This window comes from Tauraco erythrolophus, chromosome 3 (assembly GCF_009769465.1).
Source record: "Tauraco erythrolophus isolate bTauEry1 chromosome 3, bTauEry1.pri, whole genome shotgun sequence".
Lineage (NCBI taxonomy): Eukaryota > Metazoa > Chordata > Aves > Musophagiformes > Musophagidae > Tauraco > Tauraco erythrolophus.
Window position 1 is genome coordinate 8,905,538 of NC_141467.1, and position 60,113 is coordinate 8,965,650.

The 60,113-nt window shown below is 42.4% G+C and overlaps 3 protein-coding genes across 8 annotated transcripts; 1 reads left to right on the forward strand and 2 right to left on the reverse strand.

The window, feature by feature from the left end:
• Positions 1 to 26,953: 26,953 nt before the first annotated feature.
• LOC104384673 (transmembrane protein 14C) lies at positions 26,954 to 35,026 on the reverse strand. The gene is made up of 5 exons (XM_086608453.1): positions 34,974 to 35,026; positions 34,655 to 34,738; positions 31,368 to 31,469; positions 27,746 to 27,833; positions 26,954 to 27,545 (listed from the first exon to the last, which is right to left on the reverse strand). The coding sequence occupies exons 2-5, from the start codon at positions 34,728 to 34,730 to the stop codon at positions 27,488 to 27,490; spliced, it is 324 nt and encodes a 107-aa protein (XP_086464579.1). The 5' UTR covers positions 34,731 to 34,738; positions 34,974 to 35,026; the 3' UTR covers positions 26,954 to 27,487.
• Positions 35,027 to 38,016: 2,990 nt separating this feature from the next.
• Positions 38,017 to 46,058, reverse strand: PAK1IP1 (PAK1 interacting protein 1). Of its 2 annotated transcripts, none has more exons than XM_086608446.1 (10): positions 45,987 to 46,058; positions 45,085 to 45,247; positions 44,049 to 44,169; positions 43,879 to 43,953; positions 43,170 to 43,222; positions 42,543 to 42,688; positions 42,355 to 42,452; positions 40,872 to 40,971; positions 39,186 to 39,312; positions 38,017 to 38,540 (listed from the first exon to the last, which is right to left on the reverse strand). In XM_086608446.1, the coding sequence occupies exons 1-10, from the start codon at positions 46,047 to 46,049 to the stop codon at positions 38,380 to 38,382; spliced, it is 1,107 nt and encodes a 368-aa protein (XP_086464572.1). In that variant the 5' UTR covers positions 46,050 to 46,058; the 3' UTR covers positions 38,017 to 38,379. The 2 variants fall into 2 exon arrangements, with proteins under 2 accessions (XP_086464572.1, XP_086464571.1); XM_086608445.1 differs by lacking the exon at positions 45,987 to 46,058 and adding an exon at positions 45,531 to 45,694.
• LOC104371326 (tRNA selenocysteine 1-associated protein 1) lies at positions 45,839 to 59,848 on the forward strand. Of its 5 annotated transcripts, none has more exons than XM_086608450.1 (10): positions 45,839 to 45,859; positions 47,197 to 47,382; positions 49,141 to 49,221; positions 50,204 to 50,280; positions 50,376 to 50,506; positions 51,104 to 51,235; positions 52,124 to 52,243; positions 54,381 to 54,576; positions 55,131 to 55,176; positions 55,990 to 59,848. In XM_086608450.1, exons 4-10 carry the CDS (start codon positions 50,251 to 50,253, stop codon positions 56,124 to 56,126), a joined length of 792 nt encoding a protein of 263 aa, XP_086464576.1. In that variant the 5' UTR covers positions 45,839 to 45,859; positions 47,197 to 47,382; positions 49,141 to 49,221; positions 50,204 to 50,250; the 3' UTR covers positions 56,127 to 59,848. The 5 variants fall into 5 exon arrangements, with proteins under 5 accessions (XP_086464576.1, XP_086464573.1, XP_086464578.1 ...); XM_086608447.1 differs by lacking the exon at positions 45,839 to 45,859 and adding an exon at positions 46,294 to 46,340; XM_086608448.1 differs by lacking the exon at positions 45,839 to 45,859 and adding an exon at positions 46,836 to 46,952.
• The last annotated feature ends 265 nt before the right edge of the window (positions 59,849 to 60,113 follow it).

Genomic DNA, 60,113 nt, shown 5'->3' on the forward strand with positions numbered 1-60,113 from the left:
TTACTTGGATGACTGGTCTGGCATTTGCTCACTTTTTGTTTGCAGGGAGCAAAACTCAGAACATTTTTTGTCAGGAACAAAGTGTTTGGGGCATCTCATCTCTCTCCAGGAGTTCATTATTGCAAAGAGTTTCACAAGTAGCGCTTCCAGTTTCCCAAATAGTCATGGAAAAATACTAAAAGAGTCCACCCCACTCCTGCTTTTTAATTGCTCACTGGAAACTTTTCACACTGTTCATCACACAAGTCCTGTCAAACCTCCTTTCCAGACAAAGCCGGACTCCCCGCAATTCCCCTACAAAAGAACTGAGTTCAATGTTTGCTCCCAGTGAGCTGGACCACAGAGCATTTTGGCAACCTCCCCTCCGTGAAGCATTCCTCTCCCTCTGACCTGCCACGAGCTCCCCTCAACACCTGTGTCAGGGGAAGAGCAAAGGAGCTGGAGCCAACCTCGCACCTGGTGACCACTCTCCTCCCTGCCCACTGGAATTGGAACCCGCTCTGCAACAGCAGGGGCTCCTGAGAAGCAAAGGAGAAGGATTTGGGCGACTCGTGGGTTTGTGAGCTTCTCCAGATCCCCCCCAGCAGAGGTTTAGTCATGTGGCAAAACCCCACCGGTCCTTCCCTTAGCTGTGAAGCCCAAAAATGTGTTTCCACATGGGCAGAGGTACCCAGAAGGTACCAACAACCAGATAAGTGTAGAAGGAGAAGAGCCATGGCATAGATACAGTGCCTGGATGTCTCCTGCTGCCTTTGCATGGACACCATGCCAAATCAGCATCCGAGGGAGATTTTTATTTTTATCCAAGACCGTCTTGCCAGGTCATCTGGCAGAGCAGTCAGTGTTTCTGCATGGGAGCTCTATCTGGAAATTTTGGGCTTCCCTGGAGTGCAGGAGCCAACCAGATGTGCACTGGGTGCTCAATAAGCACAGCCCTTCCCATGCATGGGCACAGCACTGCTCCTCAGCCGTGCCATAGGTCTGCTACTTGCTGCTGGCACTGTGCGTACTCAGCACACCAACACAATCTGGCTCATGGCTTTCCAGAAACCTGGGGGCTGCCAAGGAGGCACTGCGTCGCATACCTGGGCATCTTTGTACCCAAAATCTCCTAGGGAGAAACATGATAACCCTCAGCATGGATATTTCTCCATCTGCAGAAGGGCTTGGCCATCCCTGTTGAATGGCCCCTCTACACGTCCCTGTATCTGTAATCCACCCAGTGCTCAGTCTGTGCTCCAACAGGCTGCCTGTGATGCCTCTTTTCAGCTAAGCTGGTGGGAGCCGTGTTCTTCTCTACTTATCTCTGACTGGTTCTTCACCTATTTATTAGGTATATATTAGTGCCTCTTCACTGCCCATAAATAATTTTTAATGTGCCCATAGGGCTGATCGACTGTGTAAGATGCCACTCACGACTAAGAAGGCATTTCACGTCCACATAATGCCGACTGCTTTTCATCAGCAGGTCCCAAAGCACTTTCTAAAGGAGTCTGGCATCTTTATCTCCAGTTCACGTACGGGGACACTGAGGTGCAGGTAGGTGGACAATCTAGGGACAGTCCCAGCTCAGCAGCGAGTCCAGGGATAGAAATAATGTCTACTCGATTCAAGTCCAATATTGTATAAACAGGGGCCCCTGGGTTTGATTATGGGGGTTTTAAGCCCCTATTCATCACTTATTTTCATGTGCCTTGTGTATGTTATACCTTTTCCCTCCCCAGTTGCAGAAGCTCCATGCTGTGCACCTCACCCCTTCCCTCCGTGGCAAAACAGACGGGAGCCAGCTGACAGCAATCCGCTGCTTGTTTCTAGCACACATGTGATTTCTGATCAAAAGCCAGCAGCTTGGTTGGCAGGAAAAGACTGAAAAATATCATTGCAATTAATGTGGAGAAACTTGAAGCTACACCACCACCAGCAATTCTGCAGAATGAAGCATGAAAGCGCAAAAAGACCAAGCGATGCTTTGCAAGCCATATGGGTGGGTTTTTTTCAGGGAATGCTGGACAATTTTTAATAGACCAGTTGGATGGGCAAACTCCTGTGATTTTAAGGCAGGGTATGGGACAACAGAAAATCTGCTAGATGGGTATTTCTGGTGCAAAAAGGAAAAGAAAAGCAAGGTGGGTATTAGGGCCACAGAGGGATTAATATTGCTGGGTTAATACGGAAAAAACTCTTCAGTGGCAATCTGCCTGGGTTGGGGTTGCAGAATCTTAGTGAAATTCAGAAGCAGAAGAGTGAGATCAATACAGAACAGAGTGCCAATTAACATCCCTGGTTTTCAAGAGCATCCTTCATTTGTCCTCTAAAATTTCCTTTGTCTCTGTCACAGTTCAATAGACAGCACTGAAATTTCCTTTACATGTTATGCCGCTAGCAGGAGAAGCAACACCATATACATTAGAAATCTGCTAATCATACACAGAAAAACAACTTCCAAGTTTAAATATGTATGGTTCCATGCCTTACATCAAAGATTTACTTGAGAAACAGACAGGATTTGTTAAGTAAGTGCTCTTTAATTCTGCTCAGAGATATGTTTCTTTACAATATAGTGTATATCCTGTGTATATAGTATGGTCATGTAAGGGAAAACACAAACAAACTGCGTTGAAGACAGAAAATGCTTAGATTGGGGTCTTCCTGAGAGCCAGGCAGCTGCAGCTCCAGCATCTCTCTTTGCTCCCCTTCCCCCCATCAAATAATTAAAAAGCAAAGTTTCAGCCTGAAAATAGAATTTCATGACTTTTGTTGGTTGGGCTTAGCTGGTTGCGTTACCTCGTTCCTTTTCCAGGGCAGGTCTCCACTGCAGGGCTGAACTGGTCAGCCAAGATAAGTTTTATCCCTTGCTCCTTTACCTCCTTCTCATCCTTTTTTTTGAAATCTTTTGCATTTTTGCTCCCTATGGGGAATTCTGGAGAAACACTTCAAAGCCAACAGGTGGGGACAGCAGCGACTGGCCCGCAAGCAGGGCAGGAAGCCTAGCTGCACCGTCAACAGGAGGTTGTGGTCGCTGAGGTCCACTTGCCGTTTCATCACGGGGTGCACCTCGCACGGCAGCTGTACCCACCAGCCTGGGCGATGTGACACAGCCTGCCAAAGCCTTGAGCAAGCCATCAGCCCCCTTCTACCTGTGCAAAACACTTCTCTGTCTCACCAGGCTGCTGGGGAGCTGCAGTTTGTATAGTGGTGGTTTTTGTCTCCCGTCTTACAATCATAGAATCATAGAATGGTTTGGGTTGGAAGGGACCTTAAAGATCACCTAGTTCCAACTCCCCTGCCGTGGGCAGGGAAACCCTCCACTACACCAGGATGCTCAACACCTCATCCAACCTGGCCTTCAACACTGCCGGGGATGGGGCAGCCACAACATTTCTGTGCAACCTATTCCAGTGCCTTACCACCTTCAATGTAAAAAATTTCTTTATGTCCAATCTAAACCTACTTTCTTTCAGTTTAAAGCCTTTGCCCCTTGTCCTGTCACTACAGGCCCTGGTAAAGCCTTTCTCTGTTTTTCTTATAAGCCCCTTTTAATATATTGAAAGGCCACAATAAGGTATTCCCGGAGCCTCCTCTTCTCCAGGCTGAACAGCCCCAACTCTCTCAGCCTGTCTTCACAGCAGAGGTGCTCCAGCCCTCGGATCATCTTCGTGGCCCTTCTCTGGACCCGCTCCAGCAGCTCCATGTCCACCTTCCTCCATGTCCCAGAGCTGAACGCAGTACTGCAGGTGGAGTCTCACGAGAGCAGAGCAGAGGGGCAGAATCCCCTCCCTCGACCTGCTGGCCATGCTGCTTTGGATGCAGCCCAGGATATGGTTGGCTTTCTGGGCTGCCAGCACACATTGCCAGCTCATGTCCAATTTTTCATCCACCAATATCCCCGAGTCCTTCTCCATAGGGCTGCTCTCAGTCCATCTTCAGTAACAGAGCACTTTGGAGGAGCAAAGTGTGACTGCCTTGGAATGCACATGTATTCACAAGGAAGGCAAAAATAACGAGGAATAAAGGCTGGGAGTATGTAGCAACCTGTTGACTGCCAGACGCTCTGCTGAAAATTCACATTGCTTGAGGACTGGATGCTCTAGGGTCTTTACATATCCTACCAGAGCAATTTCACCTAAGCAGCGGCCTGCTTTAGATAGCCATCCTTCCCTACATCTCCCCTAATGAGCACATCAGTTCAGGTCACTCTGGCAGGGGCAATGCGCTCCCAGGCACTATTTTCCCAAGGGAAGTGGGGAACATTCCAGCCGCGAACAGGTCATGCAACAGCAGGCCTCAGGAAGGTGGCAATGCTAATTGCTCTGTATTAATGCAATTAATTTTAGTTAATTGCTCTAGTGAGAGCAGCCTGCTGTCATTGGTACCTCCTCCAAGTGAGGGGCTGAATCACCAGATTTGTTCTGAATAGGAACCAAAAAATTGGTTGTGCTGAGCAGATGTGGCCAAAGTGACCAGGGTGATGCCAGGGACACCCTAGGAAGCAGCATGGCACAGCCAGCCAGGGGTACCCAGCCATCCAGCCCCCATGTATCGCTGCCCTGGGAAGGTTTTAGGGCTGACACTTGTCTATGGGAGCAATTGCCCATATTTGAGGGTTTTGAGCCACAGCATGTAGAAGACAATGCGTGGCCCACGAGACTTGCGTTCAGGGAGCAAGCTCTGTCTCTGCGACTCCTCCTCCCCCCCTGTCGCTCGGTGCCCTGCACAACATGGAGGGGTTTGACCACAAGCTCGCCCGGCCCTCTCCCACGTTTCAGTGAGAAGGGGTCCTTTGCCTGGCTATTTACTTGGCAGGGCTCCAGCTGTGCACAACCTTACACACACGTTAGTCCTACTTAACACATCTGGCCAGTCAAAGTCACCAAACTACAGATGTAAGAGACTCCATGAGAAAAGTGTAAGTGTTCGAAGAGCACGAAAGCGATTTTTCTGCAAGCTATCACTTTGCTGCTTCTTTGGGAAAGAGGCCTGTCTACATAAATAAGGGCAACAATCAATTAAAGGAGAGGGCAGGAATGGGGAGAGGTGAGTTACAATCTCCATTCCAAATTGAGCCCGTTCTGTCCCATGGCCAGATACCACATTACCTACATTGGGTTAATGTTTGGGGTCAGCCTTGGTAGCAAGGTGTACATATAGCAATTCAGCTATAAATCTAAACTGTGATCAGACCTGGTGAAAGCAAGCTTACTGGTATTTATTTTTCATTAAGTGCATGACCTGAACAAAGCCACCTTTACTTTTTTCCCCACATCACTTTTTGTTTAAGTTTATAGTGCATTACAGTGCCTCCACCATGCTGCATCCATCATATCATCTTACGATTCTGAAGAAAGAAATTGTATTTGATTTTGTCACCTGAATTTCATTTATTGCAGAGACAGATTGCTGGCACTTCTGCCCTTCGTTGTAGGTTTATATGAGAAAGGCTTTTGAGATGAGGAACAATGACAGGTCAGGGTTTCCATCCAGATCCATCTTTCTAGAGCACTTTATCATTTATAAAAAATCACTCCAGCCAAAAAGGAGATTATTTTTACTTATTGATTGGTAATTCTCGTATTTCTTAAGTGTAAAGGGAAACACTCATTGTAGATATATAATCTGCTCACATGCATTGCAAGGACGTGGATCAGTGAGTAGTAAAACAGGCAAACTCCTCAGGTCCCATAGCACAGCTGAGAATATGTTACCAGTAGGCACACACACAAACACAGGTATATATCATGTATGTACATACTATGTATGTACATATATATATATATGGCCAGCCACACAGATCAATGCAGAAACAGTACTCACACAAACACATGCAGCACCTATTCGCACATGCCTCATCCTATTCCCCTTTCAGCCTGATCAGGATGAAGGTCTAGTGGGAAATATATATATATTTTACATATGTATATGTATATATATATAAAAAATGTACAAATACAATGTGGATCCCTCTGGTAGCTGCCCATAGACACTCAGCCTGCCCAGCAACTGGCACTGGACCCTCTCACCTCCAGTTGCCTCCTGTGCAGATACACACACACACACACACACAGACCCCTGAGCCCAGTTGGCTGGGACCCCTTGGGTCACCAGTGCCTCCAGCTCCCTAATGCAGAGGATGTATGTAGACCCAGCCGAGACTTATGTCCACTTCCATACCTGAGTCCTCGGGCACTTACTCTTCCAGCCAGCCGGTCCAGCTCAGTATTTGCTCCCCATCATACACCAACACACTCCCAGACTGGCTCCAGTTGCTGCCACCATGGATGCCCAGGTGCCTGTGACCCTCAGCCCCACTCCAGTGACTGGCACTTGCACCCTGTATACACAGGTACACATTTATAGGGCGTCCCTCACCCAGGAAAAAAAGAATTTAACAAGGAGACAAGATGGACTGTGCTGATCAGGAGCAGACACACGTCCTGGCCTGCCCCTGCTTACCCATGACCTTTCCCTTTTCTCCTCTTATCCTTGTTTTCCCACAATCATTCCTCCCCAGACCACCTCAATCCCCCCCTGTGCCCACCTTTGGTTCCTCCTCAAAACCTCCCATAAAAAGTCTTGTGCAATCCCAAGATGCTCATCCTCTGCATCCCACCATGAGTCCCCTACCCCCGGGCCAAGACCCCATCAGCCTGTGAGACATTCTGGACACAGCCCAGGGAAGAGCCAGGGCAGGGAATTTTTTGGGTTCCCCCACCTGTGTGTGTGGATATAAGCCTTTTATCACCTAACCTAACAGGGCAGAGAGACCAAAGCGTCAAAAATATGAGAATCATAGAATCATAGAATCACAGAATCATAGAATCATAGAATCACAGAATGGTTTGGGTTGGAAGGGACCTCAAAGATCATCTAGTTCCAACCCCCCTGCCGTGGGCAGGGACACCCTCCACTACACCAGGTTGCCCAAAGCCTCATCCAACCTGGCCTTCAACACTGCCAGGGATGGGGCAGCCACAACTTCTCTGGGCAACCTGTTCCACTGCCTCACCACCCTCAGAGTGAAGAAGTTGTTCCTTATATCTAATCTAAATCTCCCCTCTTTCAGTTTAAAGCCATTGCCCCTTGTGCTATCACTACACGCCCTTGTAAAAAGTCCCTCTCCAGCTTTCCTGTAGGCCTCCTTTAGGTACTGGAAGGCTGCTATAAGATCACCCTGGAGCCTTCTCTTCTCCAGGCTGAACAGCTCCAACTCAGCCTGTCTTCATAGGAGAGGTGCTCCAGAGGGAAAGGGATAAGATACTCTGGAGGCGACACCAATAAAACAGGGAAGAGTCCTCTAAGCTGCAGTGATGAAGTTCTCGGCCTCACAGCCTCCTCCAGCAGCCAAGAGGAGCCAACGCAGCCTGTAACAATAGAGTCTAACGCTCACGACTGCAGAATGCGCAGTGAGCCAGGGAACGTACTTTACTGTGCTGCACCGTTTTCCCTTCGGTCCCCAGCCAAGACTCTCTCCATTCACCAGACTACAAATGTTCCCTCTCTCCAGGGTTCACTACCTCAACATTTTGCTACCTTCTCACCCAAAAGCATCCCTGGTAAACACCTGCAGAAAGGAACAGCAGAGCTTTGTAAATCAATGCCGTATAGCCCTATTCCCTCCTCTCGGGCTGCCTTAGAGGAAAGTCGAGGCTGGCACAGAAAAAGAATCTTTTCCCAACACATCATGATCATAGCAATTCCCTTTCCGAAGGCCAATTCTTTCAGCTCAGGTCTTCTCAAGTATCCCCTTGGATACTCTCAGGCTCAAAATTGTGCTTCATTCTTCCCTGATCTGGAAACAAATGCATTAACAACAATTTCAAAATCAATGAACAAAGCTTTGAACTGTAGGCTGGGATTTCCATCCCCTGGGTCTCTGCAGAGTGAAAGACCTCTGGGCGAGGATCCATACAGCACCAAGTACATCGGCACTTTTATCTCTACTAGGAGCTCTAGGCAGAGCTCTAGCAGCTCTAGCTGCTGTGGTTTGACAACAGTAACGCTAGAGCCACAGAAGATTATATCCTAGCACTATAAAGTCACTCTTCTGCATTCAGCTCTGGGGCTCCCAACACAAGAAGGACATGGAGCTGCTGAAGAGAGTCCAGAAGAGGGCCACAAAGATGATCCGAGGGCTGGAGCACCTCTCCTATGCAGACAGGCTGAGAGAGTTGGGGCTGTTCAGCCTGAAGAAGAGAAGGCTCCGGGGACACCTTCTAGCAGCCTTCCAGTACCTAAGGGGTTCCTACAAGAAAGCTGAAGAGGGACTTTTTAAAGGGACATGTAGTGACAGGACAAGGGGCAATGGCTTTAAACTGAAAGAGGGGAGATTTAGATTAGATATAAGGAAGAACTTCTTCACTCAGGGGGTGGTGAGGCACTGGAACAGGTTGCCCAGAGAAGTTGTGGCTGCCCCATCCCTGGAAGTGTTGAAGGCCAGGTTGGATGAGGCTTTGAGCAACCTGGTGTAGTGGAGGGTGTCTCTGCCCATCGCAGGGGAGTTGGAACCAGATGATCTCTAAGGTTCATTCAAACCCAAACCATTCCGTGATTCTTTGATATAAATGTGCTAATAATCTGCAAAGCCTATCTACAGTCTTTTTTCTAGTTCTTCCATCAGCAGCAGGACTAACAAAGCCTGGTTCCTCATGATCCCCATGCCCTCTTGTGCAATACCTTCCCATGCCCTCATGCCTCCCTCCTGATCCCACCAAAATGTTCTGTCCCTTCTCTGTCTCTGCCTTCCCACCAGGAGACTACACATGGCGTTACTGGTCAGGGGCCATGCGAATGGTGCTTGGGGGTCGCAGCAGATGTCAATGACTCTGAATTTTTCCTCTAGTCCTCCATTCACATAATGATTTTCAAAAATCTTAAAGAACTTAAGCTACTGAATTTTCCCTCCCTGGAAAATTCAGCTGAAGGTGACAGAAAGTTCAAAACTTTTGACAGAAAGGGGAATGGCTGGACAGACATAGCATGGCTATATGAACTTCAATTCTTTGAGAAACCAAGTAATAAAAAATACCGTCTTTCCAGAAGAGGCTATGAGAATATTCCTCCAAGAAGATGAATTTTAAAAAATTTGGTCCAATCCCTCTGTAGGAGACAGGCTGTACAATAGGAGAGGAGAGCTCCTCTGACACAGTAATTACCACAGCTGGTGCCTAACAGGTATAAGGGGCTGGGGAAGGTGTAAGGTACGCGTGATGGCACCTGTGTTGTTCTCAGCTGCCCCCCAATCTCAGCAAGCTGTGAGTAGCCAACTTGCCTTAAAGCGGCTCTGAAAAACATCTTTAACTTTGTGGGGGTGAGCAGCCGTGCTGCCCCATCGCCTGCCTGTGTGTCGCACAGCGGGCTCTGCCGTGGGCGCAGGTGAGAAATTCAGCCTGAAATTACCCATGACTTATCCGTTCAGTCTTGCCCATAAGCCGAAGCTGTGCAGAGCCTCATTTCCCACGCAGAGGGAACTCCTGATGAATGGGAAACTTTCCTGATGGAGAGGTAAAGGGACATTGACCCTGAGATCTTGAGATCCCAGCCTGCTCCAGTTTGCACTCCTTCACTCTGAGAGGTCAGGTGGAGGGTGCCTCATTGCCCCTTGCCTTCAGGGAGAGGATCCCGTAAGTGCGTTTCCTTTAAAAACCCATTTTGAGTGGATTAGTGAATATTAGTTTACCCAGGCACGGCGATTAAACTAAGCCTGAATTGGTATTGCCTCCAGAGGCACCTAAAGAAAAGCTTATTGCTTCAGTTTTCTCCTCTTCCATAAATTTCAGAGCAACCTCAGGAGAAATTAATACAAAAATACCTTCTCCTTACATTCTTCTCTGTAGGGAAATACTTGGATTTCTCAGAGGTTTTTTGGCAAGATCTGCAAATAGATTTACTGCTGACCACAGTCAGATCCCTCTGTTGAAAAGCAAAGAACTAAAGACGGAAGGACAGATGATCCTTTGAGGTCCCTTCCAATCCCTAACATTCTGTGACAGAAACTCAGGTGGGTCAGCTGGCACTGCGACGTGTCAGGATGATCTTCTCCAGGGGAACGTGTTCATAGCATTTCAGATGTTTCACTCTTCCTTTTTTTTTAAGTCAACCACCCATCTTTTGATTTTTTCCCTTACTCCCAAGGATGCCATACAAGCCTCTTTCCTCTTAGATTCAATGGAAACAGGGTCACACGCCATCTTCACATTTTCTGGATGAGGTGGAAGTGCAGCGCTAGGCACCAGGCAGGGCACGGCAATACGAGAGTCACTCGACCTCTGGGCAATACCACGGCTGAATTTGAATGTTCAGCTTCCTATGAAATACATGTTTGATAAAGAATGAGAGACTAACGAAGACAGCAGAACGGCGAGCAAGAACAAATCTTGCATGGTGTTGCCATCTCGGATTTTAAACCAAGATGTCAATTAAAGATTTGAATGAGGTCAACTGCAGCGACCCAGCTAAACAAGATGCAATTAATAGTAGGCTGACCTCTCCTACCCTTCTTCCCCCAAACCTCCTCTTCTTCTGTGTACACTTACTGCTTCTGAGGAAAAAAGAAAAACAGAGATTAGCACTGATTAGGTCTTACTTAACACGGTTGTTTAAATAGTTAACTCTTCTCTTTCCTGCTGGGTTTTTAACATACTCACCACACCCTGTTTATGGTTGATAGGGAACAATCTGAATACATTTAACATCCTCTTTTAGCAGGTCTTTTGCTCCATCCTTACAGAGAATGCTATCTAAAGCAAGCTGAGCATTTATAGGTGACACCATATGGTTAACGCTCACATGCAAGAAACACTCTTGAGGAAAGTCCTGATCCTGAAGGGCATCCTGCGGGATATATTCTATAAATCGAATATGTCTAATAAAATCTATGGCTATTTTCTGCCTCCGTGCAACACACCACTCCCTGGAGAAGCTGGTACTCTGATGGTTGAGAGCTAAGAGGAACAGGACTAATTTCAGGCTGCTGCCACCTCTGTCTCAGAAAGTCTATAGCCTTTTACCATTGACTATCAGGAATATTTGCTTCCTTTACAACATGGAAATGGGATATACAGAAATAAAAGTTATATCCACTGCTAAACACCAAAAACATACGTAAGCAAACAAAACACTTGAAAAAAAGTGTAAATAAAACTCCTGTGCATTCATGGTGATGTGCGGAAATAGACTCCACAACTCGGAAAGCTGTAAAGTAGGGATGTTTACTACGCGTAGGTGCACGGGGGATCGCTCCACCACAACCGTGCACACCGTATGGCAAAACAAGAACCCATTTATAATGCGAAGGCATACATGACTCATCACCGGATCATAGAATGGTCGTTAACAGTTCCCATTATCTTATCTGCTCCTTCTAAGGTCGTTACCTACAGACAATAGGGTTCCGGTAACAGTTCCTGTTACCTTTATGGCTTTAGATGGCTTTAGATGGCTACTTATCTATAGGATTCTTGCTCGTGATCTTATCTATTGGATTCTTGCTTCAGTATTTTGCTAAACTATTTGCTGTGTTGCAACGCTCGACTAAGTGTTATTCTCAATGGTACTGTCTGTTGCTGTGCACACGCGTGAATGCGTGTGTTAATGCACACCTGGCTGTGGGAAGGACGTAGCCGAAGTTGGGTCTGGGTTAATCAGGGACCCCTGTGCTGCCTGGTGAACTGGCTGCTAAACTACTTATCTGTCCTTCACACAAATAAATGAATTTATATAAAAATAAATGTATATAGATGATATTTATAAGAGTAAGTTGAATAGAGTGTCCTTACTGTTTGGCAGGGATATAAGGAAGAAATTTTTCGCTCTGAGGGTGGTGAGGCACTGCAACAGGTTGCACAGAAACGTTGTGGATGCCCCATCCCTGGAAGTGTTCAAGGCCAGGTTGGTTGAGGCTTTGAGCAACCTGGTGTAGTGGAAAGTGTCCCTGCCCATGGCAGGCGGGTTGGAACTAGATGGTCTTTAAGGTTCCTTCCAACCCAAACCATTCTATGATTCTACGATAAGACAGTTGTGGCACATGGAGGAGAAAACCTGGCGACAGCCAGGTAAATGCTGGGGTAAATGCTGCTGGGCTGCCAGGTGAGGTAGCATCTGGGGACTGAAGGTATTGCTGGATATAGGATAAACGCAATGCAGAGTGGAGCATCTAGCACACTGCTGAACAACTGGGATATGTAACTACCCAGAGAACCAGAAAGATCATTTTCACAACAGCTTTATGGGTTAGGATACTTTCAGAGGATTTTAGGGTTGTCACTCTGCTCATTGTCGTTATTCGTGGATTCTTACCCCCATCACAAATAACTTCTCCTACCTCCCAGTTTAGGAATCGGCTTTGTTTTGAAACCAGAACTTGGGTAAGTGGACAAATCTCACTCTCATCTCAGAATATTTTAGATCTTGTGATGACCTCACAGACCAGCAGGAATCTCAGCAGAGATAAATTTCAGTCCAGAGTTTAAAAGCATTTACTTTGCTCCTGCTGCTTTTCATCTATTTTCTCTCCTCCTGTTACCGAAAATCCGGAATAAAAAACTTATCAACACCAATGGGATGTAGATAAGCAGACACTTCTTTATCAAAAATCAAACTTCTTATATAGAGCTGACATATGCAAATCCGTTAGGTAATTATACATAAACATATAATTTCCCGAAAATCATTAGCATATTCTCCTCCCATTTCTGATTCTGCGCAATAAAAGTTAGAATCATCGAGAAATGAGTCTGGGGTGTAATATGGGTAGGTGGTCTGTGAGTCGGTGGTCGCGATCTCCCCCTGCCGGAATTGCCTTTTGCTGAAGTTCACGGTTCCTGGCAGGTACCAATAGACCATTACGAAACCGTTACGGTTGGTTTTCTTCATCTCCATTAACCTAAACCTTGATAGCTACATGCATTCTTCTAATTCTATGTAGGTATCATAAATCAGTTTACAAATCAGCTCGTGCTTTGTACTACGCATTCCTACTAAATGATTCTGACCTACCCCTTTGGTCCTGGTACAGTGCTATACAGGAATTCCATAGCAGCATCTGGTTATTGTACGAACCTACTTTTCATTAAAATATTTCTTATAGCTTTATATTATTAAAATTAATTGCAAACTATTGATTAAATTTTAATCACCAAAATACTAAGTATCAGTAACATTTCGCCCCTTTGAAAGTGTTGAAAGCTATTTCAATACTTTTACCACTTTCACTTTTATTGTTTAATACTTACTTATCACCATGTTCAAAGCTAAGATTTGTTTCAGCATATTTTGGTGGTGAACCATAGTCTGGTGGAATAGTAGGTAACTCTCTCATGATTCTGCGATTGATTGCAATTCTATTAGCAAACTGTTTATTTAAGCAATTGTATATTAGCATGATGATGAGGAAGACAATTAGCAACAGTAACAGAGTTTTAATCAAAGATTGGATCCAAGAGCTTAGATTCCAGCCTAGTCCTTTGAAAATTTTCCCTATCCGATCTTCTGACATGTCCTCTCGGATTGATTCTGTTTCTTTCTCAACTTTTTCTAGCAAATCCAAATCATGCTCCACATTCTATGTAACGTTTGGGATGTGTATACAACAGTGGTCTAATTCATCTTTGAGATATCCACATACTCCATGTCCTTTGAGTAAAAGCGTGTCTAAAGCCATTCTATTTTGAAGTGCCATTCTAGATGTTGCCTGCAATTGAATGTTCAATTCTTTGAATCCTTTCTTTGTAACATTTGCTAACTTTTCTACTCGACTTGTTAAACGATACAGCCATTCTCTGTTTCTATATGAGGCTATAGGATTTAAAAGAGACTCAAGAGCCCAGTTGATTTTCAATCCTGTTGATGATTCGTTCCAAATATCATCTGTCGCGGACCTTTTAGTTTGTTTTAAATTTAGACTTTCTAGGGGTCCTTTAAATGGTGATTTTTTCCAAATTGGACACAATGTTGGCATGCCTAAGGTAATTTGTTTAACTTTGTCATCTAATGGTAAGTGTGTTGTCCAGGTTCCATCATTTAGTGCCCAAACCAGGTGTCCAGGACTCTGGATTGTACTTTTCTTACAGCTTGTAAATGTTCCCCTTTTAATTTGATAATCTGCAGTCAATTGAAGATCGTTTTTGAGTCCTCGACAGAAACACCCATATCTCACTGCAGCTGCTAAAGGGGGAATTTCTTGTATTATTTTACTTACTGTACTACAATTGTAAACTTTGTCACATTTCCACCAGGATACTGGACTTTCCTTTTCTAGTGACGTAGTTCCTCTATCTGTTACTGTTGGCCAAACTCCATAAACTGACCCTACTCACGTAAAACACCAAGGGATTTTTGCCATGTATTGAAATTGGGAGAATATAGCCATGGACCAAATTGATTCCCAAGTAAGTTGTTCCTTTTGTGAAGTTTGAATATCTTTTTTACATTTCGATTTCATTATCATACAGCTTATATTTTTTTTCTATTGGTTCATCATAAGAACACAATCTATATTCATATTCTGAATCTAGTCCTGTCAAACCTCCACTGATGTTTACAAAGTCTGAATTCAATAATTTTGTACACTCAGCCCTACTTCCTGGGGACTTCCATTGTTTTCTAATATATCTCACTTGTTCATACCATTGAGTCACTGGCTGTTGTTCACAGTGAGTGGCCTCATTTTTATGTTCCTGATTAGTCAAATTCATGGTTAAGATTCCCCATGGAATAGATTCACCTACTGCCCTTGGTATTGGTAAACAAGTAGTAATCTGTGTAACATTCTGTAAATTGGCAAATCTTTTAATTAATCCTAATACCAAATTTTCCTCAGGTGTTTGTTTGGGAATTTCAATCATTTGTTCTGTTTCTAATTGTCTTTTGTTCCTACTCACTAAGTCAGCCCACGGTTTCACCAGTACTACTTTCCAGCATAAGATCCAAAGAACAATTAAAAACAGATATGAGAAATTAGACATGTTTCAGAGTCAGTTTCAAAGTCTCTGGGTCACGATTCACAATTTTCCAGGGTGTTGGTCCTTTCTTCACTCAAGTGTAATGTATCCAAGCTGTAGATTCTGCAATCTTGACTGCTGTGAAGGTTGTCAGCAATATTTGAAAAGGTCCTTTCCAGTGCTCCTGCAGAGGTTCAGAAGTCCATGTCTTTACATAGACATAATCTCCTGGTTGGAAATCATGCACTGGAGTGTCTAAAGATAAAGGTTGATTCTAAATTACAGCACTCCGAATTGCAGCTAAGGTTTTCCCTAGAGAAAGCAAATAGTTATATACATCTTGTTTTCCTTTTACATGCATATCTGGATTTGGTTCCGGGGACTCATAAGGTTTTCCGTACAACAATTCATAAGGACTGATAGAGGTTCCACTCTTTGGCTGTGCTCTGATTCGAAGTAATGCCAAAGGTAATGCTTGAGGCCATTTTAAATTTGTTTCTTGACAAATTTTACTTATTTGTCTCTTTAGAGTCTGATTCATTCTTTCTACTTTTCCACTGGATTGTGGCCTCCAGGATGCATGTAAGTCCCAGTCAATGTCCAATACTTTGTTAACACTTTGGACTACTTCAGCAACAAAGTGTGGACCTCTGTCAGAAGAAATCCCAATTGGAACTCCAAATCTTGGAATTATTACAGGGAAGGGCTTCAGGCTATCCTGTAAAAGTATCAACCCCCACCAGGATGTACCAGTACCCATTCTGTCTAGGTAATTCTGAGAAATGTACTTGCCAATAATCTCCAGGTTTTGTACCAGATTTTAACTTACCTATTTGGGCTCTTTTCTTGATTACTGGATTATTTTTCAAACATATTTCACGTTTTGCAGTTATCATTTTAGCTAATCCCAGCATTTTAACTCAAACTACCTGTTTCTGTAAAGCAGTTACTAAAGCTTTTACTCTCCAGTGACATTCCTGATGCTTTGTTTGAATTATTTCTCTCATCAAAATGGGTGGAATCACTACTTGTCCACTAGGGGTTACCCACCATCCAGCTAAGTTTTTTTCAGCATTTAATAACTGGCCTAACTTATCATCTTTCTCTGAATATTTTGGCTTTTCCCTAGGAAGGGCTACTGTTTTGGAGGGAATTAATGCCATTTGGAATGCTTGTTTTTTTGCTACTTTCTTCGCTGTTCTATCAGCTAAATTACTTCTAATAATTTCTTTTGTGTTTCCAATTTGGTGTGCTTTACAGTGCATGATTGCTACTGGTTCTGGTTTCTGAACTGCTTGCAGTAATTGTAAAATTTCATTCTGATGCTTAATGTTTGGTCCTTGAGAGGACAATAATCCTCTTTCTTTCCACAGAACTCCATGGACATGCACTACTCCAAAGGCATACTTGGAGTCAGTCCAAATGTTCACTTTCTTCTTTTCACTTAATTCTAGGGCTCGAATCAAAGCAGTAAGTTCTGCTTTTTGGGCGGATGTGGTGCTTGCCAATGCTCTGGCTTCTGTAACTGTGGTGTCTGTTGTTACCGCATATCCAGCGTATCGAACTCCTTGCTCCATAAAGCTGCTGCCATCTGTAGACAATTCCCAGTCTGGTCACTCCGGTGGTACATCTTTCAAATTTTCACGACTGGAATAAACATACTCGATAGTAGCCAAACAATCATGTTCCAGTTGTCCTTCTTCCTGTGTAGAACTTAAAAACACTGCAGGATTTACCAGGTTAGTTGTTTTTAGAATCACATCATCCTGTTCGGTTAGTACCACTTGGTATTTTATCATCCGGCTTGGGGATAACCAGTGACCCCCCTTTTGTTCTAAAACAGTTATCATCATGTGTGGGACATAGACCGTTATTGTCCTTCCCAAAGTCAATTTGGGAGCTTCCTGTATCAGCAGCACTGTTGCTGCCACCGCTCGCAGGCAACTTGGCCATCCCTTACTCACTGTGTCCAGTTGTTTGGAGAAGTATCCGACAGGTTGCTTCCAATTGCCCATCTTCTGGGTCAACACTCCCAATGCAAGGCGTTGCCTTTCATGGACAAACAACTGAAAGTCCTTAGTCAAGTCTCGAAGTCCTAAAGCAGGTGCTGACATCAAAGCACGTTTTAATTCGATAAAAGCTTTTTGTTGATCTGGTCTCTACACAAAAGGAGAAATCTTTCGGGCTTCATATAAAGGTTTAGCAATCAGCCTGTAATTCATGATCCAAAGGCGACACCACCCAGCCATTCCCAAAAATGCTCTGAGTTCATTAATATTTTCTGGTTCAGGTATATTGCAAATAGTTTCTTTTCGACTTTTTCCCAATTGTCGCTGCCCTTTAGAAATTTCAAAGACCAGATATATCACAGTCTGGCAAGTTATTTGGGCCTTTTTCCTGGATACCTTGTACCCATTTAGTCCCAGAAAGTTCAAAAGATCTATTGTTACCTGGATAGAAGTTGACTTCTCCTCTGTAGCAGTCAGTATATCATCCACATATTGTAGCAGTAGATGTCCAGGCCTTGGTTTCTCTTGTTTCCATATCTCAGGTTCTCTCACCAACTGATTCCCAAAGATCGTTGGACTGTTTTTAAATCCTTGGGGTAGCCTTGTCCATGTTAATTGCATCTTTCATCCAGTCTGTGGATTTTCCCACTCAAAAGCAAACAGTTTTCTACTTTCCTTTTCCAAGGGTATACAAAAGAAAGCATCTTTTAAATCAAGCACTGTAAACCACTGATAGGTCTCTTTTAATGAGGTTAGTAGTGTATACGGGTTTGCTACTACTGGGTAAATATCTTTGACTATTTGATTTACTGCTCTTAAATCCTGTACCAGCCGGTATTCTCCGGATGGTTTTCTGACTGGTGAGATAGGAGTATTGTATTCGGATTCACATTCCTCTAAAATCTTATACTTTAAGAACTTGTCAATTAATTTCTTCAATTCCTGTCTGATTTCTGGTTTAATTGGGTATTGTTTCAATTTGACTGTTTTTGCTCTTTCTTTTAATTCTACTTTAACAGGCTGTGCCAGTTTTGATTTGCCAGGGATGTCTGTTTCCCATACTGTGGGAATCACAGCAAAATCTACATCCGAAGGAATTTCTTGTCCTTCGGTTGTTTCCTGGATCATCAGAATTTCACCTGTTTTTGATTCCGGTATTTTTAATAGAATTTCTCCTTTTTCAAAATTAATCTGAGCATTTAATTTAGACAATAAATTTCCTCCCAATAAGGGTACTGGACATTCAGGCACATACAAAAATTCATGGGTAATTATCTTTTTCCCAAATTTTAAATCCAGGGGTTTTAGGAATGGTCTGCTTTCTTCTTTCCCTGTGGCCCCTATAATATTTGCTGGTTTTGTTCCAATTTTTCCTTTACAGGTGTTTAATACCAAAAACGTTGCTCTAGTATCCACTAAAAATTTAACTTCTTTTTCTCCCAGCTTAATTACAACCAGAGGCTCAGCTCTGGTCCCCTTCAGTGATTTAGCATTATGATTTTAGCTATTTCTTGCTGAGCATTTCCCTTTCTGGGGCAATCTCTTTTCCAGTGTCCTTCTTCCTTACACAAAGCACACTGATTCATTCCTAGGGGAGTGTTAAAATTCCTGCCACCACTGTTCACAAATCTTCCCCTTCCACCAAATCCTGAACCTCTTCCTCTGCCTCGTCCTTTATTCACTGTTCCTGTCATGACTGCTAGCAGCCTGCTCTCCTGAGACTTTCTTTCCTCCTGTTCTCTGTTGTTATACACCTTCCAGGCTGCTTCCATCATTTTATTTAAACTCCTAGAGTCTTCTCCCTTTAATTTCTGAAGTTTCTTCCTTATGTCTGGTGCTGATTGTCTCATAAAAATCAAAGCCAATTGTATTTGTGCTGCCTCAGTTTCTACTTTTAAATCAGTATATTTCCTGGCAGCTTCCTTCAGTCTCTCCAGAAACGCTGAGGGAGATTCATTTTTATCCTGCCTTACTTCATATAATTTAGACCAATTCAAAGATTTAGGCATAGCATGTTTAATTCCATATAAAATCCATTTCTGATACCGACTCAGTCTCTGTCTGTGCTCCACATAATTTGGATCCCACTGTGGATCCCCAGATGGAAAATTTTGTTCCAAAGTTCCAGTCGTATATTCATTCAGAACTGCCGCTTCAGCCTGTGCTTTACCTGCTTTCAACACCATTTGCTTTTCTGCATCATCCAGTAAATTATCTAGAATCACCTGCAAATCGCTCCAGTCTGGATCCTGCGTTTTAATTATAGTATCCACCACTCTTCCTACTCTTTCAGGATCTTCTCTATAAAGTCCGGCTGCCTGTTTCCAAGCCATCAAATCGGTAACTGAAAAAGGCACCTTTACATACACCGGCCCATCGTTGCCAACTCCCTGCCGCAGGGGAGCTGTTGTGTGTGTCTGCTGCCGAGCTCTCCGAGAAACAGGGGTATGAATCACAACCTCAGAGGGACCCTCCTCGGCATCCTCAGTACCACTGCTTCCTGCTTCTTGCATCTGTTCCCGATATTCTCCACCCCAATTTCTTTCCCTCCTAGGAGGAGATATATCTAATTCTGGTCCCTCATCAACTTCAGGAATAATCCTCTTTTTCAAACAATCCTTTCCAATATCACATGTTGTACAACACTTTTTCTCCTTTTTATTCCCTGCAGCAACAGCCAATATCAGACCATTTCCATCTGTTAATTTACACTCCTTCTGCCAATCTTTTCTTTGCCTTAAATAGAAAAACAAATCTACATAAGGTATTTCATCCCATTTCGCTTCCCTTCTACAAAACAGCACTAACTGAAAAATAGTATTATAATTCAAAGTACCATTCACAGGCCATACTTCTTGATCTTCTAACGTGTACAACAGCCACCAATGATTACAATATTCAATCATTTTGTTCTTTCGCAAATCATCTCCTATATCTCCCCAATGTGCTAATAAGCATCCTAACGGAGAAGTTTTCGGGATTTTGTCATTTGCAGCCAAATTACTCATACTTTTACTCTTAAACAAATGAGTTAACTTAGATGCCACGATATAACTGTTAATACAATATATAATCACTCAAATCTATCACTCTTTTTTTCTTCGACTGCACCCTTTACGGGATAGCAGAACCACAAATCCAAACCCCGCACTCACTTCGTGCTTAACTGCACGTCTCTCTCTCACGGTCACACTCGCACAGTTCTGTAATTTATTACCTTGAGCACAAGTATGTAACACAATAAACACAAACTCGGCACCTTAGTACTCGGTCAAGATAAACGGTTCCACAATATAGCACACAAGAAAATTTCTAACTTACGTTAGAGGCACAACTTATAGAACACTATAGCTAGCATATAGGTTCCAAGTCTCCGCTATGTCCAATCCTGCAATAGCTTTCGCTTATGGCTTATGGGCAGATGCCTGGGCTTCCACTCCACGAGGATCCTCTGCCCAACCCTGCGCAGCTTTCACCACGACTGACAGGCAGGCTACAGCGAGGGGACTCGAACCCACTCGCAGAGGGACTTGAACCCACTTTCCAGAGGCGGGACTTGAACCCCCTCTATGCGGTGGGATTCGAACCCACTCACAACAGTGGGACTCGAACCCACTCGTTTAAAACAAAAGAAAGAAGTGTCTTACCCCAAATCCAGGGGACGTCGCGAAGAACCTTATGGATCGGGGATCGATGGGTGTCCCCGAGAAATCCTCGGTGCCGGCTGGAACCGATCAGGTCCCCGACTCCTCCGGTCTCCTTCAGCGAGATCCCATCTGGGTCGCCAAAACTGTTACCGAAAATCCGGAATAAGAAACTTATCAACACCAATGGGATGTAGATAAGCAGACACTTCTTTATTGCGGCGCCGGGTGCACGGGGGATATCTCCTCCTAGCGTGCGCGCCTTGCACCGAAATCAAACTTCTTATATAGAGCTGACATATGCAAATCCATTAGGTAATCATACATAAACATTAAATTTCCCAAAAATCATTAGCATATTCTCCTCCCATTTCTGATTCTGCGCAATAAAAGTTAGAATCATCGAGAAATGAGTCTGGGGTGTAATATGGGTAGGTGGTCTGTGAGTCGGTGGTCGCGATCTCCCCCTGCCGGAATTGCCTTTTGCTGAAGTTCACGGTTCCTGGCAGGTACCAATAGACCATTACGAAACCGTTACGGTTGGTTTTCTTCATCTCCATTAATCTAAACCTTGATAGCTACATGCATTCTTCTAATTCTATGTAGGTATCATAAATCAGTTTACAAATCAGCTTGTGCTTTGTACTACGCATTCCTACTAAATGATTCTGACCTATCCCTTTGGTCCTGGTACAGTGCTACACAGGAATTTCATAGCAGCATCTGGTTATTGTATCCCTTTGGTCCTGGTACAGTGCTATACAGGAATTCCATAGCAGCATCTGGTTATTGTACGAACCTACTTTTCATTAAAATATTTCTTATAGCTTTATATTATTAAAATTAATTGCAAACTATATTAATTACAAACTATTGATTAAATTTTAATCACCAAAATGCTAAGTATCAGTAACACTCCTGGTGTGTATTTTTCTGCCCGGCTGGCTGTGGTGCTGCATACTGATTGAGCAGCACTTGGCCCATCCCCAGAGGAAGTTGCAACCAGGTTTATTGGGGAAGAGAGGAGCGAGAAGGAATCTCAGCACATCCAATAATTCTCCTACCGATGGGATGCCTTCAGGTGACAGCAGACAATTTGATCCCAGCCATTTCTTATTGTTACGCCACTGCTAGAAGAGCACGATCTCCAAAGAAACGTATCCAACATCCTCTCTCTGATTATATATCTTCTGCAACAGTTTACAAACCAATAACATTTATGTGTTTCTTAAAAGTGCTTAGGGAAGGAGGCTTGTCCTGCTAAATCCTCTCCGCTCGAGATTCAGGCTGACATCACCTGCGGATTTTGTTTCTTGCTGTAAACACACACGTGAGAAAAGCCAGGCTGATCTTCCAACACAGATTGGAAGCGATTTCCCTCAGGGGGTGTAGGAAGAGTGGCAGGAGGTTCTTATCTTCGTTCTTCAGGTAATTATTATTAGCTCCTTAGCAGCACTAATTTGGGACTGGGTAGTACACTTGGTGAGCGAAGCCTGTTGCCCCACGATCATTTTCCAAATTCCCCAGGCCGGCACAAAGGTAACAAAGAAGCGGGCGCTGATATTTGCCTGAGTGAGCGAAGGAACGTATTTGGTGTTCCAGGGCAGGTAACTACACGTGGGTAAACCCCAAATTAGAAGCAGGTAAGTCCTGTTTATTGTTATTTACCCTCGCCTCCATCTCTCGGGGTGGGGTGTGTTTCCCCCCCGGGCTGCCAGCTCGCCGGGCCGAGCAGCAGCAGCAGCAGCAGCCGCCGCATCCGAGCAGCGCTGCCGCCCTCTCTCGGCTCTGCACGCGGGAGAGCCCCTCCAAACCCTCCGCATTGCCGGCACACACGAACAAACAAAAGAACAAGGGGCGGGGGAGATAAAAAAAGAAAAACAAGGGAAAAAAGGAAAAAATAATTAAAAAAGAATAAAGAGCAAAAACAAACAAAACAAAAAAAGGACGAGAAAAAAAGAAAAACCAAAATTAAAACAAAGAAAACGAAAAAAGAAAAAGAAAAAAGGAAAAGGAAAAAGAAAAAGAAAAAGAAAAAGAAACAGAAAAAGAAAAAGAAAAAGAAAAAGAAAAAGAAAAAGAAAAAGAAAAAAGGAAAAAGAAAAAGAAAAAGAAAAAGAAAAAGAAAAAAGGAAAAAGAAAGCATTAGAACAGGAAAAGGGAAAAAGCGAAAAGGGGAAAAAGGAAAAGGGAAAGGGAAAAAGGAGACAAGAGAGTGTGTTCTTCACTGAGGGGGTGGTTGAGCACTGGAACAAGCTCCCAGAGAAGCGTTCGTGGCCCCAAGCCCATCACTGTTCAGTAAGCATTTGTACAACACTCTTCAATATATGGTTTCACTTTAAGGTTGCTCCATGTGGAGTCAGGAGTTGGGCTCAATGATCCTTTTGGGTCCCTTCCAACTCAGGATACTCACTGATTCTAAATATTAGTACTAAAACTCAATTCGACTTAGTTATGCAGGACAGGATCTCAAAATACTATGTAAATGTGAACATTTAATGAATTGAAAGAATGGAAATAGACATTTGTCCTACCATAATTTTTCTCATTAGGTATTTTTTTAAAGACTATTAAATTAAAACAAGGACAGACTGTATTAACTACCAGCAATAAATCAGTATCAGACCTACCAATTCTTGCTTCTGGGGTGGGGAACACGTTATGCCATGCACTATGTAAGACAACAATGTAGAAGACAGAAAAGGGAGGAATACAGAAAACATTATCTCCATTTTGCAGGTTCAGTAGAGAGGCACAAAAAGATTACAAAGAACTTCTAAAGTCACTTGTGCACTGGTCTGAGCTCGGGATATGGCACAAAACCGTAAGAATTTTGATCTGCCCCAGCATGGCATTTTTCAAGGCAGCAGGAGGGGAGATGTGTCCAGATGTCTCTGCACCATTATTGACACAACATTTTGCCATTTTTACTTGTAGGGATTCTGGAGAAACAAAGACTTTCCTCCTTCTGTCATAACTGCCTGGAGCTTCTCCTGACCTTTTTTCCCCCCTCTCATTTTTCCAGGTGATTAAAATGTGCAGTCAGAGAGCATGACTGTAACGCCAAGAAGCCGGCAGTTTTAACACCACAAAACGATAATTGTGTAATAGTTCAGGCCATATTAGTTCCAGCACGCACCAACCCTCAGCCGGGGATGACAGAGCACCAGCAGCTTGCAGCACAATGACTGACAGAACTGGGACATGGCAAATTGCACTTTCGAAGCCTGCAGCAGAACAAGAGCTAGGGGATACGCTTTGCATTAAAAACAGTCATGTACTATACTCTTAGAACACGGGACAAAGTAGGACAGCACATGAGTGCTTCCCTTCTAAACCATTTCACTTGAAACGTTTTCCATCCTCCTCTCATTCTTCTTTGCTGGTCTGTAATGACAGTTGTCTGTACTACCAGTGTAACGTCACTTATATTCTTACACTCTGCTACAGATTCATACTAAATGAAAGAGATTTTGCTACCTGCGAATATCACATTAATTGAAAGAACAGCTTAGGGTGTGACACCTACTACTGGGTGAGTAAAAGGTTTACTTTTCCTCCTCTCAACTCAACGCTGCAATTGAACCTCACTACATTATCACTGTATTGCGGGTGCCTGTGTTGTACCTGTAAAGACTAAGGCAAAATTGAGGCACCCAAACATACCAGATTTTGACCCTTCCAAAATCTTTGCTCACCTCTCCACTAACTAGGTGGTTTGTGACATTCCCAGCCTGTATGTGCCTGATGTTGCCCCCATGTGAGCAACTGGGAGGCCACAGGCAAGATCCTGAATGGAAAGGAACCAAGGGTTAGCCAGAAGTAAACATATAGCACAGGTGAAATTTAAGTTCCCCCATGGGTTTTCCACCTGGGCAGAGGGCAACCTGGGTTCCGTTTCTCAGCTTCAGGACTGTTTCTGTATTTTTGCCAGTTTAGCTTTAAAAGGTGACCATAAAAACAGTTGCTCCTGTTCCCACAGGTCCCTGGAACTTCGCACTCTCTTCTCTGCTGCAATGTGGCTTCCCCAGGCAATATTCCTCCCCACCATGGGATATTCCACGGCCTGAGGCACAGAGCCATCTCCTGGGAAGGAAGCTTGAACCTATCCAGAGCGGGAGCTGAAGGGAGCCCAACATGCCTCGCTTTCCAGGACTTACGGTAAAAGACAGGTACGCTTATACATCACCCTTACAAAGCCTAAGGCAAGCTCCTACTTTCAAGAGATCATTTATCTACTGAAGTGAATAGGAAATTCTCTCTTCTAGTCTTGAGTGAGCCCCTCAAGAGAGGGGTGAAATACTTGACACCTCTTATTGCCACCCAGCTTCCACCAGGCACTGCAGAAGTGACAGCCAGACGTGGAATAGAGGGCCTGGGTCTTCACTCTAGGAAATAACCCAAACTCTCTTCTTCTGTTATTGCTACAATGTATTTCAGTTCTGGAGGCAAAATTAAACTGTGAGTTGTTGAATCCTGGTGACCCAGTCTGTGTACTGTAAAACTACTTTCCCATTCCCGTGCCTCGTTAAAAAATCAGAATTTCAGATCGTGCTGACAGCTGATACTGTAAGTAATATTAAACCAACATTTTTCTTCTCTGAGTGTGCTTTGAATGGAGTAGCCTTAATTTAAAAAATATTTTAACAGTTAATTTCCTAAAAAGAAATAACTAAATCACTCCTTCCAAACATTACATCCATACGCAGACTCACAGGACGATGTTTCACTGAAGCCATGGCATGGCTGCAGTGAATTCATTGCAAAAGTCATAATCTCAATTTACAGAGAGACCACCCTCCGTGGAGAAAAAAAACCCATGAAAACCTACACAATGAAATAGGAAAGAAAACTTGTAGGATTATCTAACAATGAACCTAAAAGCACAGGCAGTCTGCAAAAAGGATATTAATGTCTTTAATTCTTGAATGGCTCTAGAAAATTCTGTAGCAGGAAAGGAATATTCTATTAAATTACATCAGGTGATTTAAAATATATAAAGGTAATTACAAAACTTTTGTTGGATTTTGCTTACGGCATCATCAAAAGAGACTATGATTTAACTGAAACTAGAATTTCAGACATGCTTTTACATGTTTTTAGTGTTGCTCCCTCCAGATCCATCCTGTATAGATCAGGTTATTTTCATGGATTAAGTGCCTGCAAACGAGAGGCTACAATATTAAATACGTTCAAAAACCTGGAATTAATTTTATAACTTTTGCTAAGAGAATTAGTAGCACACAGCACAACTGGCCCAACATCTATAGATCTTCTTGTAATTACTACTTTCTGCTATGACCACTTTGAATCTACTACCAGATGGGTTTCCATTGCTCCACAACCACAGAAACATCACTCTGGCTCAATACTGCTAAATGCCATTTTCAGAACAGGAAATACAAGCTTTGAAGTGACTAATGAAGTGGAGCAATTACGTAGTTTAATATTTGGTTTATGCAGTTTGAGAGAATTGTTACAAACTTCTTTAAGCATTACAAAATGGGAAGTACTGTGCATAAGATGTAAGTTAATTTAAACCTGCTTTGCCATAATGATATGTTCTGCAGTTGACAAAGTTCTGATGTAATCAATGGTACAGAGGTCCCAAAGTGAAAATCTTAAACAGCCACTGCAGAAAATCTCCCTTTAGAATACGATATACACGCTGTAAGAATCCTAGTGTATCCATAATCAGGTATCACTATTGCATGAGTTGATAAAAAGATTTTCTTTCACCTGTTTCTCCCCTCTCCCTTTCATCACAGCTAAGCCTCTGTTAGCTGTGCCTGCACTAATGGAGCCCGGAGACTGAGTGCAGGGGAAGCAATCAAGGTTGGCACATCAACAAAAGGCACCAGACGCCACCGATACCTCTTCCACACTTCAGTCCTCAGGCACTACGGCAGAACCACGAGCTCTCCTGAATCCAAGGTTTCCTGGTAAAGACAGATTTGAAGAGGCACAGCCCCTTCCCTAAGTGATAAAAATAAAATGCTGATACATTCTACTGTCAAATAAGCCTGCAAGATCAGAATTACACGGTGTTGATGTTAAGCTATTTTATTCCAGTTATACAGTCCTTTGGACAGATAACATTGAACTATTCATTTTGCCTAGCACAGATCTCAATTAATCCACAGAATAAGTTCATCTCCAACAACTGTTTTAATGCAGTGTTAATGAAGGCCCCTAATTTAATCTTTTGCCCCTCCATTTAAAAAGTGATTTTTAAATATAATCGAAAGACAGCACTTGGAGAACAGTTCACTGCAAAGACTTCCACTGAGAAAAGAACAAGAAGGTAAAAAAAAACCAACCACCCCCTACTCCCATACACACAGAAAAGATACAAAAAGACACCAAATAAAGTTTTGTAACAGATTTTACTTTTAGAAAAAGAGTATTTTAGCATCATTTCACAATATAAAGGTAAGATCTGTTTGGTGTTATACAGACATGGCATATCAACTCAGAATGTGACGGGTAAAGCATATTGTAATACTCAGTATGAAAGGTATGAGAGACACTGATGTATTTAGCTAATTACTCCTGGTGCCTCTTTGTGGATACTTTCTTAATTACAGGTCCACTCTGCTTCATACACGTCAGCGGTATATTATGGAATACAAAAACTGCGAAGTTAAAATACATTGCAATGTGTCTGGAAAGAGCAAACCCGGGACCAATTTCTCACGACACAATAATAGGTCTACCAGATCACTGAAACAAATGACATCTTGTATGCAAACTCTCTATCCCATCATTCTACTCCTCCATATATAAAAACAAGTTAAAAAATTGTCTTGATATAGAAAATTGTTCCATCTTCTTACTTCTGCATTCATGTAACTTCATTATCTGGTTTCCTTATCCAGATATTAAACTGTAAAATTAGCAGTTACTTATCGTGGGGCTGTTCCATCATCTTCAGCGCTAATCTTCCAACCATTAGCAAACTGCATATGGGGAAAAGCACAGAATTAAACAATAACAACAATTTGTCAATTCATTTTCAAATACTTCCCATGTAACTGGCACATGGAAACAAAAAAGATACACGAAATACGATTCACTCCATCTCAGTTTAATTAAGCAAACAAGAAATCACACATAGGAGATTTAAAATTAAAAAAAAAGTAATTATGCTGTGTTGTACCTGACACCAGCAATTAGCCCCGCAGGCATGAATTTTCCAGAGTTGTAAAATCTTGTTCCCATGACGGCAGTCAGTGTTCCAGATGTAACTTAAATGAGAGATTATACAGTCCAGTCAGCAGAGATGCATGCGTGTGAGAGAGATGCCACAATTCAAAACTAATAGAATAGAGAGAAGTAGCAGCATCAAGTCAGAAGGGAAACAGGGTTATTTCATGTGATGGGCAAAAAGAGTCGATAAATTGTGTAAACTTTGGAATGCCTCAGTACGTGAAGAGTAAATATTCTAAATCAAGTTCCAGCAGACGGTGCATCCACACGCTTCTGCACGTACTCCTCAAATTTCTTTGTCAAATGTGCTTCTCTGGAGACTGGAAATAATCTATGCAACGCTGCTCTGGAATTCTCTCCACCCCTGTGCAGACGCAAATCACAAAACTTTTGCACATAATTCCCTCGCTTCTCGTAAAAGGGAGAGAGGGTTTGGTGTCTAACTTGTACTAATGTTCTGAGAATTACCTAATTTATGTTTGCAAAAGGCTTCAAAGGGAAGTGTGCTGCTATCTAAGTGCTCAGTGTCACCAACCCACTTCAGCCTGCACCACCTTCCACTAAGGTCAGAAAGTTAAAGCCACCCACCCTGACCACTTGGCGCAGGGACAGGAGCCAGCAAAACAGAAAGGGCAATCCCTGGAACACTGTATCTCAAAGAAAGACTGAATACGAAGGAAACTATAAGGAAAACATACTGATGAAAAAGGGAAGCCTAGAGAGGGTGGAAGTAAGGACAGGTAGCCTGGGATGAATACAGGGAAATTGTCCCAGCAACCAGGTTAGGAAAGCTAAAGCCCTGATAGAATAAATCTGGCCAGGGATGTCAAGGGCAACAAGAAAAGCCTCTATAGATATGTCAGTGATAAAAAGAGATCAAGGGAAAACATGGGGCTTCTCCAGAAGGAAACGGGAGACCTGGTTACCCGGGATATGGAGAAGGCTGAGGTACTGAACAATTTTTTGGCCTGTCTTCACTGGCAAGAGCTGCAGCCACACAGCCCACGACGCAGAAGGCAAAGTCAGGGACTGGGACAATGAAGAACCACTCACTGTAGGAGAAGATCAGGTTCAAGACCATCTAAGGAACCTGAAGGTGCACAAGTCCATGGGACCTGATGAGGTGCATCCATGGGTCCCAAGAGAACTACGCAGATGAAGTTGCTAAGCTGCTATCCATCCTATTTGAGAAGTCGTGGCATTCCAATGAAGTTCCCAATGACTGGAAAAGGGGAAAAGTAGCCGTCATTTTTAAAAAGGGAAAAAAGGAAGACCTGGGGAACTACAGGCCAGTCAGTCTCGCCTCTGTGCCTGGCAAGACCATGGAGTAGATCCTCCTGGAAATTATGTTAAAGCACATAGGAAAAAAACAAGGTGATTGGTGACAACCAACATGGCTTCACTAAGGGTAAACCGTGCCTAACAAATTTGGTGGCCTTCTATGACGGGGTTTGTGGATAAGGGAAGAGCAACTGACATCACCTGCCTAGACTTGGGCAAAGCATTTGATACTGTCCCACACGACGTCCTTGTCTCTAAATTGGAGAGACATGGTTTTGATGGATGGACCACTTCGTGGATAAGGAATTGGCTGGATGGTCGCACTCAAAGAGTTGTGGTCAACGATTCAATGTCCAAGCGGAGGCCAGTGATGAGTGGTGTTCCTCAGGGGTCAGTACTGAGGCCAGTGCTATTTAACATCTTTGTTGGTGACATGGACAGTGGGATCGAGTGCACCCTCAGCAAGTTTGCTCATGACACCAAGCTGTGTGGTGTTGTCAACACGCTGTAGGCAAGGGATGCCATCCAGAGGGACCTTGACAGGCTGGAGAGGTGGGCCTGTGCCAACTTCATGAAGTTCAACACAGCCAAGGGCAAGGTCTTGCACACTGGGTGGAGAATGGATTGAGAGCAGCCCTGAGGAAAAGGACTTGGGAGTGTTGGTGGATGAGAAGCTCAACATGAGCCGGCAATGTGCACTGGCAGCCCAGAAAGCAAATCGTATCCTGGGCTGCACCCAAAGCAGCGTGGTCAGCAGGTCGAGGGAGGGGATTCTGCCCCTCTGCTCTGCTCTTGTGAGACCCCACCTGCATTACTGCGTTCAACTCTAGGGCCCTCAACATAAGAAGGACATGCAGCTGCTGGAGCAGGTCCAGAGGAGGCCATGAAGATGATTTGAGGGCTGGAACACCTCTCCTATGAAGACAGGCTGAAAGAGTTGGGGCTGTTCAGTATGGAGAAGAGAAAGCTCTGAAGAGACCTTCTAGTAGCCTTCCAGTACATAAAGGGTTCCTACAGGAAAGTTGGAGAGGGACTTTTTACAAGGGCGTGTAGTAATGGGACAAGGGGGAATGGCTTTAAACTGAAAGAGGGGAGATTTCAACTAGAACTAAGGAAGAAATTCTTGACTCTGAGGGTGGTGAGGCACTGGAACAGGTTGCCCAGAGAAGTTGTGGCTGCCCCATCCCTGGAAGTGTTCAAGGCCAGGCTGGATGAGGCTTTGAGCAACCTGGTGTAGTGGAAGGTGCCCCTGCCGATGGCAGGGGGGCTGGAACTAGATGATCTTTGAGGTCCCTTCCAACCCGAACCTTTCTATGATTCTGTGACTGAAACATAGCTAGTGCTGGAGAACTGTCATGCATTGATGTCTTCTACAGATCAGGAACAGAGAGGAGAGGATAGGATACTACTAACACGAATACTGGCCAAAGAATTACATAAAACACATGCTCACAAGTATCTGAGATACAGCAACCTAACAACTGTCAGGCATCAGCTGAGCTACAGGAATTAACTACATGTATCTTCTCAGCCCACTTCAATTGCAAGGTACCCTAACTTATGAGTGAATGAGAAAAGTTCAAGTCACATCATTTTGCAACTGGCATAGCTTTAGGCAGGCACAGGCTAAAGTGATAGTGATAACTGTCCTAACTTGATTGCAACCCTGAGCTCTATATGGTAAATGGTAGAAAGACAAAAAATGCATTTTGCAGATTCATACCATGCTACATACAAGTTTTTAAACACAAAATGTTTATTTGATTTTTATTTTGCTGAAGGATGTGAAATACTGGTTTTTGTTTTGGATTTTTTTTTAAATCATGTAAGTTTCTCTTTATCCTAGCACACATTTTCCTTCACAGTCTGTAGGTTTTCTGATGTTCAGAAGACAAACTAATGATGGATATCAGATGTTTCCCTCTCTTGTTTTTGTTGTACAAAAGGAATAAAAATGTAAGTCTGAACTACCACCTTCACACTTCTTGCAAAAGGGATGCAGGAATGTAGTGAGGAATCACTGAGACAAGCAGTTTTTCACATGCATTCTCAATACATTCTTTAAAAAAATAATGAAGTGATGCTAACAGTTCATGTTCCAGGGACGGCGGTGGAGTTTGGCCACTAATGGAGATTTTTCACTAAGGCACAAGTTTAAAGAGTGGATTGAAACTAGATTTATAACACGATCAGTTTAACTCTTCTGCAAAGACTTTAATGTACTCGTTTTAAGTATCCCATTATTCTAGGGTAAATATAATCCTTTCTAACTAAAATCTTAAATTACTTACTCAGAGAAATCCAAACATTATTCGGATTCTGTGAGAGCTGATAAGCACCCAGTCCAGCCAAACTCCCAAACAAAAGGCCAGCAGCTAGCGATGGGACACTACCTGAATACGTAAAAGATAATGCATTTATTAGAAGCTCAGAAATAAACTTGCTCATCAGCTTATCTATTTTGTAAAACATCAACAATAACAAAAAAAAAAGATGGGCGTTCATTGTTACAACGCAGATTAGAGAGGTTGGGTTTTTTTTTTAAGATATTAAGACCATGCTGATCTGCACCAAGAAACACATTCAAATACTCCTGTATAATATGCAAATAGCATTAGTATTTAATTCTTTAACAGCAGAGCCATTAATGTGTTTACGATGGAAAGAATAGTGAGAAAAGCAAAATAATTGGTGTTTTCTTTGTGCACACTGAAGCATGTTGTTTCAACAGAGTAATGTTAGAATTTCTTGAGAGGCAATAAAGTAGATGCATTAAATAGTTGGGGTTTAAGATCAGAAAAAGGACACATGGACTGAACTGGGAAAGAGTTGTTTGTTATTTGTTATTCAGACAAATAAAGAGTTGTCAAAGAAGTGAGAGGAGTTGAATAAGAGAGGTCATATCTCTTAAGTACATCTGCGATCTGATCCAAAGGTAACTGCAGACTTTGGAAGTAGGTTCCCTGGACTCACCTAAACTTTGGATCAAGTCCTCAATGTAAATGAAAATCCCAAGCTACCAGAAGATAAAGGATACCACATCCAAACTGGTGATTTCTAGATTACATCAAGCAACGAAATAGCATGACCACTGTGAGTGGTGAATGTCCTCGATAAGGCTAATGGAGAATTCAGGACCTAATGCTACTGAGGGTGGTTCTTTATGTATTCCATTTGCCAGGTAACCTTTAAAAGACTAGAGTTTGCAAAGCTAAGCTGATAAAGATCTCCTCTCAATGTTACAGGAGGATGGCGTATTGCTACCATAAAGTATAATTTTTCAGTCACCAACAAGGCAGCTGTAACATTGCTTCAGATCCTGCTTTTGGTAGAAAAAGCAAGAGATAAAGATGATAGAAAGCATGGGATATTTTTGCAAGGAAAAGATGCATGCTCTAGTATGTGGCTGTTCCACACAGCATACAGTTTAGCAACCAACATGCGGTAGCTACAATTCTTTCCACAAGCCTGAGAACCAAGAAACAGCCATCATATCCTTGAATTTTACCTGAAGACATTGTTTAAGTGGCTATGACACATAAACTTACTAGGACAACCACACCATCTCTGGCTCAGGAAGTTCCTGAGTCTCAAAACGTTGGAACCCAGAGAACGTAGTAAATGAAGAGAGAAAATAAATAAATCAATCAATTCGTCTTTGCTTGCCCCGTTCTTATATTCTTCCCAAGGCACTTACTGCTGACCACTGTCTGTGTGGCTAAATAGACCTGGTTGCAAAAGAACGGATCACCATCATAGCTTTATGGATGAAAGTTCAATGTTCTTTTGGTTTCTCCAAGTTCTTAGTAGGGATATTATAGCTTTATTTATTTATTTATTTCCCTGCAAGTCACCACACAAGTTCCTGTTCCCCTTCGAAAATCCTGTGACCTGGATTCCCTTGCCTCAGCACGACCATGTCCTCCCATCTGGGAACACTGGGTAAGAAAGATATCTACCATTTCATAATGGTCTCGGAGAAACGCAGATGCAATTGTTACTGATACTTAAAATTTTTGGTAATTAACGTTTGATCAATAGTTTTAATTACAAACTAGTTAGTAGTTGATTTTAATAATATAGAATTATAAGAAATTTTCTAATGAAAAGTGTGCTCGTATAGTAAACACATGCTGCTATGAAACTGCTGCTATGGAACTCTTGTATAGCCCTGTACCAGGACCAAAGGGATCGGTTAGAATCATCTAGTAAGAACATGTAGTAACATGTAGTACAAAGCACAAGTTGATTTGTAAATTGATTTATGATACCTATATAGAACTAGAGGAATGCATGTAGCTATCAAGGTCTAGATTAATGAAGATGGGGAAAGCCAACCATAACGGTTTCATAATGGTTTATGGGTACCTGCCAGGAACCGTGAACTTAAGCAAAAGGTAATTCCGGCAGGGGGAGATCGCGACCACCGAATCACAGACCACCTACCTATATTGCACCCCAGACTCATTTCTAGATGATTCTAACTTTGATGGCACAGAATCAGAAATGGGAGGAGAATATGCTAATGATTTTCGGGAATTTATATGTTTATGTATGATTTCCTAATGGATTTGCATATGTCAGCTCTATATAAGAAGTTTGACTTCGGTGCAAGGGGCGCACGCTAGGAGGAGATATCCCCCGTGCACCCGGCGCCGCAATAAAGAAGTGTCTGCTTATCTACATCCCATTGGTGTTGATAAGTTTCTTATTCCGGATTTTCGGTAACACAATTACTTAATTAAATTCCCATTATTGTCCCTCCTGCCCTAAACTTTACTCACAGCCCAAAGCACAAAGCAAGCCAGTAGAAAGCAGACTGGAACAGGCATTAGCATTTATGCAGTTAAATGCACTGGTAAGATTCTTACTGATTTCAGCAATGCGCCTTCCTACCACAAACACTACGATGGCTTCAAGATTTCTAAAGGAAAAAGAGACAATATTACAGCAGGGATGAATCCACAGTTCTGTCCGAATGAAGGGGAAACTCAGAAAAAGGTCAGGAAATGAAAGCAGTAGGTCAGAGGGTGAGCTTATGACGCAGAGCCCAGAAAAGGAAGTGATTTGCCTTGCTCAGCTCTACTTGGAGAAAGGATCCTTCTGAAAACACTCCGCAGCTTGCAGTATGCTGTTACCATCAAACATTAAAACGAGAATAAATCTTTAAGGGAAAAAAAATGGTGATTTATGCCATTTGAAGATCCAGAATGCTTATATTTAAAATAGCATTTTAAATGTTATTTTAATGCTATTTTAAAGGGAAGAAGCCTTTCTGAAGCAAACTTAAGTCAGTTCACCCAAAGAGCACAGCGCAGAGGCGAGATACCAGCACCCACCAGAAAGCAGCCCGTGGGCTTATCAACCCAAAGCACCAACTCAACCCCCAAGCACCCCACCCTAACAGCAGCAAGTTATCAGCACATGGCACAAACTGATAAACTTCCCATCTGCGTGAACTTCGAGATAAGGGGCTCTCGTAAAAAGGCGCCCAGCTCACACCGAGTGTTAACTGGAGGGGCTGGAGGAGGGGTGGGGGGGGGGAGGAGGGAGCTACAAACACCTTCCCGCACCCTACCTGCTTTTGCATAGCCAACGAGCCCTCCGGATGCCACCAGGGCGGCGTAGCCAAAGCCGAGCCAGTCCACTGCCATGCTGAAAACTGGAAGAGAAATCAGGGTGAGGATCAGCATCTCTTAATTTTTTAGGGGAAAAAAAAAAATAGCATTGTGCCGTGGGAGGCTTTCCTACGAGCCAGGCGTGCCTAAAGCCTAAGCCCTAAGCCGAGTCCCAGAGCTGAAAACCCGATTTGTTGGGAATGCAGCCCTGAGCCCTGCGGGCGGCGGGGCGCGCCCGCGGCCCGGCCCCACCGCGGAGCGCGGGCGGGCGGCGCTCACCTGCGCGGCGGCCCCGCTGTGCCGCAGCGCGGGGCGGAGCGGGCTGCGGAAGGGGAGGGGAGGGGAGGTAAGGGACCGACGGACCGGCCTGGAGCTTCCCTTTTCCGGCTGCTCTGAGGGAAGGGGGGAAAAAACCAACCTCAGAGAAAGGAAGCGACGGGCGGGGCGGGGTGTGTGTGGCTCCCGCGGCCCCGGCGGGCGGCGGCGAGGGTGCCCGCGCGAGCCCGGGTGCCCGCAGGAGGAGAGACTTGTGTGTGCTCGTTCGGTGAGGGGCAGAGCCCCCCATAACGCACCCTGTCCGGTCCCAGAAGTGGGGGTGCGTGGTACGGCTGAGAATTCGGGGCCGGGTTTTGGTGCGGGATGAGCTACAGCTCTGGGCAGCCGAGAGGCTGCTCCGAGCTTTGATCAGGAATTTCGGTGTCGCCGTTTCAGGGAAGATGTCGAGGATTTCTATAATCTTCAAATCTAGTGCAAGGGGAAAAGGAGTTATGCAACAGTGGGAGATGGAAAACTCCATTTGTAAAGAAAATGTTTTGCCTTTTTTTTAATCTGGAAAAAATTAGATACTTTAAAAATTGTCTACAAAGACTATCTACTCCTTTTTTTTTTTTTTTCCCCCGAAGTGCTTTCTTCACATGATTTTTCTTTCTGCATAATTTATTCCAGTTGGCTAGGCATTTTCCTCTCGTGGGCGTTTAACCATATAGAAAAAAACAGCACTCTTCCAGCCAGGTCCCTGAGCTGATGGTCTTCAGTTCCTCTTGGTAACAGAAGGCACAAGACATCGGAGGCCTGTGCTTTCTGCAAAATGTAGCTTCCTCTAGCTGCATTCCAGGTTTTCGCATCATTTTGAATCAGCCTAATGGTCAGAAGGTGGAGAGCAGTTTAATTACTTTGTTGGCCTAAATGGTTTAAAGAGATCTCCTATCTCCTTGAAAAGTGCCATGACCAACACAGATCTAAGCTGTATTGGATGGGGTTCCCTTTTCTGTTCAAGGTGTGTAATGGTCATGAGGTTCAAGTTTCACTGGGCTCTCTGCTTTGTAATCCAGCACTGGGGTTCCCCAAGAGGGCAGCGGGAAAACTGGAAGAAATCCACAGCTCCTGGTGCTGCCAAACTCACCTGGGGCTGATCTGAGGTGCTGCTTGCTAGGCTGTCGCTTCTTGCAGCCATGGCTTCATCTACTCTACTGGTTTTACAGACGCTCACCCTTCCTCACCACTGACATCTCCTCTCTCTCTGCACTGCTGCCTCCTCTCTATCATTCTAAGCAGTTCCCTGAAAACTAGAAAGGAAAATGTTCTGAAAAGGAAGATATGCACAAAGAAACAACAACAAAAATAATTGCCAAGTGCTGGCTAGTAGCTGAGCGAAGGTATAGGAGATATGAGTTCTCCTCTCAGGACTGTTTCTGCATTTCACTGTAAAAGCTGTTAGGACTTGTCTTCTCCGTCTCCAATAGTTCCGCGTCTCATGAGATGCATAATTCTTTCTTACTACACAGGGAGTTTGGATTTTTACAAATGTCAAATATTTACTTGTTAATCTAAACCTTAGAACCAAAATTGTGTAATTTCAGCCTTTCAAATTTTAAAATTATTTGCAGAATGGATTTTTCCTGGTGCTTATAAGAGCTTGCTTCTTTAATTGTGACGCCCATGGCCATAAGCTCATGTATTTAAAAATTCAAACACTGAAAATTGTTTTAGTAGTGGCAGCCATTTTGTCAAGAACAGAGATAAGCACTATCAAATAGACATAACACTTCAGAAGTGGACACACTTTACAACGTATAAGCCTAAATAAGATAATTGTGTAAGTCCTATATTTACTACAGGAACCCTGTTATCAATTACAAATCTGATTTGGTACCTTTCCTGCCAAGTCTACAAACGGTTTTAAGTCCTATATTACTTGTCTGTGTTTGTGTGCACACACATTCCGGATATTATTAAAGTTAAAAGCTATGTACATTCAAACTAAAGTACAGCTGAAATCCCTTTAATGTCAAATTAAACTGAGCTCATATAAATCAACTATACTGAATATTCAGACAATGAGCTGTGATCATGTATCGAAATAAGGGAAACAGCTTACTTCCAAGAGAATACTGCCATCGCCACACCAACAATCTCGTTAACAGCGCCGATGATGCTCTCACTTTGTTTCAGTGTCACAGCGTACACAGAGATGAGCTGGAGTTATATCCTATTTTACATCCCTAAGACAGACTGCATTCCTGTCTCCAGATTTGTCTCAATCTCTTTTTTTTCTTATTTTCTCTACCTTTTCTCTTGCTACACAAATGAGGAGGAAGAGATTATTACTAAAGTGAATCAGAATAAAGCATAATTCCAATCGCTCTTTGAAAACAGAAGTCATAATGACTACTCCGGTAATGCAGAGCACAAGATTAAAATGCCTTACTTTAAAAGAAACAGAACATTTAGTACAGCTATTTGACCTTGTTCTCTCCAGCTCAACTTTGTTCTTCCCACTGTATATTTGTTATGAGACTTAGGATAAAATCCACCTCCCACTAACTGAGAAGGTCAGGAATTCACTTTTTGCTTAAGTGCTAAACAGATGGGTGACATTTTGTCAGCATGACAAACATTTCAAATGTTAGATGTTTGGGTTTTTTTTATAATAATACAGCTCAGATCAAGGACTTTAAAAATATTACGGGAAGGTAGAAGAGAAGGTAAAACCTTATTGATAAAAACTCTTCCACCTAAAAATATGTATCATATTCTGAATGAAAGATTTCAATCATGTGAACCATGGTGCAAAAACTTGAAAAAAAATTAAATGCATGAAGTACGGACATGGTAAAAAAACCAAACACTTTGCTTATAAACTCTATGTATAAGTCCATGTCTAGAACTAGAAAGTACGATTTTCTGTGAATGTATGAATGGAACATGATCATCATATTTTAAGTAGTTTTAACATGTTCCTTCTTACAGTAGGAAAAGTAATGCATGACAAAGGCAGATCATATTTTGAGTCAAATGAACAGTAACTTTTCCAACACTAATATGAAAAAGTGTACATATCTTTAATATGCATTTAAGTGAGACAAAAATGTAACTGAGACAGATGCAGCAATTTTTACCATTTTAGCTGGCTTTTTCAGAGACAGTTAAAAAGTGTATGCTATTGTTAACAGAAAAATATAAACATTACATATTATGAATTTATTTTTGCCTCATTCACTTAGGAAGAGTCGCCATCTCTTGCTGCTTCCCAGAAGGATGAATCAATTTATTAGGGTAAAAACATTCATTACTTTTAAACAACAGATCAGTTCAGAGGTGTATGTCCCGGCAGAGGTTTACATCCTTATAAACACTACAGCAACACCAGCATTTACTTTTTATTCAGGAGAGTAAGCAGCTGCCTTCATGCTGAGCTATTCCGTTTCTTTTTCTTCTTTTGCAGCGGAGCTTCCAGTTTTTGTTTCTCTGGAGTAATTTTTCTCTTTCTTTTTGCTGTTTTATCATTTTTACCAGTCCAATAAATTTTATTTTTCCTGACTATTGATGATTTTTCATCTTTGTTTGCTGAAAAAAAGCAAGAAATTATTCACATTGATATTTATGTCCAGTCTTTGTAGTATAAAATGGCCCAGAGCCTTGCCTTATTTGTATCTTACTTTAAAAAAGGGGTTATAAATGATTTTTTATTTACAGTGAAATGTGCTGTTTATGCTAGTTTTGCCTGTGATTCGAAAATATCAAAAGATAAGTATGTAAGTACATTACAATATAGGAAAACTACAGGAAAAAAAAATAAAATACTGAGCCAGACTTCCTAAGTTTGCCCAACTACGTTGGCCTCAGACCTAATTTTGTTTATAGGAGAACAAGACATGCAGTTCTATCAAACTGTTTACTCTTTTCTTATCTGTCTCAAAAGCTTCACAGTGGCTTTCTCAGCACGTTATTCCAGTAAAGAGGAACAAAACTTTCATATAATCAAAGTGAAAAGAGGCTTATGTCCTCCAACATACATGCAGGCTTGAGACACTATTAGATTGTTAAGGATATCCATATCGCTTGCCAGTGTCATATCCCCAGTAAGTATATATATATATAGTAAAATAATAACATAACATAACATAACATAACATATAGTAAAAACCTCCCGCTTAGTATATTCCACTTCATAGTCACGTTAACGACTGAAAATACACACAGTTCTGCTACCTGGAGATGATGTTGCAGCTTTATCAGAATTTTCTTTAATTTCTGAAGCTTGGTCAAGCCATACTGCAAGACATGTCAGCCTAGCTTTGGTATTGACTTCACACAGTAAAGATGGCACATCTTTAATCTGAAGATAATACAGAAAAAGATTAATTAAATGTTATTTTATCTCTGTTTAAATTTACTGAAGTATTGGAAGTGAGAAAATATCTTACTGCCCACCTTTCACTTCATTTCTGGTGCCTAACAATGTTTATAACTAGTTACAGTCCTCTTCCTGATACCATTCCTCAGTGGTGGCTTTACAAAAAACTCCCAATGATTTAAAAACATAAAGATAAGCAAGATTAGGGAGTTTCATGCAATTGGGGTAAGTTTAGCACAAGGAATAGCTAGATGAGTCATAGACCCACAAAAAAAAATTGTTAATGGTTTCAGAAATTTCTCCAGAGTAATAGGTATTTTTTGGTGCAGTTGAAATAATTTGAATTAAGTTATTGCATCAGATTCTTTTTCTCCCTCACAATGACAAGGCTGCTGAAGAAAAGCAATTTCTTCAGAGTGTGTTTCAAATTGCTTAACTGCAATTGTATCAGTCAGCTCTGGGAATACTTGAGTAAATATCCTATTACAGGAAAAATACATGCCGCAAATACACGTGCAGCATAACAGTATCAACCCACCAGAAACTACTTGTATTTGGATATTCTACCTCACAAGGCTGGACACAGAAGCCCACAGAGCTATACAAAGCTTTACAAAGTTTTGCCTGCATTGGAAGAAAATCACCTATTTGATCAAAATAAAGACAGTGTTACAGAGAAAGAGCTCCCTGGTCGCTGTGTTAATTATGTACAAGGGGAATGGAAATCTAAGGTGAATGGAAGAGAGGGGTTTTCACTACTGCACTTACAAGTGTAAAAATAATCAGGGGGGTTTAAATGAAAAATGAACAAATTCAGATGAGATATATAAAGCGTATAAATGTTGAAAAATATTTATTTGAACTATCCAAGATACTGATAGTGGAATATAGTAGATCCTTTATTACTAGGCATTAAATTTTAAAAATCTAATTATGATTTTAAAAGACAAACCCCAGAGCAAACAATAAACATGGGAAGCTTTAAAGGTAAGACATAATTCCTTTTTGAATTGTGCTACTCAGAACTGTTTGAAAATACAGGAAATAAAAGTACTCAGTACATTAATGCATTTGAATTTTTCAAAAGGATAACTTTTCCCCCCTACTTGAACAACCACTACCTCCACCCCACACCATAGAGTCTGTGTTTTTAAAAGAGCAGCAACAGTCATCAACATTACAAAAATTAACAGCAGTCCTCAGCACATATATTACTATAATTAGATAGTCCTAAGTCTGGCCAAGTAGGTCTGAAGGGAAGCATGACTTTACATAAAGAGGAGATAAGATCTCCATAATATCATCAGATTGTATGGTTTGTTTTAAAAAAATCACAAAGGTACAAAAATATACAAGTGCATAAAAATATGTGCATGGACATACACATTTCTACCGAACCTAACATGGAGGAAGATGAAGGCATCCAGATTTCAAGTAAAATTTTCTCAGTGATTTAAAATTAATCTTTATAACAGAACTGTCTGCAATTTTGGTTGACTTACATTTTTCCATAAACATAATAAGCAGTTTAATAGACCAACCTTATTAAGATCCAGATTCCACATTTTAATGTAACCGTCACTGGATGCAGTAACAATAACATGTTGTCCTTCTCTTTCAAAACTATAGATATCTTTAATTCTGTGAAGAAAATGTAGTACTTTGTCACTTTATAGCATGGCCGTTCACTTCAGAACAGTAAGCTGATAGAAATTAAGGATGAACAGGCAACAGTCTAAAAATCAGTTTGAACAGAAAACCCACAGATGACAGGCAAGAACTTGGAACAGTAATCTGTTTTGAGTGCTGTCATTTACAGTGGGAACACTTACCTTTGCTAGGCCTGTTGGGATTTGATTCAGAACACTTTAATACTTTTAAGCACACACTATTAACCACATCAATGACATTTTAGCTAATGCTTTTGTGTTTTGATAAATTAAAATCAGCATTTGGACCAATATTTGGTATTCGACAGCAACAGAGAATATGTGATTACCCTCCTATTGCCTGGACTGAGAACAACTGGTTTGTTTTACTTAGGCATTCTAAAGGGTCAGAACCTGTAAAGACTGGTTAAACATTCTTTAGATGGTCTTGCAGGAAAATACTGGTACCCCATTTCAGAAATACACAGACCACACACAGAGGAGTGTGTACCTCTGTGTATTTTTACACACACTCATATATATAAATAAATAAAAACAGACACGTGCATTCTATATAAAGCCAAGTAATTTAGCAGAACCTTTTCTGTTTCGGTCTCCTTACCTACCACCTCTCCACTTCAAAGCTTTTGATATACCAGGGTGACCAACCTATGGTTCTAGAGACACCACTGGCCTCTGAGCAATTCCACATCAGCCAGAGGTGGGGGCTCCTATTTCGGGCCTTGCATAGGAATGAGCCTGCTGGGTAACTGGGACTCAGAACTGCCAGGAGGGCAACTGTCACAAAGACTCAGCAAGATAAGACAGGAGGACATCCCAGATGTCTTACTACCGATTTTGCCTGTCCAGTACAGTCCAGTTTTGTAGCGGTGCACTGGGAACCCTGTACAGCCATTTTCACCTCCTGCCTGAGAAACACTACAGATCCCACTACAGTTCTGATACAACAAAGCTTTGGGGAGGGAAAGACCTTCTTCTTGAAAAAAGGATTAACATAGATCCATGCCAGTGTATTGAGGTCTTATATTTAAGACATATACTTAGATACGATCTACACTGATCTTGTATTTAGACTTAAATATTTTATACTGTATTCAGATAATAAATTTAAAACTGTAAAATTTCTAATTCTATACCCTGTCATTTTTGTAACGTGCATGGACAGCACAGTACTTGTGCTCATACTAAAAGCAAACAAGTCTGTCCCAAATTTGGAATTTAGCACATAAGTAAACCTACTTTCTGTACTAAAACCAAAACAGTAATAAAATATGCTGAACATTACAAGTGATTGAACTTTACTGAGTACTCAGCATTGCCATAAATATTTAAAAAGTAAACAAATATAAAATACCTGTTTTCATGAGCTTTGAATTCACACAGGCATTTGTGAGAGTCACAGCTGTAGAACCTTATCATTTCATCATCTCCAGCTATGGCAAGGATAGAATCCTTGGAATGGAAAAAAAGAAATGCAAGTGTGATTAATTTCATGTCTTTCAAACTAGTTAATTTCCCAGCACCTTTCTTTTTTGTACTTACTGTAATAAATATAAGTGAAGAAATTCTCTTCTCTGTTGTGATCGTGCCAGTGATTGAAGCTGTGTCAAGTCTGTAGATATCCACTCTGTTTGTTATCACGGTCACATACCTCTCTCCATCAGGGGACCACTTAATTATGTGGGCATCTGTACACATTGATACATTTGTATATGCATGTACACAGTTTTTTGCATTCTATATTGCATGAGAATCTAAAAGTAAGAATCTTTAGAAGCTGCTAGACACTGTTTTCTACCTAAACCTGAGCAAAATTCAGGAAAAATCAAGTAGTATTTAATAATAAACAAGTAAAACTATGCTCTTAAATGCTTATTTTTGATTGTCATAAGTATATGAAGTAAAAAAGTAAAACCAAAACACATTTATTTAAGTGTCCTGACACCAAATTTCAAGGAAAAAAAAATTATTTAGTGTCAACTGTTTTCCTTTCGGAAAATGATTATTATTAAGGACGTATGTTTACATATGCTTGCCTGCATGTGTAAAAAAGACATTGTGAAAGTTGCTCGCAATTAACTGACTTGATTAATTCAGTCTACTCTGCTTTACATAAAAAATAAAACTATCTCATTTCACTTTGTAGTGGATTTAGACTGATAAACTCACTTTGCTTCAGGTTTTTGATAAAGGCTGATCGTCCTTCTACTAGATTCCAAGTTCTGAAAGACAAGAGTAGATAATGTGCATTTCAGTTAAAAACAGCACAGTGAAGCTCAAGTCCTCTCTGCTGACATAAGGCATCCAAATGAAGCTTTTAAGCAGCTCTGTGCACTTTGCTGCCTTCTTAATGCAAAAGAAAGTGATGACTTGTTATAACGCTTGCATATAAGGCTGAATTAGTGATATTGATTTTATAAACCACTGTTGGCAACGCAGAGCCCAAGAGGAGCCCAATACCAATTTGTCCCGTTAAAAGAGCATTTTACATATTTAAAACACACATTTACAGCAACATGTACGCACTCCAAGTGAAAAAATAATTTTCTCACACTGAACAAAAAACCTGACAGCTTTTGGAAGTTGAAACAAATCGTATTCCAAAATGCAAATGTATTTATACATCTACAAGGAACTGTAAAGAGTCAGAGCATAACAAGAGGCAAGGAACACCAAGGAGTACTTTTAAAGGACTTTAAAATATCGCGGGTACCTAGAACTTAAAAAGACAAACCAATGGATCTTTGAACCATCTGATGTCCAAATACGTTTTATCAGTGTTGCACGGTCTTGTGTCACACAGAATTGTCACTTGTAATCACTTACTAAGAGTTACTGAACTATGATTTTCAGCATTTCTTCACCAGTTTTGACTCACCTTAATGTTTTATCTGTTCCTACTGACAAAGCCAATTTCCCAGAAGGATGAATAGAGAGAGACGTCACTTGCCCCCTGATAAAAACAAAAAAACATATTAGCCACATATATTATTTACAGGGAAAATAAACGTGAAAACTCATGTGAACACGCAGATTTAAGAAACTCACTTATGTGCCCTAATGGATTTCAGGCATTCCCATCTCTTTGTGTTCCAGATACAAATTAGTCCATCTTCAGCCCCACTGAGTAGATGTGCAGCACCATAGAACTCCAGACAAGTTACTGTGCCTAGAAACACAAACCAAAGCTATTAGCGAGGCTGTACATACGGAACAGTTATCACACACAGAGAACGTATGAATTAACAGAGAAGTTTCTTGCATCAAAACATGCCAGCTACGACCCTACCCTTGGGAAAACCTGAATTATTTCCTGAATACTTCTTTGCAAGCCCTGCCCCAAACTTCCTTGTTATATTCAATCACCCATGTGCTCTACCAGCCTCCCTATAGCCATACACATCTGAACTCCATCTCATCCGTTCCCTTACGCAGCAGTACTCACCACTGTGGCTCAGGTGACACAGAGCTACTACCAGTGATAAAGAATGCTCCCATATCAAAGCCCTGCTCTTGAGACACAGCTGAATTTACTGCACGTGCTGCTTCCCATAAGAATCAGATTTACCATACGCGAGCTGAACACAGGTACCACATTCAGTCTAGATCCAGGTAATTCTTGGTTTTCAGGAGAAAAAAGACAATCAGGACTGAGCTACAAACGACCCAAACAGAGCAACCTCCTCTCACACAGAAACTCTCTCTGTTGTGTGGCTTATGTATGCCTGCGACAGAACAAGGACACTGGGAAAGATGGTTGTTGGGAGTAGGCATGGTCTAGATAAACTGTCCTGGTAGAATGAAAATGGCTCACAAGCCACTCGTGGGCCATAACTTCTTAAACAATTAAAACTAATAATAATCGGAAGAAGCATCTATATTTGTGGGCTAATACCCAAATTGATTTTTGGATTTTTATGCTCAAAAGTTTACCTTGCTTGTATCATCAGACCATCATGGCTGCAACACCATCACTATTAAAGACTTATTTAAAAAAAAATCTATTTTCTTCTTCTGGCAAGGGCCAGTTTTCCAGCTATAAGTTTTTACTGCTAATGCTTTTTATGAAGAGAGGTTCCCTTACCATTGTGCTGCAGCAGTGCCCCATGTTCTGTCTTCTTTTTCATGTCATAGATTTGGATCGTCTCATCCCTGCTCCCAGTGACCACATATCTGTTATTCACTGCTACCGCTGACAAGGAGGCAGAGTGGGCATGATGTGTAAAATCAGGGGCAACCGTCCAGGACTGTAAATGAAACACAAAACAAACAGGTCTTCCTGAAGCTTACCACAGTAAAGCTTCAAATTCATCAGCCCGTTTTTTTTTTTTTTTTTTAAAGCGCAACCTGAAAACGTGTATGTGTAAAAGGCAAAGGAATTATACTTGGCTATAATGGGATCTTGCGGAGTTAATGTGCTGTTAGGAGATTAGTCAGAGCGATTTAAGTGCGCAAACCGCCTCGTGTAATCGGTGTCGGGCTCGGATGAAGCTGGATGTGAAAAAGTATCTGCACGGAGATAAATCTCACGGACAAGGCCGGCGGATTTTCCCTTTTTCCACCACTGCAGGCTGGAGACACGCCTTCCACGTCCCCCCGGGGCAATGGGGCACCCATCCCCCGCGCAGCTGTTTATTCCCAGCTCCGCGCCGAAAGCACCGGCCGCTTCCCGGAGCTGGCGGGTTCCCGGGAGCCCCTCGCGCGGGCCGGGCCGGGCAGCGGGGGTGTCGGCGGGCCGCTCCCACCCCCCGCGCCGGCAGCGAGGGGCCGAGCCTGCGGCTGCGGGAGGCTGCCCCGCCCCCGCGGCGCTTTAAAAGCCCACCCCGCGCCTGGCGCCGCGGCCGCGCAGCCACGGGGTGGTGAGTACCGAGCCGCGTGTTCGCGCGGCCCTTTCCTGTGGGGATGGGGGGTGGGATGGAATGGCCGGGTCGGCCGGCGGCCGTTAGGGCGCATTTCGCGGTCGCTCCCCCCCTTGCTCCCCGTTACCTCGGCGGGCCGCACGGCGAACCCGAGGAGAACCCGCTCGTAGCAGCCCGCTACCAGCTCCATGCGCCGCGCTCCGCGCCAGCCCGGGGCCCTGCCGCTCTCGGCCGCCGGCCGTCCCCGCGCTGCCTGAGCGCGCTGCGCCGGGCCGAGCCCGCGGCTGGCGGCGGGTGGTGCTCGCCGAGGGGACAGCCTGCGGCCGCCGCTCGCGGGGAGGAGGCGTTGCCGGGGGAGGGGGGCGGCGAGGGTGCGGGCTCCGCGGGTCAGGCGCCGCGCGGGGCAGCCCGCGCGCGGGGTCCTCGCGGGGCGGAAGCGGGGCTCGGGCCGCTGCTAATGGCGACGCGGAGGATGAGAGACGTTAGTGCCGGGAGCGGGGCGGGGGGGGGGGCAGCGAGGGGGGGATCTCGGTGGCCGCGGATGGGCTGTGGCGGCCAGCAGCTAGGAAAGGGGCGCGAACCGATCTACTGCGCAACGGGATGGCGGCGGGGGGGAAGCCCGCCCCTCCCCTCCCTTCCCTTCCCCCCACCGGGGCCTCAGAGCCGCGGCCTCGCGGGGCGGGAAGGCCCGGCGGCCGTGAGGCCGGAGCGGCCTCCCCACAGCGGCTCGGGCGCTGCCGGCGGGGCGCCGCGGCCTTCCTCGGGTCGCTGCGGGCTTGTTTTTTATTTCGTGTGGGTGTTTTTTCTCCCCCCTCCCCCCCCACGCCGCCTCTTATCGCGTAGCACAATAAATGGGAAGCGCGGCCTGGGCGCCAGCGCGGCCGCCGCGGAGGGCCGCGGCCGGGCGGGGCGCAGTTCTTCCCGCTTATAAAAATGCGTCACGGGCCGGTGCGGCTCGGGCCTGGGCTCGGCGGGGGTCACGGCGCCGTCACGAGGCTTCTGCGGGCTGCCGTCCCGACACGGCTACCCCGGGACTGGAATGAGGGGGTTTGTCCTCCGGGTTTGGGAGAGCGGTGTGCGCACGGGCAGTTTGGTTCGTAAATAGCTTCATCTGCCTTTGCACAAGTACAAATACAATAATAAAAAGCTGGGACGAACGGGCTGGTGAAATGCGTGTGTAATCCAATTAAGGAAGTGTTTGAAATGAGGAGGTTAAAGCTGCCATGCAGCTTCAGTGGGACGCTGGCTGTGACTGTAGCTGGAGTTAAGGCAAATGTAAAAAATACGGTGTTAATGCATTCTGTTTTAACTGCTTTCAAAATATTTTTGTGTTCTAGTGAAAAGATCAAGAGGTGACAGTCAAGATCAGACGGGAAAAGAGTACAGAAACGCAGTTTTGCATAAAGTCCACGATAACTGCGACCGAGAAAACAGTTGCATCACTTGCTTTCAAATAGTCTTTTGCAATAAAACTGCTTTGTAGTGTGTGCCGTCTTCTGTGAAATCTGCAAAAATAAGGAGTGGTAAGTCCAAAAAAAGTATTATGCAGCTGTGAATTCACAAATTAGTATTTCAGTGTTTAGAGCATGGAGAAGTTTATGGTTCCTTTTAATAAAAGTAATACTTGAGTTAGAGGAACATCACACTGGATATTTATATAAATAATGACTTTCTCTAAGAGGAGAAAATTGCTGCTGTTAATTCTTTATAATGAGCACAGTTAGGTTTAGTAAGAGGGCATATGCTAACCTTACTGGAATATGCTTGTATTTGAGGACTTGTTTGTACTTGACTATTTTGTTGCTTTCAGAATGGGTTTCGGGACAAAGTACATAGTTATCCTGAGTAACACCACCCATTGATGCTCTAATTGTGGTACATGGCTGTCCTGTGTCAGGTTAATTTTCATTAATCCATTTCCCGAAGCAGCGCTCTGAATGGTTCCCCTGTGTGGGCAAGCCTTTAAGGCATTGCAACCACCCAATATTTATTTTATTGTGTGAATGTGGATTTGACTAGCCAGTGTGTAAAACATAATTTATTGCGTGGAAATGGGAATTAAAACTTCAGCAATTAAGTAGCTGCATGGAAAGAGCAACACTGGATGTAAAAAATCAGCAGTGGGGAATGAAGATCTGTGTTCAGAAGCAGATGCAAAATACTTTGCAAATGAAATTTTCTGCACTGATTTATATTGGTTGGTTGTCTAGGGGGTAGAGCTTAAAGAATCTTGGAATCAAGAGGTACATACACTTTCAGGAAAGTGTATCCACTGGTTCAGTGGTGGCAGTGGAATGTCAATTGTTGTTGCTAAGTAACTGGTGGTGAGTGGAATGTGTATATGGAAGAGGCAAAAGAGAAGACATACCTGAGAAAAGGTGCAGAGAAACATCACGTTTACCTGTACTGTGCCCTCCTCCCTCTTCTATTTCTCTTGTTCTTTACCACACAGGAAGTAGCACTGCTTGTTCTCAACTGTATGATTTGTGGTACAAGTAAATCAACTCTTAATTTGGCTAAAAGGGGGGGAAGACCAAGGGGATGTACAAAACACACAGAAGCCTCTAGCTTTGTTGCCTTGTTTTTAGATATTTTAGAACACGGGTTTTCTGAATTACGATATCATTATATGTAGATATTTCAGAAGTAAAGATTAAGGTGTAGGTGGCTTAAAAGCTCTCTGTGATTTTTTTTTAGTGCTTTGGACAGTGAAAAAACTTTGTGGACTGCTAAAATTTAAGAAAGTGAAGACAATTTATAGTCCTAGTCCCATTGGCCATACATAGTTTTTGTCTCCATTGCTTTAGCAGTGGCAAATCAGAACTTAAATTTCTAAGTACTGAATTTATACCATTAAAACTGTAAGGTGAGGTGAACATAAAATCATAGAATGGCTTGTGTTGGAAAGGGACCTTAAAGATCATCTAGTTCCAACCCCCCTGCCATGGGCAGGGACACCCTCCACTACACCAGGTTGCTCAAAGCCTCATCCAACCTGGCCTTGAACATTTCCAGGGATGGGGCATCCACAACTGCTCTGGGCAACCTGTTCCAATGCCTCACCACCCTCAGAGTGAAAAATTTCTTTTAGATCTAATCTGAATCTCCCCTCTTTCGGTTTAAAGCCATTGCCCCTTGTCCTGTCACTACACACCCTTGTAAAAAGTCCATCTCCAGCTTGCTTTTTACATTATCTTTTTACTTTACTTTCCTTTCGAAGGAAAGTAATTTGTCTCAAGGTTAAGATTCTTTATCTTGTTCCTCCCTTGCATCCTTTTCAGCTGAAGGAGGGCAATAAACTGAACCCGTGTAGCCGTATTCTTCAAGAAGGACAGAAGACAGTTTGAACCATGGCAAGCCAGGTAAGATGATTTGCTTGGAAATTCAGGCTTGCAGTGCCTAAATGAATTGAGAACCATACTCAGAATTCCCAGTAAACGTAAAGCTGAAATAGCTAGCTTGCTCTGAGTTGGGCATTCTTTTAGTCCTACGATTTCTTCTGGTAATTTGGTAATCGGTGGCTGTCCTCCGGACACGTAATTGTGTCAACCGAAGCAGGTTGGGGGCATAACGTTAAGCTTTGCAGTTTGGATTGTTTGAGCTTGAGTTCTTCTGAAGGACCTTGCGTGTAACACTCTCTATGTATGTAGAGGTGTTCTAGAGGAAGAACATTAAACTGCGTAAGTAAAAAGTGCTGCGAAATACAATTCTTATTTTTGGAAATCCTTGTTCTTCAGAATCTTGAGGGAGGCAACCTGTGTTAACATGACTGTTTCTCTCCACTTTTGTGTAGTCACCCCACTTTTTGAACTGTGGTTTTTGGGGTTTTGGTTTTTCTTTTTTTTTTTTTTTTTTCCCAAGAGGCACTTTTTATGCCTCTTTCTTCCTGGCCTTGTGTCTGGGTTTGAGTTTTCCCTCAGCCAAGCTAGTGCCTGTTCCTGGTCTGCTTTCTCCTTACGTTCCATTAATCGGCCTCCTGTTGTTGTTCCTGGCCTGGGAGAGTGACTCACAGCTGGGTAGTGAGGAGAGGCATCTCACATAAGAGAAGAAGAATTCCTAGGTGAGGGGAGATAGGGACAGCTGAGATCCCTTCTAGGCAAGCGTGATGACTTCCCTGCCTCTTCGTCACTCAGACTGCAGTGCTGCAGGGTTTTTGGAGTCCTGGAACTCAAGTGGAACACAGTCCAGTCCTGAAGCTAATTAACAATTTAGGATTGGCCAACATCGAAGGGCTGTCTGCTTTTTCCCTAATCCCGAGAGGAAGCTGTCAATCCTTTAGCCAGCTTGACAAGTCAGGGGAATATGGCTGTTCATACAATCCTTTGGCTCTGTTATTTTTGCCAGGCGTTTTCCCCAGAGGCTGCTTTCCCTCATGGGAGGCGGAGGGAGAAATGGGACCCCAGGCTTCTTTCAAGGGCAAGGTGAATATGGGGAAATCACCTGTGGTGATGGGGAGTGGGAGGGAGGAATGTAAACGAGGCTAAATACTATAAATGTGATTTTTTTCTCCCAACAGGACTTGATGGCGAAAAAAAGAGAATGTCTTCAGGCCTACAGCTGGTGGAGAACACCACAGAAGAAACGGAAGAAAAAGAACAAAATAAAACCAGCAAGAATAGAGTTTGTTCCTAGTAGTACTTCAGCCAGGTAAACACCTTTTGAAATGAGGAGCTCTGACCCTTTCTGGTTTAGTTGATAGTGACCAGTGAATGCCATCATTTAATTTTAAAATCCTGAAATGGCACACCTGGTGTGTATAGACTAAGTATTGCTTATGGAAACACATTGCTAATGGAATAATGAAGTTTTTTTGTAGTTTCTCTCCCATAACGACTGAGAAGTGGTGGCAAAATAGTCATAGCTCTTTTAAATCATGACTGTAACTCAAGCTAATATTTTTTTCTTGGTATTTTTGTGTCTCCTTTCTCCCTCCTCCCAAGTCAGACAATAAGTATTTCTCTTTAAAACCAGCGTCTAAAAGCCTGTTATAAAATGGGTCTCTGAAATGCTTTTTTTGCAAAAGCAGTAGAATGGACCCAGAGAATTTGAGAACTTTCTGCTGGAGCAATGGCATTGTGGTTCTATACATTACTTAACTGTTGAGTTTTGCAGTTAATGCTCTTCAGATTTTGTCTCCTTATTTGTCCAGTGATAACTACCTGCTTATATTTTAGGTATCTTAATACTGCACTCACCTACCTTAGTCTCAAACTTGACAATTGTGGGATTTTTATCTTTTTAAAGACCAGACTATTCAATATTTGTTGGGGAGCTTACTCCAGAAGTGGATGATTTCCAGCTCTATGACTATTTCCTAAAGAGGTACCCCTCATGTATTGACTGCAAAATAGCAACAGACCTGCTGGGATATTCCAGGTAATGCCTGTGAAAATTTGTATTGCTGTTGAACTGTTTGCTTCTATAAGTAATCTAAGAACTTGCATCAGGCCTGTTTCTGCATTTTCTTGAGAGGCAGGAAGAGAGATTAGTTACTAGCACTGCCTTTTTTTTAACAGTGTGGACCCATGTGTTTCTTTGATTAGTTTAAGCAGTTGATATGATAAGCTTTAATTTAGCCATATGCATATCTGCATGAAAGATGAGATGGTGGGAGAAGGGAGAGCTGTGCACTGAAATCTGTGCTGCTGTGCTTACATACAGCAGCGTGTCCACTTAGCCATCTGCAATACTGAAGACAAAATAATTCCCTTTTTACACATGAGAGAAAAGTGCAAGGCCTGGCAAATCTTAGAGAGTGGGAGATTGAAGCTGTTAATATTAGTAAATAAAGCCTAGCAGAAGTTATACTGGCCAGGCAGTGAGTCAAGCAGGGGTGAGCAAGTTTGCTGTTCAGACAATGCTGGCTGTAAAATTCAAGAAACTGAAGAGAAATCAAGTGTAAAAAAGGATGTTAGTGCTGTACAGTGGTAGGAGTGGATTAATAACTAATAAATTAACTGCTGTAAATGCAGCAATATAGAATCTGATTACTTAACACAGAGATCAATTAAAATGTATTGTTTTGCTGGCTCTCAGCAAGTTGCATCTTCATACTATCAAAGAACAAGCTTTTTGCTTCTGGCCCAAGTTTTTAATTCAGTGAAAGCATCTTCTGTGCATGTGCACGTGCCAGAGGGCTTGCTTAGGTAATAGAAGCTATAATAGCTGCTATCTTCTGTTTTTGTAGAAGACAGAAATTGAATTCATTAGCTTTGTAACTGTTATGCATACTAGAATTTGTTTTTTCCCTTTTGAAAATTGTAGAGGGTATGCCTTTGTCAGATTTGGTGAGCAAGGTGATCAGATGAGGGCACTGCAAGACTGCCAGAATGCACCAGGTCTGGGGGGAAAACGAATCCGGCTGAGCATAGGAATTTCTAAAAGGTAACAAATAAGTCGTGCATTGATACAGTTAATTCTGAATAATCGGATTTTGTAGCTCTGCCTTTGTAAAGTCTGTGGCCCTTGCTATAACGGCTGTACATGTCATGCAGTCTACAAAACAAAAATACAGAAGCACTATGTTTTGACTCCCTGGATTCATCAACCTCTTTCAGGATTGCTGGGGGAATCCAACTCTTAAAGTCTAGCCAGACTGGATAACTTGGGCTTATCTGCTACTGTAACCAGCCTTAATGCTTATAGACGCTGAATGCATTTATAAATATTTTGCAGGTTTGGGCTTGAAGAAGGTAGGAGGGACAGTAAGTGGTTTTGTATGCTAGGGAGCTTTTCTTGACCTTTCACTCTAGTTCAGGCAAGGTTGCACATGGCTAGTTTTACAATAGGCTGGCAGAGGAAGGAACTCTTAAGTGGAAAAATACAGAATATGGGGGGAAGGGGGGTGAAGCCAAAGGAGATGTTACTGAAACAGTTTTAGAGTACTAGTCTTTGCTTTTTGAGAGATGGGAGCAGCAGGGAATTTAAAGTTCATTGATTCTGAGAGGGCTTTCTTACTCTGCTGGCTCAGTTCTCTCAATCAGTTGTTTAAGGCAATTCAAGTCTCTGAACAGTTAGACCATTGGTACCAAATTTGATAAACTTGGATCCAGGATGCAGACAAAAATAGAACTTCATATAAAACAACTTGGGTATATTCATGAGGCTAGCTTGTATGTTCTGTTAAATAGTAAAAATAACAGGTTTTGTTTCTCTTCACCTTGGATAATTCTGTAAATGTTGGCTCTTTGCTTTAGAGAGGTAGCGTTCTTGCCCAAGAGAGCACTGTCTAGAATTGCTCTGACTAAATTATTTTGAAAACAAGAAGAGGTCACAAAAACAGGTTTCCTCACTTCTGCTATGCAGAAGAACGTCGATAGTATTTTCAGATTTTTCTTTCCTGCAGAGATCTGTGTGGGAGAGAATTTGGAAGCAGAAGACTGAGATACTGTCTAGTACTTTTACTACAGTAGCAGAACAATAGAATACCTATTTGTTAGAATGTATGTGTAGCTTTACAGTAATGAGCAAATGTAATGTAGGTGTTAAAATACACATCACTAATTGTATCTGTTTCTGAATGGCTGAGTACTATGCTCTCCTACCATCAAAATGTCCAGCCATCAGAGTAGTTTGTTACTGAGTCACTTACATTGGAAACTGTGCTTCTGAACTCGTTCAGTTTGTGTTCTTGACAAAAAGCCTGGATCTGACTCTTCTGTAATGAAGTGGAGATGCAGAGAAATTGGACTCTGCAAACATAGGAGGTCTGCCTGTCCATAATCAGTGAAGAAATGTCTAAGCATAGAGGATTTTTTGTCTGTGCAGCTGGGTTATCTGAAGGTATTTCATGTAGTGTACCTCTGTTTTAGTACAGACAACACTTGTGCATTGATGTTCGTCATTAGTCTGAAGTTGTCCCTGAGAAAATCTACTCAGGAGAGGGGAAGTAGTGAAAACTAACCAGCTGGCCCTTTGATCTTAAGAACCAATGAGTTTAGTCCTTTTCCTACTGGTTTGGCTTCATGCTGGATAACAGCAGTGCTTAATTCACCTGACAGCTTTGGCAACTATTGAATGCTTTGTGGACTGAAAACTCAGAAAGTGGAGGTAGACGTGGCAAACTGGCAGGATACAGATAATCTGACTTTACCACCTTCTTTTCAGAAAAAGCATTTAGTGTTAACCAAACAAAAGCTAGAAAGGGCTAATTAAGATTGAACCAGCTGTGCTTGATAAATCTCTCTGGTCTTAATAAGTCAGTTTTTAGCAGAGCATGAAGATTTATCAGCAGCTTGCTTACACAGATAACTAAAAATACTCAAAATGAGTGCAGATAAGTGTCATCGCTTGAGTTAATCCATGAAAATAATTACTTTTGATATTGGCAAAGGTGAGAGCATTTGCTTCTGTATAAACACAAGATCTTGTGCTGTGACTTAGGTTGCTGTTTAGGCAACTCTTTGGAAAAGCTTCCTTTTAAACTTCGAAATGTGTAAACTGGCAAACTGTTGAACTCCAGAACTGGGTTTACAGTTTATTGTTCTCAAACTCTGACTGTATGTAACTTCTCATGTTTCAGGCTGAAAGCAGAATTCCAGCGGTACCAGTCATACAACTACAATGATTATTACCAAGATTATCAGAACTACTACTCACAGTGGGGCTATGATCCTTATGCCGAGTACAACTACAACTCCTATGCTCCCTACGATAGCATGCAAGCTGTTGGAGACTGCTCCTTAGGAGATGCTGTTATGGCTCCTGCTGTTTTTGAGGTAAAGAGACTACACGCTTGCTTTAAAAAAATCATGACTAGTAAGTTGTATGAAGTGTGAGAGTCAGAGCAAAAAAGTCCTAAAACTGAAGTCATGCTTTTTGTGTAGTGTGGGGCTTAGAACAGCAGGCTTCATTCGGAGGTATCCTTAAGCAGTGCATCTGTAGAACTAGAGGTTTATACACCGTTACTTGTTCATGTATGCCAGATAACAGTTCTGACAGCATAATTGTGTAGGCTTCTTCTGTTCCTCTTTCTGATGTACTTTACTTAAAGCAGATTAAAGAATTATTTTAAGACTTAATAGGTGGTCTTACCTTAGATCGAACAATTGATCAGTTACAGCTTCCAGAAGTCCCTTCCAGTATGAGCTTTACTATGGTTTTCTTAAAACCCAAAACAACAAAGAACCCTTCCCAACAAACACAAAACCCCCATGTGTACTTGTGGGAAGAGGGAGTGGTTTGGGAGTACAAAACCATTTTGGATTTGTGATGTTTCCTGAAATGGATTAGGATTAAATTGTAAGAGATTTTTCTTCGCTTTTTTTTCCAGGAAGCTACAGCTATGACTGAAATCAATGACGACTTAATAACTGAAGGTAAGGATTATTCTATCACTGCGACTTGAATTTAACCATACTTGTGCCCTTTAACCATACAAGCCAATTGCTATTGGATGAAAATGCCTTGGAAAGTCAGCTGATGTAGTGGGATCCATAGAGGATTATAGCTGAGTTACAGCTGGGGTGAGGTAGGATTTTAAAGCTGCTAGTAGACATCGTGTCAAGTAGAAGGGAACACTGTCAACACCACTTCACAGTAGGTTTCTTGTAACTTTGCCTTCGTTCTCCTTCCAAAGTGGTCTAATACAGAATTTGTCATATCTTTGTGTTGATTCTGCTAAGCATATTCTACATTAAACTCATTAAGAGGCAGAAGGTGTAGTGGTTTTTTCCAAATGCTGAGGGTAAAACCTTGGGTTGCAGGTCCTAAAAGGAGGATTCAGCTTGCCACTTAAAGCTTTTGTACACACTTTAGTTGCTTGGCCTGACAGGTTTGCAGACAGTTCCTCGCATGGAAACATCTTGTGTTAGTGTACAGAATATTAATCCTGCATCCAATGCATATTGTAGTAAAAATTAATTAAATGGATTTGGGGAGAATTTCATGGTAGATTAACCTTAAGTCTGCTCTTTATCTCAAAATAGCAATGTAGTCCTAGCATTGTAATACACAAATTCCAGAAGAAGTTGACTTTCAAGGTTTGTTAAATTATTTGTGAATAAACATCTTCCTAAGTTTACTCTTAAATCTATTAAATTATTAAATTTAGCTAAACCATATTTTACTAGGTATTTACTTCAGGTTTGTGCATGCCTCCTAAGATCTGACACTTGTACTTCTATTTTCAGATCCACAGCTTTACTTGGATGTTGATGAAATGAACAGACAATTTATGGAAACAAGTGAAGAGCTCTATGATTCCCTCATGAATTGTCACTGGCAACCTCTGGATACGGTCACTTCTGACATCCCCCCTGCTATTTAAGTGTCTTATATAGCATGACCGTTATGACCAAGGTGCTAAAATTACATTTCTTCTACATTACTCTAGATCATAAGTTTTAAAGCACAATGATAGGTTGGGTTTTTTTTGCTATGCTTTTGACAGTTTCTGTAATCTTTTTTTTGTCCATCACTCTATTCTTGGAGCATCTTGAAATCATGTAAATATTCTAGAAATGTAAAGAGTTCAATGGGGTCTAAAGATAGACTTGCCTGTGTAAATAAAATTTTGTTTCTGCAAACCTGCCAGCAAGGGATTTTACTTACATATGTGAAGCGCATTCTCTTCTGGCTTGTGGAATTTAGCTGGAGGCAGTAGGGGTATTTCACTTGTCTTTTGTCTTGGTGTGGGCATCAGGACACTGGCAAAAACTAGCTCTCATGTATTTCCAAGTCACCTAGGCAATCTTCCAGAAGCTCCTAACATGCTTGCTTAGATTCTGTGTGTATTTGGGAAAACCTCAAGGTTTGCTTTGGGAACACTCGGGCCCACTCCTTCTCCTCCAGTCTTCTGGCACTGACTGCGCTACTGTTGATCTGCTAGGTCAGTTAGAATTGCTTTATCAATACAGTGTTTTGAACATACAGAAGGGCAAACTTTCAGCTGCTGTAGCCACAAACGTTCCAAAGACTAAGGAGGATCCCTACTTGACAATTCTTTTTCCTGCTTTTACTGTTGGTCTTCACAACTCACACTTCACAGCAAAGAAACCAGTGTAATATAATAACATGTTCGTAAACCTAAAAATCCTTGGAGAAAATAACCTTCTAGTTTAAAGGAGGAAAAACAACCCATTTGGAACAAGAAACTGTCTTAGTAAGAACTCTTCAACGGAGTTGCACTGTATCCTAAACATCTCTGCCATTTGTTCAGTCTTCTTCACGCTCAGGTGTTTCATAGTGACGAAGTTGTGAAATCTTAGTAGGATGACAGTTTTCAGTGTTCAAGTTGAAGGGGATGAGGGGACATTGCAATGAGGAAGGTTCTGCTCTAAGCTAGCAACTTCTGAGTGGCTTACTCTAAACTGTTCTCATCTTGAAGGGTATAAAGTATAATCCAGTCATAGGGACTGTTTAAGCCTATGTGTATGCAAAAGTATTTACTACTTAGTGTACATAAAGATACAGTAAGTTAGGCTGGAAACAGAACAATACTCTTCAAGAAAAAAGGTAGCAGAAATTATAGCTAATAGCTGTGGAAGCTACCAAAGGTAGTCAAGACACTGTGGTACTGCAATGCGTGTGGTTTTGGGGCAATCTACACCATAATTGCTGTGATGGCAGATAGGAATAAAGTTCTTTTGGCTTTTTTATGACATACTGTAATTAAAGTGGTGGCCATAACCCGTAACTGTTCTTAAATTTAAAACAAATACTGCGTTGCAGAGTAATGACTTGGCACTGGCAGGTCACTTCTAGCTGCTGATGAGAATCTCCCTCTCTTCACAGTTTAATTTCAGCTAGGAATATTTTCAAAGTCCTGCCATGAAGTGTAGATGCTCTAAAACAGAAAGGGCTTTTAGAGTGCTATAGGAAGCTCATTCTTCATGGATTTTTTGCAGATGTACCTGTAGGAAGAGTCAGAAAGCAAAAAACCTCATCTAGGCAGGGGGTGTAGCATCACAGTTCTAGCAACTGTTTCCCTGCGTTGGGGAGAGCTAGTTGCAGGGTGGCTGGGAACGTGGATTTCTCAAGTGGATGTTTCCCTTGTTTGAACTGTTGACTCTCTGGAGAGTGATGGTAGGGAGATTATTAATGAGAATGTGACAGAGAGTGGAACAAATGAAGCAAAGAGAATCTTAAGTGGGAAAGAGGGTGGCTGAGTGCAGGTATAGAATTCTTTCAGGGTGCTGCAGTAGGAAGGAAACTCAAGATAGTAGACAAAGGCCCTTGAATTCAAATGGAAGTGTTAAAGCTCAGAAACCACACAAGATTTGATGCCACTTCAATTGTAGTGCATAGCCATGGTGCTGGAACTTAGTGGTACAAACTGGGCTAAGCAAAGTACTGTCACCACAAGTGGTGAGACAGCTTCGAGGTCTGTGCCTGGGTTATGTCCTGCTTTGCCATGGCTTGCATAGGGTGACCTAATGCTGTACTGAAGTTGCAGCAAGTAACTTGTGGGAACCTTTTGTTGCATTATCAGTTAAAAACATGATGCTGAAGATGCGTTTCAGCTCAGCAGAAATGCTGTGGAGTATCTGTGCTGACTTTTGGTATTTGGGAGGTTGATCTGAGTGTGAACTATGTAATGGGGGGCCAATGTAGCTATGTGATTTCACTTAGCCTGACACTGTATGACCACAGTATATAAACCTCAGAAAAGTCAGTCTGTAGCTGCCCCATTTCTGCAGATTTTACCTGTTAACAAGGTCTCTACACTCTGTGCTAGAGACTGTTTTCAGACCTGCGTGCGCCTTCTGTTCTGGGCTGTAAATCACCCCTTGTAGTGGAAGTACTGTTTATGTAATGCAGCAAAAGAGGTTGGTTGGGCCGCTAGTTCTCAACACCTGAGAAATGTTGGGGGTGTATCTTCTTCCAGTCAACATAAAGAAATTAAATGAGGTGAGGAAGAGAGCATGTTGGTTGCAACCCATGTGACCCTGTCCTTAAATAGTTCTCTGACCTCTTTTTCTATCTCCTGAGCCTTACTAGCCTGTTTCTCTTTCCAGTTAACTGCATACATGGGATCAAAATGGTGTGTCCAGTGCACGTTCTTTACTGTAATGGCACACTGAAAGCAAAATTTCTTCCTGTGTTGGGGGGTTACCCATGAACCCCAAATACAGGAGAAAGTGAGTCCATCAGAACTGTGAGAATGCATTGCTGAGACTTTTTACTGAATAAACTTAGAGCTGTTGTACAACTACCAGCCTGCATTAGCTACCTTGTGCAGAGTCTGAACTCTTCCTACAGGTTCCTGCCATCAGTTCTACAGAGATCTGATTGCAGTGGGAGCATTTAAACAAACAAACAAAAAAAGTCTTGGAGTTAACTTTTTCAAGAGCATGCCATTTCACTTCTTCTGGTTGTGTTTTGTCTTTATTTTACCCACCTGAAATGTGGTGGTTGGTTGGTTGTTTTTGTTTTTTTTTTTAGCTTGACGAAGGTGTTTTTGCAAGATTACCTAGTATTGGTTTTATAAACTCCTCATTGCACCTAGCTGCAATAGATAGTGCCTTTACTCAAAACCTGCTGATTTCAAGAAGATTAGTGTTTTTGTTTTCTATCACCTCTCTGAAGAGAAAGGCTTTAGTACAGTGGTTTGAGGGGCTACTAACCCTGCAGTCCGTGAACAGGGAGAAGGAAAGAGGCCAGAAAGGATAAAGAGTATCTAAAAGGGTAGGAAAAGGTTAAATGGTACTTAAGCCATGAATGTTTCTTTTTGCAGGGATGCTCTTGGACCAACAGCTTCTTTAGCGCTACCTCAAAGTAACTTGCAGATATAACTCACAGGGAAGATTGATCAAATGGTGATGATCCCTATCATTCTGCTGGATTATATATATATTTGCCTTTTGTTTTGTCTCATTTTTAATAATGTTTATTTAACTTCAGTGACTCGTGTCAATAGACATTGTTTGACTACATCGACAAGTATTTCTGAGTCATGAGTGTCATTAAAGGCATGTCACCGAATGGAAATTGTTCTAAATAAGTAAAATGGAAGTAAAATAAGTAAATAAAGCAGCACTTGAATTTACAGAGCAAACACAGTGTAGCTGCCTTTGACACGGACATGGAAGAGAAAATGGTGTTTTACAGGTTACCGTAATACACCTGGCGTGCACCAGAAAGAGAGAATCTTGTTTGAAATTTCCCCGGCTCTTGTGTGTCCAGTGCAGGAGTGATTGTAGTCAGTTCCCTGTGCAGGCGCCATTTTAGAAATCAACATTATTACTGGTGATTGTTACCAAAGGGCCCAGTTTATATCCATTTGTAAATCTTGCTCTTCCCATAGAACGGTTTG

What these genes read in the sequence shown, in the direction of transcription:
- LOC104371326 (XM_086608450.1), top strand. Translation starts at nt 50,251, where the DNA reads ATGGGACCCCAGGCTTCTTTCAAGGGCAAG. An exon ending in AGCATAGGAATTTCTAAAAG is followed by an intron (nt 52,244 to 54,380) that starts GTAACAAATAAG and finishes CTCATGTTTCAG; the next exon opens with GCTGAAAGCAGAATTCCAGC. An exon ending in TGACGACTTAATAACTGAAG is followed by an intron (nt 55,177 to 55,989) that starts GTAAGGATTATT and finishes TTCTATTTTCAG; the next exon opens with ATCCACAGCTTTACTTGGAT.
- LOC104384673 (XM_086608453.1), bottom strand. Translation starts at nt 34,730, where the DNA reads ATGGCAGTGGACTGGCTCGGCTTTGGCTACGCCGCCCTGGTGGCATCC. An exon ending in CGTTGGCTATGCAAAAGCAG is followed by an intron (nt 31,470 to 34,654) that starts GTAGGGTGCGGG and finishes TTACGTATTCAG; the next exon opens with GTAGTGTCCCATCGCTAGCT. An exon ending in TAATGTTTGGATTTCTCTGA is followed by an intron (nt 27,834 to 31,367) that starts GTAAGTAATTTA and finishes CTCTCATTTAAG; the next exon opens with TTACATCTGGAACACTGACT.
- PAK1IP1 (XM_086608445.1), bottom strand. Translation starts at nt 45,617, where the DNA reads ATGGGTGCCCCATTGCCCCGGGGGGACGTGGAAGGCGTGTCTCCAGCC. An exon ending in CTTCACTTATATTTATTACA is followed by an intron (nt 42,453 to 42,542) that starts GTAAGTACAAAA and finishes TTCCATTCCAAG; the next exon opens with GATTCTATCCTTGCCATAGC. An exon ending in GGAATCTGGATCTTAATAAG is followed by an intron (nt 39,313 to 40,871) that starts GTTGGTCTATTA and finishes TATTATCTTCAG; the next exon opens with ATTAAAGATGTGCCATCTTT.